General features: G+C 42.3%; 1 long non-coding RNA gene across 2 annotated transcripts; it reads right to left on the bottom strand.

Annotated features, from left to right (window-relative positions):
* Positions 1 to 16,555: 16,555 nt before the first annotated feature.
* Positions 16,556 to 50,622, bottom strand: LOC125486203. 2 transcript variants are annotated; one of them, XR_007264895.1, is made up of 3 exons: positions 50,564 to 50,622; positions 31,996 to 32,164; positions 16,556 to 16,707 (listed from the first exon to the last, which is right to left on the bottom strand). It is a non-coding gene; the product is annotated as an uncharacterized LOC125486203 (long non-coding RNA). The 2 variants fall into 2 exon arrangements; XR_007264894.1 differs by lacking the exon at positions 16,556 to 16,707 and adding an exon at positions 23,836 to 23,910.
* Positions 50,623 to 72,089: the final 21,467 nt, after the last annotated feature.

Genomic DNA, 72,089 nt, shown 5'->3' with positions numbered 1-72,089 from the left:
TGTTCTATGTCCTTTAACTGGAATATTTGAAAAGATAATTATTGTACTATATTTTGAGATAGGGTCTAGGATTTTTAAATGATGCTAAGTCATCCTATGCAATCGGAAAACAGATATACAATTGCCGAAGAGTGATAATTGAATTGGAAGTAGAGACACTGGGCTAATTTCTGCCTTCCTCTCAAAATTTTGCTCTTTTCAGTTTTTATTGTGCTGAACTGTCCCAGTTTTACTCAACTCCAGACTGAACGAGAACATAATTACATGAAGACATAGCAGAATTCAACAGTGTGGTGAATTTAAACAAAAACAGAAACTCAGCAGGTTTGGCAGCATCTGTGGGAAGAAAACAGAATTAAACGCTTTGAGTTCGATGACCATTCAGTTCTGAAGAGGGGTCGCTGACTTGAAACTTTAACTCTATTTCTCTCTCCACAGATGCTGCCAGATCTGCTAAGTTTCTCCAGCCATTTCTATTTTTGTTTCAGATTTCCAGTATCTGTAGATCTTTGTTTGAATATAGCATGGTAGATTTGTGTTTTGCTTCATGCATCCACTTGGAATCTGATAAAGAAATCTCCATAGTCAAAGGAACATTGAGGTTGGTTGGCTCGCCAAGCTGGTTTGTTGTTCTGCAGACATTTTGTTACCATGCTTGGTAACATCAGCAATGCAGCCTCCGATGAAGCATCAGTGTGTTTTCCCGCCTGGTTTTTAAACTCTGGGGTCCATTGAGCTGAATTGCCTCACTTCCAGTTTTCCTTCGTAGTGGAGTGTATATAGGGTCAAGTTCTATGTGTTTATTAATGGCTTTCTTCGTGGAGTGCCAGGCTTCCAGGAATTCCCGTGCCTGTCTCTGCTTAGCTTGTCCCAGGATTTTGGTGTCGTCCCAGTCGAATTGGTGGTTCTCCTTATCCATGTGGATTGAGATGAGTGAGTATTGGTCGTGTCTTTTTGTAGCCAGTTGATGTTCATGTACCCTTGTTGGTAGTTTCCTTCCTGTTTGTCCGAAGTAGTGTTTCTCACAGTCTCTGCAGGGGATCTTATAGACGACATTGGTCCTGTCCATGGCGGGGAGTGGGTCTTTAGTTCGGGTGAGCAGCTGTCGTAGGGTTGATGTGGGCCTGTGTGCCACTCTGATGCCCAGCGGTCGTAGAAGTCTTGTGGTTAGTTCCGATGTGTTCCTGATGTAGGGTAGTGTGATGAGTGCGTCGGGGCGTGTAGAATCTTTCTGATGCTGTTCCTGTAGGCATCTCCTGACCCAGTTCTTTGGATATCCATTATCCTTGAAAACCTGGAAGAGGTATTCCTCTTCTTAGCGCAGTTCTGTGTTGCTGCAGTGTGTTGTTGCCTGTTTAAATAGTGTTCGCACGCAGCTTCGTTTGTGCGTGTTGGGATGGTTACTGTTGACCCACACCCCACCATGTACAAGACCAATGTCATCTATAAGATCCCTTGCAGAGACTGTGAGAAACACTACATCGGAAAAACAGGAAGGAAACTAACAACAAGAGTACACGAACACCAACTGGCTACAAAAAGACACGACCAATACTCACTCATCTCAACCCACATGGATAAGGAGAACCACCAATTTGACTGGGACAACATCAAAATCCTGGGACAAGCTAAGCAGAGACAGGCACGGGAATTCCTAGAAGCCTGGCACTCCACGAAGAAAGCCATTCATAACATATAGAACTCGACCCCATATACACTCCACTACGAAGGAAACCCAGAAGTGAGGCAATCCAGCTCAACAGACCCCAGAGTTTAAAAACCAGGCGGGAAAACACACCGCGCTTCATCAGAGGCTGCACTGAGGATGTTACCCAGCAGGGTAATGAAACGTCTGCAGAACAACAAACCAGCTCAGCGAAGCAACCAACCTCAACACCCACAACCCGAGCTACAAATCTACTCTAAAATCTCAACGGAACATTATTAATTACATTTGCATATGTTTTATAATGTTCCATAGATTTTTACTATAAGATTACATTGTTTTGGACAGTTTTTGTAATTCTGTTTTGTTTCAGTCTCCCAAAACATTTTGGGTTTTATATTTCATCCTGGCAGTAAGATGTCTGCAAAGACTTCAAATATGGCATTTTGTGATTGAAGTAGCACAAGGTGCCAGGGAGATCAGTCAATACCAAATCATATCTACAGAGATTGGCACACCAATTACCAAAGGTAACTGTCTCAACTTACTCTGGGTCAACAGAGCAGTACTTTACCATCTGCAGAAAAGACACCTGTGGCAAGCTTGTAACATAAGGAGAGCAATACCCATAGTTGCAGGGCTGGATGAACACAGCAGGCCAAGCAGCATCATAGGAGCAGAGAGGCTGACGTTTCGGGCCTAGACCCTTCATCAGAAAAGGGGGAGGGGAAGGGGGTTTTGAAATAAATAGGGAGAGAGTGGGAGGCGGATAGAAGAGGGATAGAGGAGAGGATAGGTGGAGAGGAAACAAACAGGTCGAAGAGGCGGGGATGGGGCCAGGAAAGGTGAGTGTAGGTAGGGAGTTAGGAAGGGGATAGGTCAGTCCAGGGAGGACGGACAGGTCAAGGGGGCGGGATGAGGTTGGTCGGTAGGAGATGGAGGTGCGGCTTGAGGTGGGAGGAGGGGATAGGTGGGAGGAAGAACAGGTTAGGGAGGCAGGGACGAGCTGGACTGGTTTTGGGATGCGGTAGGGGGAGGGGAGATTTTGAAACTTGTGAAATCCACATTGATACCATTGGGCTGCAGGGTTCCCAAGCGGAATATCAGTTGCTGTTCCTGCAACCTTCGGGTGGCATCGTTGTGGCACTGCAGGAGGCCCAGGATGGACATGTCGTCTGAGGAATGGGAGGGGGAGTTGAAATGGTTCGCGACTGGGAGGTGCAGTTGTTTATTGCGAACCGAGCGTAGGTGTTCTGCAAAGCGGTCCCCGAGTCTCCGCTTGGTTTCCCCGATGTAGAGGAAGCCACACCGGGTACAGCGGATGCAGTATACCACATTGGCAGATGTGCAGGTGAACATCTGCTTGATGTGGAAAGTCTTCTTGGGGCCTGGGATGGGGGTGAGGGAGGAGGTATGGGGGCAGGTGTAGCACTTCCTGCGGTTGCAGGGAAAAGTGCCGGGTGTGGTGGAGCTGGAGGGGAGTGTGGAGCGGACAAGGGAGTCACGGAGAGAGTTGTCCCTCCGGAAAGCAGATAAAGGTGGGGAGGGAAAGATGTCTTTGGTGGTGGGGTCGGATTGCAGATGGCGGAAGTGTCGGAGGATGATGCGTTGGATCCGGAGGTTGGTGGGGTGGTACGTGAGGACGAGGGGGATTCTTTTTTGGTTTTTATTGCGTGGACGGGGTGTGAGGGATGAGGTGCGGGAGATGTGGGAGACACGGTTGAGGGCGTTCTCGACCACCGAGGAGGGGAAGTTACGGTCCTTGAAAAACGAGGACAACTGAGATGTACGGGAGTGGAATGCCTCATCCTGGGAGCAGATGCGGTGGAGGCGAAGGAATTGGGAATAGGGGATAGCATTTTTGCAGGAAGGTGGGTGGGAGGAGGAGTATTCTAGGTAGCTGTGGGAGTCGGTGGGCTTGAAATGAATATCGGTTTCGAGGTGGTTGCCCGATATGGAGACAGAGAGGTCCAGGAAGGGGAGAGAGGTGTTAGAGATGGTCCAGGTAAATTTAAGGTTGGGGTGGAAGGTGTTAGTGAAGTGTATGAACTGTTCGAGCTCCTCGTGGGAGCACGAGGCGGCACCGATAGTCATCAATGTAACGGAGGAAGAGGTGGGGTTTAGGGCCGGTGTAGGTACAGAAGAGGGATTGTTCCACGTAACCTACAAAGAGGCAGGCGTAGCTTGGGCCCATGCGGGTACCCATGGCTACCCCCTTTGTCTGTAGGAAGTGGGAGGAATTGAAAGAGAAGTTGTTGAGTGTGAGGACGAGTTCGGCTAAGCGGATGAGGGTATCAGTGGAGGGGGACTGGTCGGGCCTGCGGGACAGGAAGAAGCGGAGGGCCTTAAGGCCATCTGCATGGGGAATGCAGGTGTAGAGGGACTGGACGTCCATGGTAAAGATGAGGTGTTGGGGACCGGGGAATTGGAAGTTCTGGAGGAGGTGGAGGGCGTGGGTGGTGTCACGGACATAGGTAGGGAGTTCCTGGACCAAGGGGGAGAAAATGGAGTCGAGATAGTTGGAGATCAGTTCGGTGGGGCAGGAGCAGGCGGAGACAATGGGTCGACCAGGGCATTCAGGTTTGTGGATTTTGGGAAGGAGATAGAAGCGGGCAGTGCGAGGTTGGGGAACGATGAGGTTGGAGGCCGTGGGTGGGAGGTCACCTGAGGTGATGAGGTTGTGGATGGTTTGCGAGATGATGGTTTGGTGCTCAGGGGTGGGGTCATGATCAAGGGGGCGGTAGGAGGAGGTGTCGGAGAGTTGGCGTCCGGCCTCGGCGATGTAGAGGTCAGTGCGCCATACTACAACTGCACCTCCCTTGTCTGCGGGTTTTATGGTGAGGTTGGGATTGGAGCGGAGGGAGCGGAGGGCTGCACGTTACAATACCCATAGTTGGCTGCTTTTTCACTATCCCTCATGTGTGAAGTCAATGACTCATCCTTGGCTAGCACTGCAGTACCAGATAACATGCTGACCATACATGCAAAAGAACTGATGGCCAATACAGTCATCTCCCTTCCCTTGAATAGGTTGGCCTATGTTACAGCCCTCCTACTTGTGTTACAAGAGTTTAGTTTGTGAAATACTTGGAAGTTGTAAATGTGCCAAGGTGTTTGGTTTAGTAGCTGCACCTTGTATAGGGAGAGGCGGAAGAGGCTGGAGCTTTTTTCCCTGCAGCTGAGGGGTGGCCTTATAAAGGTTTATAAAATCATGAGAGGTATGGATATGGTGAATAACCAAGGTCATTTTCCTAGGGTGGGGGATTCCAAAATTACAGGGCATAGGTTAAAGGTGAGAGGGGAAAGATTTATAAGGCCAGATTTAAAATCCAGAGGGTGGTTGTGTATGGAATGAGCTGTCAGAGGGAGTGGTGGAGGCGGGTACAATTACAACATTTAAAAGGCATTTGGATCGGTTTATGAATAGGAAGGCTTTAGATGGATTTGGGCCAAATGCTGGCAAATGGTACAAGGTCAGATTGGGATGTATGATCAGCACAGACGAGTTGGACTGAAGGGTCTTCATACTGTATGACTCTATGTGTCCTCTCATGAAGTTGTTTTGCTGTTTGGAGCAGCTTGTTCAACAGATGGCCTGCATTGTGACCCACAGGCTATGTATGGGTCCTTTGTGTAAGCGGACATTTTATGGAGCTGCTGCTCCCATCAGAGGCTGTTTCTACTCAATGTTTGTTGCTGATAGGTTTGTTGCTGACAAGTTTCACTTCACCTAACATATTTGGCATTGCAGAGCTTATCACTGGCCTGATTTTTATTTTCATTTGCAAAAAAATGCTTTCGTATAAAATATTTTAAAGTACATTCTAAAATTGAACATTTCAAATTGAACATTAGGAAAATGCATGAAAAGACAACTTTTGTAATGTTGCACTTTAGGTGCATCAATCTAATTGCAAAGTGATATTTACTACATGTATTCAGTAGCATAGCTCATAAACCACAGAGTCATAGAGTCATAGAGCTGTACAGCACGGAAACAGACCCCTCGGTCCAACTCATCCATGCCAACCAGATATCCTTTATAAATCTAAAGCCATTTACCAGCATTTGGTCCATATCCCTCTAAACCCTTCCTACTCATATACCCATTCAGATTACAATGTTGTAATTGTACTGGCCTCCACCACTTCCTCTGGCAGCTCATTCCACATGCACCACCTTCTGCTTGAAAAAGTAGTCCCTTAGGTCCCTTTTAAATCTTTCTCCTCTCACCTTAAACCTATGCCCTCTAGTTTCGGACTCTCCCACCCCAGAGAAAAGACCTTGGTTACTCACACGATCATGATTTTATAAACCTCCAAAAGGCCACCCCTCAGCCTCCAACACTCCAAGGAAAATAGCCCTAGCCTATTCAGCCTCTCCCGAAGGCTCAAACCCTACAACCCTGGAAACATTCTTCTAAATCTTTTCTGAACAGTCCTGATCACAGAGCTGCTCAGGATAAACCTCAGCAAAACTCATTCCAGCTCCTTCCAGAATCTCTTCCAACAATGCATTCCAGAATGAGATGGTCTGCCTTATAGCACTTCCAACTGGCCATTCGTTCAGAATATTCTGACCGGTTATTCAGGGATCTCAGGGGCCCAGTCCATTCGTAGCCACAGGGATCACTCCTCAATATTAATCAGCAAGTTCCCCGCAAACAGCTGAGGGTTTGAATGAGTGCAAGTAAGTGATGAGTAGGTGAATGAGTGAGTGTCTGGTGTAAGTGAGTGAATAAGTGAGTGAGTGAGAGAGTGATGGTTGAGTGAGTAATGGACAATGAATGGGATTGAGCAGAACACACACCCACTATTCTCCTCCTCATCATCCTCATCCTTATTTTGTATCCCCAGAAAAAAAACCTATCCAAAAGGCGGGCTGGAAAATGATTAAAACTCAGGCTGAGGGACAACCCCCACTTTTGCAATCCTCACTTTCATGTGAATTCTGACAATTCTTGAAGTGTGTGCCACCAGTGAAGAACCAACATTGATGTTGGTAAAGCTCAAATTCTGAACTCAGCTCCAGTCCACACCTCATTCCCTGGTGGTCAGGACTTGGGGCCTAGACCTTTTTAATCTCTCCCTCAATTTCTAAACTGAAAAGGGGGAAAATACAGTTTTATTATCTACCTCTGGAGATTAAAGAAATGACTACTCAAAACTGTAAGTTATTCATTTAAATGATCATTTGATTGCTTTATAATAGCTGAAATGCTCTTATCTTTCTGAAATTTGTTCACTGGGTTCCCCCAAGTGAAATGTGACCCCTCCATACGAACAGGATACACTACTCTAGTTCAGAGGCAAGAGAGGAGAAGATGTTAAAGCCAGCACATGGAACAGAGGGCAGAACCTTCCCAGACCCTGCACAGCGTGGGCTAGGGTGAGAAATTGAACAAAATTGAATAAGCTGTTGAGCAAGGCCTTTCTCCACATTGAGACAAAAAGGGGTGCATTTCCCAACCAATTCCTTGAGGTCAAGACTATATTCTCACCACCAGTGAATGATTAACATCAATGATCATCACCACCCTCATTACACCCTAATCGCATCTCAGTAATATGCACGATCCCATTCTCCCACCCGCTGGATCGAAACTGGATGCTGACAATTCCCGACATGAAAGGCAGAGCAGGCACCTAGGAACTTTAGCTCACCACTCATTCCTCCAGATCTCCACCTGGCTCCAACCTCTCAGGGTGCACGCCATAGCCCAGTGGCACAACGCAACCCTCATCCACAGAGTTCGCATCTGACCTGTGCCAGCCTCACCCCACCATTGTGATCCACTTACTGTATAGTTCTGCATGTTGTTGTTGCACTTTGGAGCAGACTGTCGGCCACGTGGGGGTGGTCAAGGTCAAGGTCAAGACTCTCTCCTTGTTAACAGTGAGAAACTGAACATCAGGCATCCCTCCACCTGCCTTAGTTATTTAAGACCTTGGGGTGGGCTGTGTTGTCCTGGATTCAGCAAAAGGAGGGATTGAGTGCAATGAAAGTGGGTGGCACAACTGTTAGTCCTGGGTGCAGGTGGGTGGAAAGTTACTGAGAATGAATAGGAAACACAGAGGCTATACAGGGTTTATAGGATGGGGGCGTGGTGAGAGTGAGTTAGTGAAGATGTTGCAGGCAATCGTGAGAGCAGTCGAGCAGAAGTCTTGGTGGGAGGTGGATGCAATGGCAGAGATAGAGTGAGTGACAAGATGGTGGCACTTATCCAGCTGCAGAGGAGAATCTCACTGACCATCTTTTGTTGGGCACTTCTCCAGACCATGGAGACTGCACAGACCCAAGCTCAGAGCAGACTGTCAGGGTCTAGCATCATGGGCCTCCTCTGCCAGACCTGGGGGACAGCGATCGACCCCATCCACCAGGACATCCAGGTCCCTGCCCGCAAACAGGGCACCAGTGTCCTCTTCTCTGCCATGTCTGGGACAAATGTCCCCAGACTGACAGCACTTGATTAGAAGGCCATTGGGCACCCAAAGATCATACCATTGCCAGGGATCCTGGGATATCCCAGCATTGGAAATATTTGCATCTGCAGAGTCTGGACAAATTCAGCTACCATAGAGCTATAGGGATCTAGTTCATTTCTTCACTCACTTGTGAAACATGAGTGTCACTGGCTGGCCAGCATTTATTGCCCATCCCTAGTTGCCCTTGAGAAGATGGTGGTGAACTGCGTTCTTGAACCATTGCAATCTACACGGTGAGTTTGCAACAAAGAGTGAGGAAACTCAATGGCCTGGCAGATCTGTGAAACCCGAAGGAAATTACACTTCACTAATTTCTGCAAAGATTCAGCCCCCTGATGTCAGAAATGCACAGCTGAAGTTACATAGAATTTGAGAACAGTAAGAAAGTGAACTATTGTAAGAAGCAGCAAGGAATATTTCAAATTTCAGGCTAGCTTTGAATTTTCCATTCCCTCCTGTGAAGGCGAAAGGCAATTTGAGACCAAATTGACACTTGCTCATGGAGGCAATGTGGCACCTCTTCAGAACTGAAAACAGGTGGAAAGATGATGGAAGAGCAAGTGGAACAGAAGAGAAGGTCAGGGAAAGGTTAGAGGATGAGGAATTAAAGTGAAATACTATGCGTGCTCAAAATCAGAAGTGAAAACAAAGTGCTGACAAAATTCAGCAATTCTGATGAAGACTTATCAGATTTGAAGCATTCATTCTGTTTTTCTCTTTCTCTCTCTCTCTCTACAGATGCTGCAGATCTGGTCAGCTTCTCCAGCCCTTTCCGTTTTTATTTTAAAGATTGAGGGAGATGAGAGATCATCGGTGTCACAGCACAAAAGGCAAAAGGAGAGTTAATAGATGTAGAGAAGGGAGATAGAATCAGAGGAGGTGTTAATAGTTCGGGTTAATAATAAAAAAGGTCAGTTGTACTGAAAGCAATAACAAGAATTCCAGACACAGGGTTGGGAATGGGGTTAGGGAGAAATGAAATGGAGGCCAGAGTTCATGGTCTGAAGTTGTTTAACTCAATGTTAATTCTTGATGCCTGTAAAGTACCTAAATGGAAAATGAGGTGCTGCCATTTGCATTGAACATCATTAGAACACTGCAGTAGACTTCAGACAGAAATATGAGCATCTGAGCAAAATAGTGTGTTCAAATGGCAAGGGACCAGAAGTAAAAAAACAGAAATTGCTGGCGAAACTCAGCAGGCCTGGCAGCATCAGAAAACAGTTAACGTTTTGGGTCCATTGACCCTTCTTCAAATATAGTGGACTTGATAGAAAGAAGCCCACATAAATCCTGCTTCATCTGGAAGGTGTGTTTGGGCCTGGGGCTGTAAGGAGGGGGGGGGGTTAAAGGGCAAGTGTTACACCTCCTACGATTGCATGGAAAGATGCCATTGGAAGTGGGAGATGATAGAAGAATGGACCAGAGTGTTACAGAGGGAACAACTCCCTCAGAATTCTGGGGATTGGGAAGATTGATTTGCCCTGGTTTCAAGCAGGTGGCAGAAATGTCAGAGGATGATCCTTTGAATATGAAAGATGGTGTGGTGAACGTGAAGTCAAGGGAAACCTTTGATCTGAAGGGAGGGGAAGGGGTGAGGGCTGAAGTGCAGGAAATGTGTTAGACATGGTTGAGAGTCCGGTCTATCACTGTGAGGATGAATCCTCAGTGAGGAAAAGAGAAGACATGTCAGAAGCAATATTGTGGCCATTAGCATCTTCAAAACAGATGTGACAGAGAAAGAGAAACTGTGAGAATGCAAAGGAAGCAAGGCAGTGCAGTCAAGGTAGCTGTGTGAGTCAGTGAGTTTGCAATGAGTATTCTGGATGAGAGCAAAAGCAATATAATCTTCAATATACTGGATAAAAAGTTATGGGAGGAAGCCAGGGAAGGAATTGAACAAGGAATGTTCCAAAAGCTCCTACAGAAATACAGGCTAAGCTGAGAGCTCTTTGCTTTGGGAAGAGCACAGATAGTGCCAGATAGTAGACACTAAACAAAATCCACACAGTTCAGCAGAACTAAGTCAAAAAGCTTGCTCTCGTAACCCTTTGTGTGCCAGTGGAGACTTGTGGTGTTTCACTAGGCATCGAAACATCGACCGTCGAACTAAAAAAATTACAGAAGGATTTTCACACGCTTTATTTGTCATTCTGGTGACTATCATCTTGAAGTGGAGGGAAATGCAAGACCAATGGTCAAGGGGAATTCCAGCTAACCTTAAAACCAGCCTGAAAGATCAGAGAGAGGAGCTGGAAAAGAGGGAGGAATCAAGTAAGCGATAACTCTTGCTGACTGGATTGAATGCATGGTAACACTGGAAAAACCTGGAAAACAGAATATACATTGACCCAAAGGATCTCAATAAAGTTTTGGAGTGATCTCACTACCCCATTGCCAAACATTGAGGAAAGTTTGTCGCAATTTGACAAGGCAAAAGTCTACATTACACTAAATGTGAAAGATGGTCGCTGGCAAATTAAATTGGATGAAAGCAGCACTTTTCTGACTATGTTTTGGCACTTAGGAGATGCAGATGGTTGCACATGCCCTTTGACATTTTCTTCTACTCCACAGTTAGCAGGAAATCATCAGTGATCTTACCAGATCAGAAACAATCGTGAATGATCTGCTAGTCTATGGACATGGTAATATAATGGAAGAATCCATCACAGAGCATGATCAGAATCTAGTGAGACTGTTAGAAAGAGCTCACCAGATGATTCTGAAACTGACCAAGAGAAAGATGCAACCGAAGCTGCCTGGTCAACTTGTATCGACAGCAAAAGGTCTTTGCCCTCAATCAGATAAGGTGGCAGCTGTAGCAGATGCAAAGCAACCAAAAGGTATGAAGATGGTGCAAGCATTTGTTGGATTTGTGATCTACCAGCAAAGTTCTTGTCTAATTTCATTTTTAGTGGTGCTGGGCACAGAACAAGAAGCAACTTTCAGTCACATTAAAGAACTTGTGAGGACAACACCAGTGCTGAGGCATTACAATGTTATCACTGGAGTCGCCCTATAATGTGATGCCAACTTTGACCAATCCTCACACAGCATGGAAAAATGTCACATTTACATCCAGAGTGATAATGTAAACTACAATACATTTCCTGGAGATGGAATATCATCCCGGGGACAAGTAGACATCAGATGAATAGTCAACAACTATTCAGACTTATACCATTAGAATACCTGAATGCTTAAAAGATTATGAATGCAATGTGTGCACATGGACAGATGACAGTGGAATTGCTCAGAATGAACAGTTTTTGTTCATGAATCATAGTTTTCTTGTTTTAAACCATGTGCATGCAATTATTCTTGGGTTTTTTTGTGTGGAAAGGGGAATGTTTGGGAATGCATTAAGGGAGAAAGAGGTTGATGGGCAATGCAATTTTGAACCACCAACTAGGCTACAAGAGAGCATCGCTTCATCTGACCTTGCTGGATTTCTTAAAATGAAATATTTTTCTCCTGGATTTGTTCCCAAAACCCAGCTGCTGGACTCTCCATCCCAACCCACCCCCAGCCCCACCTCCACCCCCCAACCCCCACCTCCTTTTCTCTTGCCCCCCTCAACCCCTAGGCAAATGTTGCAAACAGTTTAGAAACTTTCTTTGGAGCTTTAATAAGGTTTAAAACTTTACTTTACCCCAACCCGTAAAAGTTTTATGCATTAGTTTTGTGCAGGATGCCTTTGGGGTTTGCACTCTGCCAGTACTCTAAATGGCTGTCTTTATTACTGTCTCTGCACTCCCATCAGTGTTACTTGAAACAAAGCTTCACTGTATGTAGTAAGCATTAAGAGTAATGATGTACTTTCTGGAATGTAAATCTTAAGTTTTCTTCATTGCTTTCTCTAAACCTGTTCTGTACCTTGTGGAGGGCTGAACTAATTCCTTCTAGAGGATTGTTTCTAACATTGACTTGACGCATCCTTTTCTCAGCTGCTGCCGAAAACTTCATCCCTGCCTGTGATTATTGATTTGATTTGGCTATTCCACTGCGCTGCTGGTTGGACTCCAGCGATCTCCCATCTGCAAACTTCAGCATATCCATTGCTGCCTATGCCCTATTTCATACCAAGCCCTGATCACCTATCACACCTGTACTTCCCAGCCAGTACAGGCCCCCTTGGTAAGCAATACCTGGATTTTATTGATTTATAATCCTTCTCCATAACATTCCTTTTCCCTATCTGTAAAATCTCTAAATGCACAAGCCTCCAAGATGCTTCACATGGAACGGTTTATCTGCCACCTCCGTCTCCGCACTCACTTCTTTGGGTAGGAATCCTTCCCCTGTACCACTCATCTCTTCAACCGCCTACAGTATTCATCCCCCACTTGGACCCTTTCCCCTAACCTCTTACCCGCCCTCGATCTCTTCATTGAAAACTGTCGGCGTGACATCGGCTGTCTCAATTTCTCTGCTCCTCTCATCCACTCTAACCTGTCCCTTTCTAAAATTGCTGCACTTTGCTCACTTGGGTCCAACCCTGAGTTTGTTATCAACAAAGGTGGTGCTGTTGTAGTCTGGCACTCTGATCTTTACCTTGTGGAGGCTCAACGCATACATCTTCCTACCGCCTTCTGGACCATGACCCCATATCCAAACATCAAGCCATTGTTGCCAGGACTGTCATCAACCTCGTTACCTCTGGAGATTTTTTCCCAGCTGCCTCCAACCTTATAGTCTCCCAACTCCAGATAGCCCGCTTCTACCTCCTTCCCAAAATCTACAAACCAGACTGCCCCAGTAAGCCATCGTATCAGCCTGTTCCTGCACCACTGAGCTCATTTCCTCCTACCGTGACTCAATCCTCTCTGCACTTGTCCAGACCCTGCCCACCTATATCTGTGATTACTCTTGATGCCCTCTGCCATATTGACAATTTCCAGTTCTCTGGTCCTAACTGCCTCCTCTTCACCATGGATGTCCACTCTCTCTATACGCCATTCCCCACCAGGATCATCTGAGTGCTCTCAGCTTCTTCCTGCAAGGACTCCATCCCATTCTCCCAGTTCCTTCACCTACGTCACATCTGTTGGATGATGCCACCTTCCAAAACAATGCTGCTGACATGGCTTGCTTCTTCCATGGCTGTGGTTTCCCACCTACAGGTCCCTCAACTGCATCTGACCTATCACCCATGTTTCCGCTCTTGCCTAGTACAATAGTGTGATCGGATCCCCCTTGTTCTCACTTTTCATCCCACCAGCTTCCGCATTTAAAGGATCATTCTCCACCATTTCAGACAACTCCAGCAGAATGCCACCACCAAACACATCTTCCCCTCACTCCTCCTGTCTGCATTTCACAGGGACCATTCCCTCTGAGACACCCTAGTCCATTCGTCGACCACTAACACCACACCCCCTTCCCACGGTGCCTTCCCACGTAACCATAGAAGGTGCAACACCTGCCCCTTCACCTCCTCCCTGCTCACCATCCAACGTCCTAAACAATCTTTCCAGGTAAAGCAGCATTTCACCTGTATCTCCTCCAAACTTGTGTACTGTATTCGCTGCACCCAGTATGGCCTACTCTACATTGGAGAAACCAGACTCAGACTGGGGGTGACCAGAACACCTCTACGCTGTGCGCAAGCATGACCCTGACCTTCCTGCAGCCTGTCATTTTAACACAGTGTCCTGCTCGTGTGCCCATGTGTCTGTCCTCAGAATGCTCCAGTGCTCCAGTGAATCACAGCACAAACTGGAGAAATAACATCTCATCTTCATACCAGGCACTTTTCAGCCTTCTGGACATAATATCGAGTTCAACATCCTCAAATTGTGAACCCACTCCCATTCCTTCCGTTTCTTTTAGCTTTACTTGTTACACTCTCCCCACCCCAGTGGGACTGTCTGTTCTTTCCAGTCTGGCAGTTAGACACACCATTGTTGTGCCATTCTCACATTCCGATCACTTAATCTATCTGAATTATCAACATCCGTTCTCACCTAGCACTCCACCTTCTCGCTCCCCAACCCCCCCCCCCACACCCCACAATTGCATAAATGCTGCCCCCTCTACACCTCACATCAGCTCTGATGAAGAGTCATCTAGACTCAAAATGTTAGCTCAGTTTCTGTCCATGGATGCTGCCTAACCCACTGTGATTGCCAGCATTTTTTGTTTCCAAGATACCTAAACCCCTCTTGAGCAATTCCAACTGATGGCCATGCCTTAAGTTGCCAGAGTCCTAAAGGTTGGAGTTACCTTAACTTATATTTCTCAGGGGAGGGGTCGTATGGAACAGTGATAATGACCCCACCTCTAAGCCAGGAGGCACAGGCTCAAGTTCCAAAGCTCCAGTGTGATGAGAGAATATCTACACACTTTCTCTCTCTGTTTGTTCTATCCCTTAAGAGGCTTAAAACTCTTTGACCAACCTTTCAATTTTCTATACTCATTTGTCCTTATGTGGCTTGGTATTAAATTTTGCTTTATAATTTTCTTATGAAGCACAGTGGGAAATATTATAACGTCAAAGACACTGTGGAAATACAAGTTAACACAGTGTGGAGCTGGAGGAACACAGCAGGCCAGGCAGCATCAGAGGAGCAGGAAAGTTGATGTTTCGGGTCGGGACCCTTCTTCAGACCTGACCCAAAACGTCAGCTTTCCTGTTCCTCTGATGCTGCCTGGCCTGTTGTGTTCCTCCAGCTCCACACTGTTATCTCTGACTCCAGCATCGGCAGTTCTTACTATCCCTGGAAATACAAGTTGTTGTAATTGTTGACTGGGAATATTGGAATGCAAAGATTCCTTCCCATCAGTGCAGCCCCAAATATGTTGAAATTATTTTCTTTGATGTGCACGAAAACCTTTCAAACTGTACTGTCCACAATTTACTGTCCACTGCTCTCTAACTAACTAATTAGTGTTGAGTTGGATTGCTCTATTTACATACCTTTTATTAAGAATACACAGCAGTACTAGTCAGGTCTTGCAATCAGGTCTGCATACCTCAATGGATCCCTTAGGACAAAAAGGCTATATTTTCAAACCTACGTTATTTTTACGAACATAATTGACCTCCCTTCATGAAGTTTGAACCCTGGGCCAAACCCAGAGTACAAGCAATAAGATTGATTCATTTTATTTACACATTTCCAACACCAGAGGGAGTCTTGTACTCCATTTCTCAAGGATTATGTGAGGGAACTTCAGTTGTTCACAGCTTTTTGCTATAATTTACTTTTCATCTCTGTATTAAATGAAACATTTTCTCTTTGGTTTCCCGAATGCAATTGCAAAACAACAGGGTTGTTCTCTCAAATCTACCGATAATGATGTATAATAGGATTCCAGCATAGTTACAAGAATGTTTTGTATTTGACTGAAATGTCTGCCCCCACAATATTAGCAAAGACCATTGCAAAGTTTGTTTTAATTTTTTTCAGTCTAATTGCAGTACATAGGCATTTTTTAATTGGATTGAGTTCAGACGCCTATATCAAGTTCATTTGAATAGTATGGTATCTCACTATTACCTACGTTGAACAAACTACATTTGTTATTTGCCTGCCTATCCCCAAAATGCCAACACTTTGAAGCTGGATATGACATTCTTCCTCAAAAATTATTCCCATATCCAAATCATTTATGTGCATGAAGAATAAGGTATGTTCTAATTTGGATGCTATCAATGTTATTAATTACTTCTTGCTAACGAGAAACTGCTAAGTGCGCCGACGCCCATGCTTTCTATCCTACAGTTAACCCTTTATCCATGTCGTCATGTCACCTTTGTTACCTTTGGCCTAGCTGTGAGTAGGAAAGTCCACACATACTACATACACTTCGTGCTCATTGTCTATTTCAATTAAACTAGCCAGGAATGGCCAGTATGTTTTATAAACTGCTCTTGTATGGACTAAATGCAAAAATATAAACTTACTACAGAATAAGTATTGTATTTCCAAATAGAGACTTTTACATTTAGAGTCAAATGGACATATTTATATGTCTACGTAGGTATTATTACAGAAGTCCTGTTTGCCATTTGTATTGCTGTAGGTTTGTACTGATAGTATCAGACATTCAAGCAAGATGCCACCAGGCATTAACTGAATGGAGGATCCTAACTATTGATGGCAACTATGACAACTTACCCCGGTGCAAGTGCTCATTCAACAGACGGAAACAAACTAATGACTGGTCAAATATGGCATTTTATCTATTGTCATCAAGGTTGGTGGAGATTTAAAATAAACTGTGTTTATTTAGTGGCTCTTGAAGTTATTTGAATTCTGTGTATGGGATTAATTACTTGCAATTATTTCCTATCTCTTAGTCAATGCATAATTTTTCTTGGTAATTCCTTTTTAGTTTTCTTCAGTTTTCTCCCACTCACCTTTTTAAATATATTCACTGCCTGACTGAGGTATGGTTCCTTGGATGGCACTTGGGTGCAATTACCTCACACAGTTGTCCATTGTTAATGTATGAGCCCTGATGTTGGGTGTCAGCAAACTGTTCAATTGTGAAGAACACAGATGAGCCAAATCTTATTCTCATTGGTTCAGACTTCTAGTTGACCTGCTGATAACAATCAGGAACAAGTTGCCTGGTCAATCTTTTCTTTTCTTTAGTCCAACAGCTTCAATATAAAGATAAAAGAAATGAAAAGACAAATCATATTATTTCCTCTAAAACCAGGAAGTGATGTCTTTGAAAGATAGGTTCCAGCAATGCATAGCTTTAATAGAAAGCCATAAAGCCAAACATTTGCTCCATGCATACTTAACTGGCCTGTGATTAACTTTTGCTACTTTTTAAACTGTAGATTTAATCCTTCATAGACCATAACAACATTCAAACATCAAGGCAAAACTCATTTACTAAAGGTTGGTTAGTTTGATCTTGAGTGAAACCTTTAGCATGCCGTTAAAATATCAAGAGAATAAGAGCTCCAGTAGACCTTTACTGGGATTTACTATTGCATTTTTCCATACTGTGTGCCTGACTTGAAGTTTTGTCAATGGAAATGGAAAATTCACACTGGTGTTATATAATACCAGACTTTGTTCTGTTTGCTCAGTGTTATAGAAGAGAGAAATAGAAATAGAAATAGAAATAGAAATAGAAGAGGAGCAGGAAACCAAAAAAACACTATCAAGGTATTGGTTAGTTCCGAATGACATTTTATCAAAGTTTCAGAATTTTAATCTAGACCTGAATTTGTTTACAGCCTGAAATTGTGACACAAGCTTTGTTTGGAAGCCACATCCCAGTAAAAGAACTATATTTAATTGCAGGATGTACAACATGTTTTGATGCGTTTTCTCTTGCGGCTATGAATGGAAACCTTTTGTACATTGAACAGAGAATCTGAATCTTACTATAAGGAAGTTTGAAACATAGGTCCCTGGAAATCGATTTTCTTCCTAACTGTTCCCAAATGTGTAAAATTGTCAACAAGCCAAGCATTCAAGTAGTATGAAAATTGCTTTTGTCCAGAAACATCTACTGAAGACTTTCCAGCTCTTGGTGTTTGCTCACTGCCAAATCAAATGCTAAATACACTATTGACCGCCAGCATAGTATGCAAAACAACGTAAGCAGTTAAATAATGGCTACTCAACTCAGTTAAGTTTCTATTAATGTAAGGTCATACACTGCAAGTTCTGAAACAACATTAGTTTAATACAAAAGTGAACAATCTGTGGCAGATAATCTGTAACTGTAGAATACCAACTTCTCTGCTTAGTAATTATTTCAGTGCTTACGGTGAAATGATACGTGGGGACTAACCAGCAATCACCAAATTACTGCCCCAGCCTCACCATTTGTATTGGGCTTAAAATCGGAAGTTTTAAGGCTATTGGGTGTGTTTTACTGTCTGCGCTGCCATCCTGCTACTTGATGAACATCTTAATGTATCAAGTCATTGAAACAAAAAAAAAATCACCAGTGAAAATACAAAATTATCACCTAAATAATTCAAGACTCAATCAATCAATCAACAGCATGACAAAGTTCTGAAAGGACAGTTTGATTAGGTATTCTTTACATTCCATCAAGATAACTGTTAATATTTTATTTATGATTCAAAGTTATGTTAATTCATATGCCAAATTGCAAGAAATAATATTGCCATTATTTACATCTGTCTATTACTTACACAAATTTCTTGATAACAGCTTTATTACAACTAAGACACAATAGATGGATTCTGTTGTATAAGATAATGGCTCTGAAGGAGTTCATGCTACATTGATTTCCACCAATTCAGTTGATGTCAGAGACATTGTGGGTGGATTTCAGCACTAGTCTTGATAGGGAGCAAATGTACTCTGCATGGCTTCTGAGAGTCCTAGTAATTATTCCTGACTAATAACGCAGTTGTGCTATTGCTATTATGCAACAAACGATCTTGTGTAACTAAGACTAATGTCTCTTCTGTAAAAACTCAATGGTGATGTATCCTCTACTACTAATAGTTAGACATGATCTATACTTTGACAAGGGTGTGTCTAATGTTCACGTAAAGGAGGATTTCTGGCAGGGAACTACATCAAACAATCCTTACACTGAACCACTTACTTGAGAGATGGCAGATTCCAGGAGGTATCTGTGTTACAATTAACATATTCCCACAAAATGACAGGTTCAGATTCAGTGGGCCTAGAGGCAGGATGTGATTTAATTCATAACTTAATGCCAACGTTACCTGAATTAAGTCCTGGGCAGGAAAGCCTAAGTTCCACCTTCCTGCCGTGTCACCAAGTGAGGTTGTCACAGGCCTCATCCATCTGGGCTGCTATTATTTCAGCTCCAGGTAGGATGAGAAAAAAAGATTTGGCCCTACTCAACTCATTAATGAATGACAGCAGGCTGTCGGTTTGGGCTAGGGAGCATGCGAGGAGGGTTTCGTGATCTGCAATGAATCTATGAACGATCAAGTCTTTGGACTGGGGGTGGGGGCGGGGGGGGGGGACAGCACGTGACAACTATAAGCTATCTTGCTTCCATCACTTCTGAACCCTGTTTTCCATAACCAGCACACCACAAAATTTCCACAAACCTTATGCAACCCTTTGTCCCAGGAATCTCAGACTATTATCCCACTTAAAGCCATAGTTTCCATGTGCTGCTGCCAAATTATGGAGTGCTGGCTTCTCATTGGCTGCCAGCTCATTACAGCTGGGACTTCATGCTCGTGGGTCATTAATTCCAGTGGAAAACATGTAAATGACCAATCAGATATTTGATTGCTGGAAGATCCTGTGATTTGTCTCATCTTCGTAGCCTGATGGTTTTTCTCCCTGGAAACTCTCCCAATTTTGAACTTAATCTGAAAATACTAAGATCCCAACAAAAGACAACATCAGGGTGAGACAATTAGATCACTTAACCAGAAGACAATTCAAGGAAAAGTAATAGTTCAGGTTTCCTGCCACCTCCAATCTCTGTCCCCACCTCAAAATAAAATCTTTTTTTATATTTGTTTATGAGAATTGAGCATTGCTGGCTATGCTTGCACTTATTGCCCATTCCTAATTACCCTGGGGAAGGTGGTCATGAGATGTCTTGTTGAACAGCTGCAGTCCTTGGGATGTGGGAGGGAATTCTTGGATTTTGACTCAACAACAGTAAAAGAACAGTGATGTACTTCAATGTCAAGATGATGGGTGACTTGGAGGGGAATGTGAGGGTGGCAATGTTCCCATGTACCCGCTGTCCTTGTGACCTTTCCCACTTGAAGAATAAGTTTGGTAAGTGCTATTTAAGGAATCTTGGTGAATTATTGCTGTGCATCTTGTAGATGGTACACACTGCTGCCGCAGTTTATTGATGGTGGGGAGAGTGAGTGTTGAAGGGTGGCTGGGATGCACGTCAAGTGACCTGTTTTGTCCTCGATAGTGTCAAACTTTGAGTGTTGGAGCTGTACCATCTAGCCAGTGGAGAGTATTCTATTACACTTCTGATCTGTGCCTTGTAGATGGTGAACAGACACTGGGGTGTCAGGAGGTGAGTTAATTATCACAGAATTCCTAGCATCTGACCTGCTGTTGTAGCCACAGCATTCATGTGGCTGATCCAGTTCAGTGGTCATCCCCAACATATTCTTTGTGGGGGACTGAGTAATGCTATTGATAGTCAAGGGGAGACAGTTAGATTCTCTCTTGTTGGAGATGGTCATTAATGGTACCGGTGTATCGCAAATATCACCTATCAATTATCAGCCCAAACCTGGGTATTGTCCAAGTCTTGCTGCATATAGAAATGGACTGATTCAGTTTCAGAGGAGGCACAAACAGTTCTGAACATTGCATAATCATCAGTGAACATCTCCACTGCTGAAAGTTTTATTTTGTTCTTTCATGGGCTGTGGGTATTATTGGCAAGCCCAGCCTTTGTTGCCCATCCATAATTGCTCTTGATCTGAATGGCTTACTGGGCCCTTTCAGAGGGCAGTTATGAGTCAACCAATTTCGATGTGGAGACACACTCCGAGCAGACTGGATAAGGATGCATTCACCAAACAACATTAATGAACAGATAGGGTTGACATCCCAATTGTAGTTCTCATGGCCATTGTTACTGAGATTAACTTTCAATTTTGATTTATTTTTAACTAATTGGAATTCAAGTTCCACTGGTTGTCATGTCCCAGCACATTAGGCAGGGTCTCTGGATAACTAGTCTGGTAGAATTTACAACTACGTCACCACCTACCCTTGTGTGATTGATAAAGCTGGTTGGGTCTAAGACACTACCCTAAGGAATGCTTATCCCAAAGCTGAGATAATTGATTACCAATAACAACAGACAGTTTCCTTTGTGTCAAGTATATTCTAAACTCCCCCTCCACCCAGCACCAAACTCTCCCTCCAACGCCATTCTAATGCAGCCTTGATATCAAGGGCTCTCACCTCACTTCAGGAATTCTGCTGTTTTGTCTATGCTTGAACTAAGGCTGTAATGAGGTCGATAGCCAAGTAGTGTTGGTGAAGCCCAAACTGTCAGTGAATGATTTTTACTGAGCAGGTGTGGCTTGATAGCACTGTTGAAGATACCTTCCATCACTTTGCTGATCAAGAGTCGATTGATGGGGCAGTAATTGGCTGGGTTGGATTTGCCTTTGTTTCAAGACACACCTGGGCAATTTTCCCTATTGTGAGTAAATGTCAGTGTTGTAACTGCATTGAAATAATTTGGCTTGGGGCTTGGCTAAGCTATTTATCCATAAACTAACAATGAATAGTTCAGGAAATTCAGAAGAAAACTGTTTTTATTACTAATTTTTTCATGGGTGGATTCCTCATTAAAAGCATGATTACCTCATTTATAAATAAAGAATACATGAAAACAATCTATATAACATGGCTTCCTTTGTGGATGATGAAAATGCATGGTGTTGATTCATTCAGATTAGATAGATTACTTTCAGAAAACAATATCTTGATACAGAATGTGAGTAATTTGATACATGCAGGAAGTGTGGTGTGCCCAGGGGGAACAGATGACATTGAATTCATGATATAAAGATGGAAAGTTCTGGATAAACTCAGCAGGTCTGGCAGGACCTTTGTAAAGGGAAATGGAGTAAAATGCTTGAAGTCCAATATGACTTTTCTTCGGAATGGAAGTTAGTTATCCTCAGATGCTGCCAGACGTGCTAAGTTTTTCCAGAACTTTCTGTTTTTATTTCAGATTTCCAGCATCCATTGTGCAGTACTTTACTTTTATCATGATTGTATTTATAATTCCTAAAACTTTCTTCCACTGAGAGACTTCTTCATCCTGTGTTTGGGTCTATTGTGCTCTAAATGACAAAGATCAATTAATCAACTTAATAACATCTTTGTATCATGTGATTACCAAAATGGTAGGTGGTGAACTAGATGGGTTGTGATCATTTTCTGCCTGGTGATTCCTATATTTTTATAACAATCTTGATGAGTTGATCAAATGAGTGAGGACTAAGGTAGCAGCTCCATCAATAAGGCATTTATTCAAGGGATGTGGACATCATTGGCTGGGGCTCTATTTATTCCCCATACTGGTTGCCCTTGTAGAGGTGGTGATGAGTCACAATCTTGAACTGCTGAAGCCCACGGGGCTAAGGAACCCCATAAGCTGTTAGGAGTGAGCTCTAGGACTTTTCTCTAGCAACAGTAAAGGAACAGTGATATATTTTCAAGTCAGGATGGTGCGAGGCTTGGTAGAGAACTTCTAGCTGGTGGTGTTCCTAAGCACTTGCTGCTTTTGACTTTGTATGTGTTTCAAGGGTGTGTCTAAAGGTGTTTGGTGATTTGCAACTGTGCGTCTTGTAGATTTTGCACACTGCTGCAACTGTGAATCAGTAATGGGAAGGAGTGAATATTGAACCTGGTGAATGTGTGCCAATTCAATGGGCCGCTTTATCCTGGATGGTGTCAAGCTTCTTGAGCATTGATGGATCTGCATCCTTCCAGGCAAGAGGGGAATATTCCGTCGCACTCCTGAATCGTGCCTTGTAGATGGTGGATAGGCTTTGATGAAATAAGAGGGGGGGATACTCACTGCAAGATTCCTGGCCGCTGACCTGCCCTTGTAGCCATAGTATTTGTATGGCTGATCCATTCCGCTTCTGGTCAATGTTAATCCATATGATACTGATAGTGGTGGATTCAGCAATGGTAATACCATTGAATGTCAAGGGTTAGATTCTCTCTAGTTGGAGGTGATCCTTGCTTTGCACTTATCAGCCCAAGTCTAATGCATGAGTATCCAAGGACTTGCAAATGGCACTGAACGTTGTGCAGCAAACACCTCACTTCTGACCTTATGATGGAAGGAAAGTTGTTGATGAAGCAGATGAAGATCTTTGGATGTAGGAAAAATTTAAACATTGCTAAAGAGACAAGTTCCAGCAAGCTTTTAGCAGTGAAAGGAAAGAAGCAAGACAAAGCTCTGCCACCAATGCTAGAATGCAGAGAGGGAAAGCACGAGGCAGGTTGAATTAGAAGACAGAGGGGCAAATGCTAAGATGTGAGGCTAAAAGAGGTTGCAAGTGTGTAGAGAAATAAGGCAATAAAAGAAGACAGTGACGAGGATGAGGATTCAAGTCACATGCAATCATTATGTTACAGGTTCAATTAGCCTCTTTATCTGACCAATCATTAACATTAGCAATTAACAATGCACAAAATATATTTTATTTTGTCTAGCTTGTTTACCCTAAGATAGGCCTATTTTCTATTTTTAAGTGGTTTAAAAAGCCAGAAAGTAGTGGTAAGTTATTTTTGCAATGCCAGAATGCATGTCTTCAAATAATTCCACTGCCTCAGTCATTGTTAATGCACTAGCAGGATGCATTGATATAAATGTTTGTATAGTTGGCAAATCCACTATATTGGAGAAAGCCAATGGGAACCTGAGCCAGATTTAAGCTCTGGCTCAGACTCCTTTTCACATCTGTACTAATGCAGAAAATATACAGGCAAGCAACACTTTTTGGAATACCAACACTCCTCCGCATGGTGAACTACTAATCACAGCCACACCATCATGAGTCAGCTAGCAAGCTAGCATTGTTTCTTCCATGCAGGAATGTCCTTGAGATTTGGAGCAGATCACTCATGCTCTTGTTCATTAATTAGATACCATAAGTAAAGACAGTGGAATCTGTAAAGAGCCAATGTGTCAAAGAACATGGGCAATAATCTGTGGTTAACTCACTTTTCTTGGAAGTCGCAAGAGAGATTTATTGAACAGGGAGTGGTAGCATTGACTGGAGAGACGGTATGAAAGTAGCTGTAAAAACAAATTCAAGGTAATTGCCTTTTAGCTTCCTTTGTGCATAGTTGCAAAATTCTTAAACACTAACTATGTTGGCATGAAATTGTAACAGCATGAAATTGGTGACACGGTGGCAGGAATATAATGCATACTACGTAGGGCCAGCAGACAAGTCCTGGAATTGCAAGCTTTATCCGTCACAGGCCAATGGGATTGACTGGCTTGTTTCATTTCTGAAAATGCTTTATAGTACCTAGGCAGTTGCTGTTCGGAAAAGAGAAATTTTAGTCCAATATTTTCAGTCAATGATGAGGCCAGATAATCAAAATGAAATTGGAAGTTGATGAGAAAAAAAGAAAGATTTACAGGATGATACCAGAACTAAGATATTGTAACCATCCAGTAAAACTTAACTGGCTGGGGCTTGTTTCTCTACAGCTGGAATTCACAGTGCCTGGTGGAGATGTGGATACAGATTGAAAGCTGGTGGCAAAGATCCTCCTGCTCCAAACACTACTTGCAGCATGACCTCTTACAGGCTCATCAGCTAACATCTGGCAAACAGAGATTCAGGTGGCATCTGAGAGGAAGTGCAGACAGCATGTTCAAGGGCTACCAGCATCAAAACTCTGCTTCAAACAGCAACTAAAGCCGTAAAAGCTGGATATACTCTGCAGGTCAGTGGAGAGAAACAGAGTGAAGGTTTCAGGTTGACGATAGGCCTTCAACGGAGAGCTTCAAGATCCTGCAGATAACAGCTGCTCCTAGGAACACAGCCTGCTACCGTACCCATCTGTCCAATAGAGCCACTGAGTGAACCCACTTCTGGGCACAGTAAAGGCAAGATCTACACTACTCAGTAAAGGATATCAGCATGTTTTCCAAATTACTCCAGCAAGGCTGCAGCTCTCCTTCTCCAAGGGGCAGAAGATGGTGACCTCCCTATGGCCCTCACCAAGCAAGACTAGACAGAGGTTGTAGAGGAGGTTGGCAGCTGCAATGTTGGCCAGAGAGTCTTGCTCTCATGCCATGGGCGAATCAAGGACCTCATCCACTCTGCCAAGGTCAAGCAACAAACATCAGGTTACTGAAGGAGATTGTAAACGTAATGGGTAGGAATGTGGGAAAGAGGGATGCAAATACCAATAGGGGGAGGCTGCAGTATATCATAGGAAAGGAGTGGGTACTGCTCTCTCAGGGCACATATTTCTGGCAGCCCAATGCCAAATGGATGCCATCGGTCACAGACACTGCAGCAACCATACAAAGCGATTAGTTACTGTATTTTCTCGATTGCTAACATTATCCTCCCACTTTCCTGCAGGGAAACAGGTCCAGGTTAGCAGGGAGAGGGTGCAGACAGACTCCCAATCTTTACCATCCTGACTCCAATTATGGAGGAGTCTCTGCAGTTGACAGGATACCCGGGTGGCCATTCCATTAAGGATGGTGAGGCTGGAGGGTGAGCTGTCTCAGAAATGAGCAGAAAAGGAGGCATCATCCAAGCATGATTGTGTCTGCCAACATACCTCCTGGCCTCCTAAGTAAAGGGGTGAAAAACTCTGATCATTCTGTTCATTCTCACAGGTCAATCAGAGAACAGAGAGTTGGCATCTTCCAGGGATTGAGGGAATATAACATCCAGCCATTGCCCCTCACACTCAAAGAAACTGAATTTCTACACCTACAGCTTAACGCAGTGTCCACTGGAGACATGTGTGCCATCTCCCAAATAGCATCACCCACTACATAAGTTTGTGAGAGACCCCCTCTTCAGGAGGGCCACCTGGTATATCATGTTCTGAACCAGCAAAGACAGTCAGGCGGAGAGAGCCCGAGGTTTTGCTGTGTTGGTTGAATGTATACAGCATGTCCCCCATTGGCCAGTCAATGACCTTACTTAACTAGAATGGGATACATTCTCTCAAATCCCAACTCATCCAATGGCCATTGTCAACCGATTCTGCTTCTTGTCCCCATAACAGTCACCAGGATCACATGCAGGTGCCTCAGCTATTCACCTACCTTGCTCTGTGCATCTCCATGGGTGGGTACTTGCCAACAGGGCACAACCAGTGCAGCAAAGGCTGATCATATCATCGGGGAAGCCAAGTGGTGAGGCAGAGGAACGCGATACTACAAGCTGATCTATGACCATTGAGCTAACGACTGGCCCTTTCAGGTTGGGATTCAGGTTCCTGGATCTATAGGATGGCATTTTCCAACAGAGCCAAGTGAAGCTGGTGGTCTGCTGCACACACTTACACACCATGGTGCTGCAGAGGGCTGGTTACCCTGGCTGCTGAAAGCAGAGTGGAGTACAGGATATCCAATCCTCTTAGAATTTCATAGGTTTCTATGAAATTCCACCCTTTACATCATTCTTCTAAAATCTGGCAAATATCGTCCTAGCCGATCTCCCTTCAAACACCTATCTTGCCATCCCAGGAATCAGTCTGGTAAATATTTGATTCACAAACCTGTCTGATTTACATTCTGGATAGCACAGAGTGAAGCAGTTTGGTCCTGGCAAACTATTCATTCCTGCACCCAAAAAAAAAACAACACAAGGGGCAGCAATGTCAGGAATTGTTTTTTCACTGAAGGAACTCTATCCATCGTATTCCCAGCCATCCATGCTCCTTCCCGTGTGATAGAGGCTTGTGCCTTGTTTGTATGAGGGTGACAGCCTCATACCCTCGGGGAGGAAGGATGATGATGCAACTGATCAAGAGACAGGGATGGAGGAGATGTGCAGAAGCTACTTACCTTACTCATTTCTCCTGATCCTTATGACTCCATCCAAAAAAATATGATCCACACTCCAGGACACACAGCTACTCACTTCTGCTAGAAGCACACATCTCCCCCATGTACCTGTTGCTTCTGCAATGTGCAAACAGTGAGCACATGGGCTATGGCCAACCTCAGCTAGCCCCGTTCTGCACTGCCAGAGAGCCACCAACACTGAATGGAAAATGTTAATAAACCACAAACAGACATTTCTTACATTACTCATAGCACACAGTCGGAGATTGATTACTTTGCTGAGCATTCTAGGGCCTAAGCACATCTGATGTGTTTTCTTCACTCTTTCACATGTGTCGCCCCTTTAGCATTGTACCCCACTTCACAGCAAGGTGAGGTAGAGTCAGAGCTGGGCTGAACTTGCTGGCCACCTTATGGCTACCTAACACCTTGTGGGCCGCTGATTGACTGTGAGGCTCCTTCACAGATGCAGGTTCATCCCCATGTCCTCCCTCCATCATCACAGTAACTTGGGGCACCGGTGTCACTGGCAGAAAGTCTGTCCACACTTGGCACAGCCTGACACGAGGCTCCAGATGCAGAAGATAGTAATTACTGAATCCTTGTAAGGTACACTTGTAACTCCCTGCTGACTTAGCGTGATCCGATGGGACACTGGGCACCTCGATCCTCTCACCGTGGCTAGTAAGCCCCCTTGTACCCTTGTGTTTCTCGATATCTGTATCACTGTGCATTTCTGACATTCACTGATGGGCCTGAAGGTCAATAATCTCTCAATGGAGCAGGCCACAGGTGCAGACAAGAGGGAGATCACAGTGCTCATGGCCACAGGTTCTTCCACTGCTCAAGCCAGAGTGTGGCTACCCTCATGGAATCTTCACACTGAACGTCCAGAAACATAGAAACTAGGAGCAGGCCATTCAGCCTTTCGAGCCTACATGGCCATTCATTATGACCATGCCTGATCATCCATCTCCAGTTCCCTGTTCTTGTTTTCTTCCCATACTCTTTGAACCCTTTAACTCTAAGAACTATATCTAACTCCTTCTGGAAAACATTCAATGATTAGCATTAACCTCCTCTTTCTGTGGCAGAGAATTCGTCAGACTCACCACTCAGTCCTGAGATGAGGAGATTAAAACTGTCCACAATACTGCAAGCCTGTCTCACAAGGCCCTATATAAGTGTTGCATAGCATGATATCCCTGCTCCCTGACACAAATCCTCTTACTATCGTTACAGAGAAGAGGAGGTTAAATGAAAGAAAATCCCTCATATTCACTTTATAAGTAATAAGTAACAATTTACTTATTTAACCCTAACAGTGAACAAATTAACAGAATTACTAACAAACTGAACAATTCCTCCTTAGCTATTAACTATTTCCTAACTGAACTAACTCTACTGGTATGCTGTTCCAGTAAACACAAGTCTCACTTATATAAACCCAAGTAATAAGAAATTAAATTAAAATTAGTCTCTCAAAATCTACACGCCTTTCTTCTGGTATTCTCAAGTCATAAATGCCTTTCTTCCACTGCTCAGACCGTCAGAGATGTTTTCTCCAGGAAATCTTCAGTAAGGACTCTTAGCTAGAAATGCCGTGGTACTTTTTATGGGTAGATGGTGCTTTTTTAGAGAGCTAGATGCTTATTTCTTAGATGGCGGTTCACTCTCACGCCAGTTTTCAAAAACCCTCTCCTTGTGTACTTTGGATGACATATCAATTTTCTTACAATAGCATTGGTCCAAGGTTGTCAAAACCAACAGATTTAAATTCAATTGGCTTTCAAACGCTAAGTGCTTGGTTTAAATTAATTGGCTGATTCCAGCTAATTGCCAAAACATCAAAGCAAGCCTAAGGTTTCCAATCACACAGCTAATTGATACATCGAGTCATAGAGTAATACAGTGTGGAAACAGGCCCTTTGGTCCAACCTGGTCCATGCTGACCATGGTGCCCACTCAGCTAATTCCAATTGCTCACATTTGGTCCCTATTCCTCGAAATCCTTCCTATCCATGTACCTACCCAAATGCTTTTTAAATGTTGCTATTGTACCTGCCACAACCACTTTCTCTGGCAGCCCATTCCATATATGCACCGCTCTCTGTGTGAAGAAGTTGCCCCTCAGGTCCTTCTTAAATCTTTGCCCTCTCACCTTAAACCTATGCCCTCTAGTTTTCAATTCCCCATTCCTGGGAAAAAGACTATATACATTCATCCTATCTATGCCCCTTGTAATTTTATACACCTCAGTAAGGTCACCCCTCACTCTCCTACGCTCCAAGGAATGAAGTCCTATCCTGGCTAAACCCTCCCTATAACTCAGGCCTACTAGTCCTGGCAACATCCTTGTAAATCTTCTTTGCACACTTTCCAGTTTAACTATGTCTTTCCTATAACAAAACTGTACACAATGCTCCAAATGCAGCCTCACCAATGACTTATACAACTGTAACATCACGTCCCAACTCCAATATTCAATGCCTTGAACAACGAATGCCAGCATGCTAAATGCCTTCTTCACCAACCTGTCCACCTGTGATGCCGCTTTCAATGGACAAGTCCAAGCTGACTAATCAGACCTTGAATATCCAAATGTTGGTTGATCCTGTCCCTCAGTATCCTCTCCAATAACTTGCCTACCACTGATGTCAGGCTCATGTTTCAATTTCAGAACTGGCTGTACATCTTCAACCACATACAGACACATATTTTTTTCTCTGTGTAAATTCCGAAGCTTAGAAAGGCACTTTACCTCTTAAACGAACCATACACTCTTCTCCTTAATCATTTTTTACAATCAAATTCTAGCTTCCTGCCTTCCAATCCACGATTACTCTGCAGAACTTTGTAACACCCTGAATACTCAACACATATCATTTGTCTTCTTCAGAACCTGCTACAACTCCAGATTCACAACTTCAGCCTGGGGCTCAGCACAGGCTTGGCTTCCAACATTCCTCCAAGTGTCAGCAGCGTCGGCTGACACAGGCTCCAGCATCAGATCAGGTGTTTGAGCCATACGTGTACCAGGTAAGGTTCCTGCCCACCACAATGAGATTCTCTGTGCTCCTCCACAATGAACATTGGCCATATGCTGCCTGGGCACTGCTGGTCTAACAGGATCATCCTTCCAGTAGGTGCTGCAATGCTGCCCAGCCTACCTGTCTCTGTGGTTTGCCTCCTGCTGGGAGGCATTACTCCTCAAGTGGGTCTTGACCCCAAATCAATGGCTACTTGATTCATTTCTGGGAAAGAAAATCAACCATCTCACTACATGACTGCTGCCTACAGCAATACCAACAGCTGCCTCTCCACCACTATCTTTTAAAAGCTGCCTCCCTGCCTACTGCGTACTCATCAAAGATTCAGTGGGCCTCCAAAATAAGGTCCATTTGGCTCTGTGTAAATTGCTTGCTTATATAACAAGGGTGGAGTTTGCACACTGTTTACAGCATGTACTCAAATCCGTGTCCCATCATGATGACAACCCAAGGCCTTTCGACAAAATCTGATGCCCCTCCCCATCTCCACCTCTCTTTGTTTATCTGCTGTAAAATCCCAGCCTCAAAGGTGAAGGGGTGAGGGAGTTTGATAAAGTTAATGTGGAGACAATGATTCCATCAAAGTAGGACAGAATGCGAAGTATTCTCAACCAAATCCACTAAAGAATTTCAAGAAGACATTCTTTACCCAGAGAGTAATTGGAATGTGGAAGTAGGGCATTAGAGCTGCAAATGAAGAAGAAGGGCACGGAAAGAAAGGTTGATGAGGTTAGCTGAAGTAGGATGGACTGGGCAGGGAGGCTCATATGGAACAAAATCACTAGAACATGGAACATAGAACAGTGCAGCTCAGGAACAGGCCCTTCAGCCCACCATGTCTGTGCCGACCATGGTATCATTCTAAATTCATCCCATCTGCCTGGACATGATCTGCATCCCTCTATTCCCTGCCTGTGAGTGTCTAAATGCATCCTGAACATTGCTAACATATCTGCTTCTACCGCCTTCCCTGTCAGCATGTTCCCAGCACCTCCCACTCTCTGCGTAAAAAAAACTGCCTTGCACATCTTCTTTAAACTTTCCCCCTCTCAGCTTAAACCTATGTGCCCTAGTATTTGACATTTCCATCCTGGGTGAAAGAGTCCGACTATCCATCCTATCCATGCCTGTCATAATTTTAGATACTTCCATCAGGTCGCCCTCAGCAAAAAACAATCTAAATTTGTCCAACCTTTCCTTATTGCTAATACACTCCAATCCAAGCCCATTTGCACCCTCTCCTAAGCCTCCACATCCTTCCTATAGTGTGATGACCAGAAAAGCACACAATACTCCAAATGTGGCCTAACTAAAGTTTTATACAGCTCAACATGACTTGCCACCTTTTATATTCAATGCCACAACTGATGAAGGCAAGTGTGCCCTATATCTTCTCTACCACCTTAACCACTTGTGTTGCCACTTTCAGGGAGATATGGACTTGGACCCCAAGATCCCTCTGTATATCAATGTTTCTAATGGTCCTGCCATATACTGTATACTTTCCTCTTGCATTTGACCTCCAAAAATGCATCACATCACACTCGTCCAGATTAAACTCCATCTCTGCCGAACTTTCCAACTGATCTATAGTCTGCTGCATCCTTTGACAATCTTCCTCACTATCCACAGCTTCACCAATTTTCATGTCATCTGCAAACTTACTAATCAGACAACCCATATTTTCATCCAAATCATTTATATATATATTTATATATATTGCTAACAACAGAGGTCACAGCACTGATCGTTGCGGAACATCACTGGTCATAGACCTCCTGTCAGAAATACACCCCTCTACAATTACCCCCTGTCATCTATAACCAAGCCAGTTTTGTATCCAACTTAACAAATCACTGTAGATCCCATGTGACTTAATGAGGGACCTTGTCAAATGCTTTAGTAAAGTCCATGTGGACAACATCCACTGTCCTACCTTCATCAATCATGGACCAATTGGGCCAAATGGCCTATTTTGATGCTGTAAATGTTATGTAATTCTATCCAAAATAAAGAACATCAGGACTAAATGATAAAATGGACATTTGTTAGACCTATAAAAGTTGAGTTAAATAGTTTGGGAGGGTAACTTTTCATTTATGTCTGTTCATATTTTGGCATAGAAAGCTAAGACAGATGCTTGGCTTAGCTTGATCTGGAAAGCTTTTGGCTCATTCACCTCTAACACATAATATTCCATCACCCAAACGAACAGTGACATTGGTAAGTCTTTGGAGGCTACACATTTCTGGAACTAATAACATTCAAAATTTTCACTTACTTTTTGCTTTCTCTGTCCTCCCCCCTTTTTTTCTGGAGCAGGACCATAGAGTTGATGTTGAAGAATGGAGTGGAAGTTTTTGTCAGGCTAACATTAGGATAAGCTTATTTTTAACTGATTCTTAATCATAAAAAGCTGCTGTAAATTTGGAGAAAATCCATCTTCAGAGCTGAAATATAAATGAAATTGACTTGGATTACAGCAGAATGTTAACAAGTCACTTTATGCTGAACTTTATAAAAGAAAAATACAACCAGTTTGTATGCTTACTGTGTATCTCAACACTCAATTTAGACCGTATACCCAGACCAGTGCAATGACTGATAGAAACACAGAAACATAGAAATACAAGATTCCCCCACTCATTGTTCTAAACTCCAATGAATATGGTCCTAAACGCTCATCACACACCAGTCCTGCCCTCCAGGAATCAGTCCGATAAACATTCGTTGCACTCCCTCCATATCCAGAAATCCTTCCTCAGATAAAAAGACTAAGACTGCAGACAAAATTCCAAATGTGGTCTCACCAAGGCCCTGTACAATTTGCAGCAAGGTATCCCTGCTCCTGTACTCAAATCCACTCACTATGAAGGCCAATATGCCATTTGCATTCTTCACTGCCTGTTACACTTGCATGCTTACTTTCAGCTACTGGCGTACAAGGACTCCTGTGTGTCATTGCACTCTCTCTTTCCAAATCTATTGCCAATTAGATAATAATCTGTCTTCCTGTTTTTGCTACAGAATTGGATAACCTCACATTTATCCACATTATACTTCATTTGCCATGCATTTGCCCCCTCACTCAACTAGCTCAAAACATGCATCTTTGAATTTTCCTTACATTTCACTCTCCCATCCAGCTTTGTGTTGTTGTTTAAATGACAAGGGAAGGAAATTCCATTGTTGTCAGCCTCAAAAGTTCAAAATTCAATTGATTAAGAAATTGAATCTGAAGATCCGATTCAAATCCTATTGTTGGGGGATGAGGGCAAGATTGGGGCGGAGGGCATAAACAACCAGGAAAATAGAAGCATTACTGTCAGGGGAGTATAGTTTGTTTTAAAAAGCATGTATTTAAATATTAGACACAGGCATTGTGAAATTATCATTGTGATGTGGTTTGGCCATAGTGATACCATCAGAAACCCACTCAGTACCAGTAACTGTTCATAGAGTCATACAGCACAGAAACAGACCCTTTAGTCTAACCCGTCCATACTGACTGTAATCCCAAACTAAACTAGTCTCATCTACCTGCACTTGGCCCATATCCCTCCAAACATTTCTTATTCATGTACTGACCAAATGTCTTTTAAAAATTGTAACTACCTGTATTCACCACTTCCTCTGGAAGTTCATTCCGCATATAAACCACTCTTCTTGTCATTTTTTAAATCTTTCTCCTCGCAACTTTAAAAATCTGACCTCTAGTCTTGAAATCACCCAACCCAGGGAAATGACATTTACCATTCACCTTATCTATGGCCCTCCTTATCTATGATTTTTCAAACCTCTTACAAGGTCACCCCTCAACCTCTTACACTCCTGTGAAAAAGTCCCAGTTTATCCAGCCTCTCCTTATACTCAGACCCTCCATTCCCAGCAACATCCTTGTACGTTTTTTCTGAACCCTCTCCAGCTTAATGATATCCTTCCTATAACGGGGTGACCAGAACTGGACACAGTACTCCAGAAGAGGTCTCACCAATATCCTGTACAACCTCAACATGATGTCCCAAATCCTATACTCAAAGGTCTGAGCAATGAAGGCAAGCGTGCTAAATGCTTTCTTAACCACCTTATCCACATGCGATGCGAACTTCAAAGAATTAGGTACCTGAACCCCTCAGTCTCTCTGTTCTACAGTGCTACCCAAGGCCCTACTTTTAATTGTATAGGTCCTTTCCTTGTTTGTTTTACTAAAATATAATACCTGACATTTATCCAAATTAAACATGATCTGCCACTGCTCAGCCCATTGTCCCAATTAATCAAGATCTCTTTGTAATCTTAGATAACCTTCCTCACAGTCCACTATATCACCAATTTTTGTGTCATCTGCAAACTTACCAACCATGCCTTTTATATTCTCATCTAAACCATTTATATAAATGACAAACAAAAGTGGAACCAGCACTAATCCCTGTGGAACACCGCTGGTAGCAGGCCTCCAATCTGAAAAGCAATCTTCCACCATCACTCTCTATCTTTTGCCGTTAAGCCAGTTATGATTCAGCTGACAAGCTTACCCTTATTTCCCACGTGATCTAACTTTACTAACTAATCTACCATGTGCAACCTTGTCAGAGGCTTTACTAAAGTCCAAGTAAACAGTGTCTACCACTCTGCCCTCATCAACCTTCTAGGTTACTTCCTCTCAAAACTCAATCAAAGTTTGTGAGACATGGTTTCCCTTGCACAAAACCATGCCTACTGTTCCTAATCTATCCTTGCCTCTCCAAATGCATATAAATCCTATCTTTCAGAATCACCTCCAACAATTTACCCACCACCGAAGTCAGACTCACTGCTCTATAGTTCCCAGGCTTCTCCTTACATCCCTTCTTAAATGAAGGCACAACAATTGTCACTCTCCAGTCATCCGGCACCTCACTGTATTGTTTTTGTATGGTTGCTACAAAACACCACCTACCTCATACTGCTTTCTCCACCGCTGCTGTTGTATTATAGTATGAGGTCTCCAGAGCTTCATAGAAGGTCAAGCCAGACTTCTATGTTAGTTTTAAACAGTGTTTATTAACAGACCATACATGATGACATAGCTACAGAGCAACATGCTCTGTCCTGTACAATCTGTAAGGTCCTAACGCAGTACAAGCAGATTAGTACTGAGATCACTGGTACATCACAGCTTACCTCCCAGGTTCATCTACATGTTCATTGAAACTTGGCCCTGACTTTCACCAAGGAGGAGAGTTTCTCCACTACAGCAAAAATGCCAGAGGAAATTGGAAATTGCAAGATTGACTTCCCTCAAACCCGACCTCTCATTGTTGTAGGGGCACAATTGGCTCAGACTGTGGTTCATGCACACATAATCTAGTAGATAACTGGCCATTTAAATGACCAGCTGCCTCCACTGAAATGGTATTTTGGAGTCATTGGAGATTAGACCAGGTGAGAGCAGGCCTGTCCTCGCTGTTCTGTCTTTTGGATGATTAGGGTATGCCTTTGAAGAGCTGAGCTAATGTTGCAGATATAATGCAAGGACGTGTTGGAGGTGGGGCTCAGGTATCCTTTCAGGGCAGTTAACTGTGGAGAAGATCATGCGCACATAGTACACAAGCACCTTGAAGCTGTATGCCTTGCGAAAACCTGTCTACAAATATCAACATGTCAATGAGTGTCAACCTGTCAACAAGAATCTAGAAGTCACAAAATGTGGGGATTACTATTGACCAGAACTGAATGGACCAGCCATATAAATCGTATAGCTATCAGAGGTAAGAGGCCAGGAATTCTGCGGCAAGGAACTTATGTCCTGACTTCTCAAAACATGCCCACAAGGTACAAGTCAGGAGTGCAGTTAAATCAGCACTCAAGAAACTTCTCATCAACTGCAACAACTCATCCGGGCTCCTTTAACAACACTTTCCAACGTCTGCCACCTAGAAAGGCCAGGGCAGCACATACATGGGAACAAAACCCCCAAACAGGTTTCCCTACGAACACACACTATCCTGACTTGGAACAATATTGTCATTCCTTCAGTGTCGGCGAGCCAAGATCCTGGAGCTCCTTCCCTAACAGTGCTTTGGACGATCCTACACACTGAGGACTGCAGCAATTCAAGAAGACAGCTCTCAAGGGCAATTAAGAATGGGCAATAAATGCTGGCATGGCCAGTAACTTGGACATCCTGTGAATGAATAAGAGAAAATATGAATGATGGTGTTTGTCTTAATATATTGTAGTCTACCTTATAGAAGTCAAAGTAATAGCACTATATTTTTTCTCCTATATGCATGGGTCCTTATGGATATTTTCATTTATTCACAGGAATAAGTCTCTATCTCTATAGTGACATCATCAGAAACTGTCACTACTTTCTGCCAAGCTTGAAAGCTCATTCAAATAAGTCGCGCAACAACTGTGGAAAATTAACTGACAATACAGAAAGTAATGGTACGCTGACCTCCCTTTGAAACGACTGGACATATTAAATTTAAAACAAGGTTTATTTTTGTTTTCAAAACCAAACAAGAAATAGAGGCATTTTTCAGAGAAAGAAACATACTCACACTTATACACAGGCAGTCTCCAGGTTACAAAAGGATTCCGTCCTGGAGTCCGTTCAGAAGTCAATTTGTACAAATGCAGGACAATGGAAATCAGCCATTTGTAAGTACAGAAAATGTTCATATATAAGGTCTTTAAAATTAAAGTCATGTATAGGATTGCATTCACAGGTATGAGAGCTGTAAGTCAGGCATTCATAAATAGGGAATAAAAACCAAAAGAACTGTGGAACTTGGAAATCCGAAACAAAAACAGAAATTGCTGGAAAAGCTCAGCAGGTCTGCCTGCATCTTTGGAGAGAAACATAGAACATAGAACATAGAACATAGAACATTACAGCGCAGTACAGGCCCTTCGGCCCTCGATGTTGCGCCGACCTGTGAAACCAATCTGAAGCCCATCTAACCTAAACTATTCCATTATCATCCATATGTTTATCCAATGACCATTTAAATGCCCTTAAAGTGGGCGAGTCTACTATTTTTGCAGGCAGGGCATTCCACGCCCTTACTACTCTCTGAGTAAAGAACCTACCTCTGACATCTGTCCTATATCTATCACCCCTCAACTTAAAGCTATGTCCCCTCGTGCTAGCCATCACCATCCGAGGAAAAAGGCTCCCACTGTCCACCCTATCTAATCCTCTGATCATCTTGTATGTCTCTATCAAGTCACCTCTTAACCTTCTTCTCTCTAACGAAAACAGCCTCAAGACCCTCAGCCTTTCCTCATAAGACCTTCCCTCCATACCAGGCAACATCCTGGTAAATCTCCTCTGCACCCTTTCCAATGCTTCCACATCCTTCCTATAATGCGGTGACCAGAACTGTACGCAATACTCCAAGTGCGGCCGCACCAGAGTTTTGTACAGCTGCAACATGACCTCATGGCTCCGAACCTCAATCCCTCTACCAATAAAACCTAACATACTGTACGCCTTCTTAACAACGCTATCAACCTGGGTGGCAACTTTCAGTGATCTATGCACATGGACACCGAGATCTTTCTGCTCATCCACACTACCAAGAATCTTACCATTAGCCCAGTACTCTGTATTCCTGTTACTCCTTCCAAAGTGAATCACCTCACACTTTTCCGCATTAAACTCCATTTGCCACCTCTCAGCCCAGCTCTGCAGCTTATCTATGTCCCTCTGTAACCTACAACATCCTTCTGCACTATCCACAACTCCACCGACTTTGGTGTCATCCGCAAATTTACTAACCCATCCTTCTACGCCCTCATCCAGGTCATTTATAAAAATGACAAACAGCAGTGGCCCCAAAACAGATCCTTGAGGTACACCACAAGTAACTGAACTCCAGGATGAACATTTCCCATCAACCACCACCCTCTGTCTTCTTACAGCTAGCCAATTTCTGATCCAAACCGCTAAATCACCCTCAATCCCATGCCTCCGTATTTTCTGCAATAGCCTACCATGGGGAACCTTATCAAACGCTTTACTGAAATCCAAATACACCACATCAACCGCTTTACCCTCATCCACCTGTTTGGTCACCTTCTCGAAGAACTCAATAAGGTTTGTGAGGCACGACCTACCCTTCACAAAACCGTGTTGACTATCCCTAATCAAATTATTCCTTTCTAGATGATTATAAATCCTATCTCTTATAATCCTTTCCAACACTTTACCCACAACCGAAGTAAGGCTCACTGGTCTATAATTACCAGGGTTGTCTCTACTCCCCTTCTTGAACAAGGGGACAACATTTGCTAGTCTCCAGTCTTCTGGCACTATTCCTGAAGACCAGAGTTAACGTTTCAGGTCCGGTGACCCTTCCTTAGAATTGATAGTAGCTAGGAAAAGTTGGTTTTTACTCAGAATGTAGGGTGGGGGGAGGGGGCAAGGAGTAAACGATAGGTGAGGATAGAGCCCAAAGAGAGAGAGGAACAGTTGGACAGACAAAGGAGTGGATAAAGATTAGCCTAGGAGAATGAACTGCTGTTAGTGGACAATTAGTGTCTAACAATGGATGGTTTTGTTATAGCAAACTATGTGATAACAAGGCCTGGTGTGTGGGGGTTGGGGTAAGCACATGTAAAGGTGCCTCAAGCCCTAAAATTGTTGAACTCTATATTGAGTCCAGAAGGCTGTAGAGTTCCCAAGCAGAAAATGAGATGCTGTTCTTCTAGCTTGTGCTGAGCTTCACTGGAGCACTGTAACAAACCTGAGACAAAGATGTTGGCCAGGGAACACGGCTGTGTGTATTAGTGGCAGGCGACTGGAAGCTCAGGGTTTTTTTTGTGAGCAGAACATAAGTATTCTGTGAAGTGGTCACCCAGTCTATGCTTCGTTACCCCAATGTAGAGGAGACCACATAGTGAGAAGCGAATGCACTAGACTGGTTTCAGTGAAATTCATAAATAGAGGACTCCCTGTATTATTTTTCACTACCATTGAATGTTTCAAAGTGTTTTACAGTTCATGAAATATTTTTTGAATTGTTGTCACTGCTGTGGTGAAGGAAGTGTAGCAATCAAAACACACTTTGATGAAAAGCAATGTGATCATGATCAAATAATAACTTGTTTTTAACATTAAGAAATAAATATTGGTAGGGACATCGGGGATATCTCCACTGTTTCGAACTAGTCCCATGGGATCCTTTACATCAACACAAGCAGCCAGATGGAGGCATCATAGAAAGATAGTGCAGCAGTACTGAAGTGGAGTTTCAAGTTTGACATTTTTGCACTCAAATCTCTAGTTTACTCACATGAGTAAATTGTTAAAATCTAACATTATTATTAGAAACTGACATTTAACCTTGTTGTTTACTCACACACCTTTGTTAGATTCACTTCTTTGTCAGATTGCAAAGTGGGTAAACTTTGGAATAGGGCACAAAATGGAAAATATGCCAAAGGTAGAGTGATTCTGGAAGTTTATGCCAAGCTATAAAGAACTTGCTCACAGCAATTGGACAAGACCTTGAAGGCTCAGTTTTAGGACTTGACCCAAAATATTAACTCTGATTTCTCTCCACAGATGCTGCCAGGCCTGCTGAGCTTTACCAGCAATTTCGGTTTTTGTTTCTGATATACAGCATCTGCAATCTTTCACTCCTCACCTTGAAGGTTGTCTATAAAGATCTGCTTATATGAAAATAGAATGTAAATGTGTCATTTTTTTCTCTCTCCCTCTCTTTCTGTTTATCAGGTAAGAAAATACAATGTGGAAAGATCAGTGAGATACAAGGACATAATTGCATAAATCTGTAAAGTTAGCAACAGCCACTTGAATTCCTCTTGGTTGGTCAGGGGAAGTGAGCTCACATACCGAAATGAAGATGATTGTGTGAGGCAATCATTAGATGGATAACAGCTAGAATAAAAGAGACTCTCGCTCTGTTTTATGTGAAAGTCCATCCAGAGACATGACCAAAACAAGGCAACAGATAAGGGAATGAAGCTCGAAGACCAAAAGAACAAAGCTGTGAACAAAACCATTTTGTGTGCAAAGCCATAAAGATTGTTGCACATGATTGCATTCTTCGTTAAGTCAAGGCTGGGTTTGTTGACATAGCATATCTGCAAACTTAATAAACTTGTTCTGACTTTGACTCGATGAAGTTAGCACCGTTGGTTTGTGATCTGGAGCGATGTCAACAGCTTGGGTTCAATCCCAACACAGGCTGAAGTTATCATGAAGGCCTCTCCTTCTGACCCACTCCCCTCACCTAAGGCATGATGAGCTTCTAGTTAAACCATCACCAGTCATCTCGCTGTCTCATAACAGAGCAGCCCAATGGGCTGGTAGGACAATGGCAATATTTCTAGGAGGCCAGTTAGCTCAATCGACTGGATGGCAGGTTTATAAAGTAGAGCAACAGCACAGGTTCAATTTCTGTACCAGCTGAGGTTACCGTGAAGGTTCTGCCTTCTCACCTCATGCCGGGGTGTGATGACTCTCAGGTTAATTCACCTCCTGTTGTCTCTCTCTAATGACAAAGCAGCCTTATGGCCCTCTAAGGCTATGGTGAAGTTAGTTCACAATATGTTTTGCTGTAAATTCTGTCCTCACCTGAAAGACCCTCAAAATCTTACTAAGTTTTAACAAACAATTTCTATTACAAGGGTTAAATTGTGCTGCTCTACACCCATAACCAGAAGCAGCACTCAACCTTTCCCATACTGCAGCATATCTAAGAACAGGTCAAATAAATCCCTGACAACATTTCACCAACAATAATAAATAATAATGATGAATACAAATGTGTGAGAAACCATCTTGAATTCTTCTTTAACCCTGAATCTGTAAAATTGGCAGAAGCTGTGTTGCGCTTGCCAGTGGCACAGACACATCCATGTTAATATTAGGTCAGAGCTTACTTTATTGAATGTTCTAAGGTGAGCTTCTCCTCCCAAACATGCTGCATACATGTGGCAAGTTTACACACAGAGCTGCACTGGCTTGCTGGTTCACTGTAACTTGCACTGCTAGACAAGCAGTCATGTTAAAGCGGAATCTGCACTTTTCTTCTGCATTAAGTATACTGTACAGGACTACATTAGTTGGGACAGAGTGTACAACTTTGCTCAGCAAAATGAATGTGCAATTCGGGTATTGGACCAAGCTTCTTCACAACAAGTCCTTGGAGTGGGAAGTGCAACAGAACTGTTTATACCTTTTCAGGGCAAAAGCCCACATTCCAATTGATACTTTCCTTTCTTAGCTGGTTCACAATTTTTAAGTAAGCAAGGGTTAGTTTTGCTTATTATAGAAACATTGTGTCTTAGATTAAATGGTCTGTTTCTATTATCTATTTTCATGCTTTTTTCTCCACAAGACAGTTAAGTCAAACACACTCTTCAGATTATGCTGCAAGCTTTTTAATATTTCTTTTAAACCCCTTTTAAAACAAAGTAATGATATTTGTTTCATGTACAGTTTAAGGCAGAAACTTTCACATCTTAATCGCCATTTGTGTCCAGATATTTTTCTAATCTTCTCCGTGTTGACACCAACACTGTTTTTCCTTTATTTTTCTCAATTTTGATTTGGAACTGTGAGTTTAATTTGAGAATTGAACTTTGAACTCTGAACAGCAGCTTGTTTTGAAAATGAGAAGAGAACAAAAGATTAATGTTTGATCATAGAATCCCTACAATGTGGAAACAGGCCCTTTGGCCCACCAAGTCCACACTGGCCCTTGGAGTATCCCAACCAGACCCATCTCCCTATAACCCACTTAAGCTACACATCCCTGAACACTACGAGCAATTTAGCATGGCCAATCCACCTAGCCTGCACATCTTTGGACTGTGGGAGGAAACCAGAGTACCCGGAGGAAACCCACGCAGACACGGGGAGAATGTGCAAACTCCACACAGATAGTGACCTGAAGATGGAATTGAACCTGGGTCCCTGGTGCTGTGAGGCAGCAGTGCTAACCACTGAGCCACCGTGCTGTAACCATGTTTGCTGTTGGGAACTGGCCTGGAAAGATAATGCAAGTTAATTACTGCTCTAAGATCATTGTAGAGGATTGGGCACAGAGATGTTATGCTCACAGACTGGCAGCTGGTTGGATATTGAATTGGCCAGACAACCACAGAGAATACTGCATGGGAAAGAGAAAACAGAGTGAACAGGCTCTGATTGGGTTTGGGCAAGAGGCAGGTTTGCTTTGGAAGAATAGGCTGGGTTGTGGTTTTGCTCTTTCTAGTTATTCTCAAGTTATTGGCTTGCTCTAATTTCTGAGAAAAGTACACCAGTCTGTAAGAAATAAGCAAGTAGCTTCCCAAGGTCTGCAGAAGCTGTTTACATTGACTGGTGACTTTGAATTTCAAGCAAGATATAGTCCTACATGCCTGTAATGCAACCCATCATCCAGGGGTTTCAGATAGACCTGGTATTCACTGTTAAAAATAATTGACAACTTATAATTCTTCAATTTTTAAAAAAAACTTAGGACTTAACTGGGTCTGTCTGCCCCTCTGTTAGTGTGTGAATAGGGGTTTGTGATCAAAGAAGATTGGGCTTAGATTGTAGATGTCGATTAGATTGTTATTTATCTGTACTTTTTAAGTTCACATTATTTATAATAAATTGTTAAGTTTTTAAAGTTACAAATTTAGCGCCCAAGTTCTGTTATTTGTGAAGGCTGATTAGAAAAAAGTTAAGCAATTTTGAGGGTTATTAAATATTTTAAGTTCATTGTCTTTCAAATCCAGTGATAGTGAGGCTGATTTGGTTTGGCTTGCTACCCCTGTGTCATAACATCAGTAATTCTTTTGTGAATACAGAATGACTTGCCTTTATGTACTGTAATGATTTTCATAACAAAAGATCGACCAAAGTGCTTTGAAGTGTAAACACCGTTGAATCAAAAACAGCTGATTTGTGTTCAGCTAGTTCCCACAAACAACAATGTGATAATGAACAGATGATTCTGATTAAGAGACAAGTATTGGTTAGAGCAATGAGAATAACACCCCTGTTCTTCTTTGAAATAGTACTATAATTTTTTTTAAGTTCATCAAGGAGGACAATTGAGGTTGTCATATTTGGGGATGTCACCTCTGTCAGTGCAGCATTGAGTCATACAGCATAGAAACAAACTCTTCAATCCAACTTGTCCATGTTGACCAAGTTTCCCAAATTAAACTAGTCCCATTTGCCTGCATTTGGCCCATTTCCCTCTAAACATTTTCTATTCATGTACCTTGCCAAATGTCTTTTAAATTTGTAACTGTACCTGCATCTACCACATCCTCTGGCAGTTCATTCCAAATATGAACCACACTCTATGTAAAAAAGTTGCCCCTCAGGCACCTTTTAAATCTTTCTCCTCTCACTTTAAAAATATGGCCTCTAGTTTTGAACACCCCTACTCTTATCTATGCCCCTCATGAGTTTAGAAACCCCTATGCAATCACCCCTCAACCTCCTGCACTCCAGTGAAAAACATCCCAGCCCATCAAGCCCCTCCTTATAGCTCAAACCCTCCAGTCCCAGTTACATCCTTATATATGTTTTCTGCACCTTGTCTAATTTAATACTATCCTTCCTACAGCAGTTTTAAGATCAAGTCCTGGAATGAGACTTGAACTCTCAAACCTGTTAGTTAAAACCAAGAGCACTACTAACTGAGCCTCAGCTGAAATATATGCCCAATTGCTATTGACTTTGACCAATGGAAACAATCTCTCAGTATTGCTTTTATTACAACCTTTCACAATCTTGACAAACTTTCAGTTCTTAACCTTTTGAGCTCTAATGATAAAAAAAACTTGACCAGACTGAAACGTCAAATTTCCTGCTCCTCTCTTGCTGCTTGGCCTGTTGTGTTCATCCAGCTCTACACCTTGTTATCGCAGATTCTCCAGTATTGGCAGTTCCTATTACCTTTGAATTCTCAAATGTCTTTTTCATGACAACAATCCTTAATCCCTGATAACAGCTGGATGAATCAACACTGCATCTCTTACATTGTTCTTAAATGCATCCTATAAAAGGCTGTATAAAACCACACACAACATGATAAATGCAGTCAAATTGTAATTTATTGTACTTTATCTCTTTGCATTTGTGTTCTGTCCTCCAGGCACAAAACTAAAGATCTTGTTTACAATTTTGTCACCTTGTCGACTTGCATTGCTACAATTCATTAGTTGTTTTTCTGCAAATCCAGGTTTGCATCACTTCTCCATCTGAGAATACACATCCTAGCGAAAGCACAGGCAGATGGGCAAAGGAGGAAGGGTTGCGTTGCTAGTACAAAACTAATTAAATCGATAGCGAGAAATGATATGTCATGAGAAGGCATAGAATCTGTGTGGGTAGAGTTGAGGAACTGCAAAGGAAAAAAGACCCTGATAGGAGTTATTTACAGGCCTCCTAGCAGTAGACAGGATATGTGGCAGAAAATAAATCAGGAAATAGAAAAGGCATGTAATCAAGGTACTATTACAATAATCACGGAGGACTTCAATATGCAGGTTGGTGGTAGTGGATCTCAAGAAAAGGAATTCATGGAATGTTTACAAGATGTCTTTTTTGGAGCAGCTTGTGGTAGAGCGAAGGAAAGAGGCAATTCTGGAATTGGTGATGTTTAATGAGTTAGACTTGATTAGGGATTTAAGGTGAAGAATCCCTTAGGGACAGTGACCATAATATGATAGAATTCACCCTACAGTTAAAGAGGGAGAAGCTGAAATCAGATGTAATGGTATTACAATTGTTAAAAGGTAACTACCAAGACATGAGGGAAGAGCTGGCCAGAATTAATTGGAAGGGGAGCCTAGCAGGGAAGACAGTAGATCAGCAATGGCAGGAGAGTTTGGGGATAATTCAGGGGGTACTAAAGAAATTCATTTCAAGGAAGAAGAAACATACTAAGGGGAGGATGAGGCAACCAAGGCAGACAACAGAAGTCAGGGATAGCATAAAATCAAAAGAAAAAGCACACAATGTGGCAAAGATTAGTGGGAAGTCTTTAAGAAAACAGCAGAGAATAACCAAAAAAGCAATAAGGGGGGAGAAGATGAAATAGGAGTGTAACCCCTAGGTAGTAATATAAAAGAAGATTACAAGAATCTTTTTTAGACATATGAAAAGGAAGAGAGAGCAAGACTGGATATCGGACCACTGGAAAATGAGACTGGAGAAGTAATAACAGGGAACAAAATAAATGGCTGAGGAACTGAATAGATACTTTCCATTAGTTTCCGTGGTGGCAGATACCAGTAGCGTACCAGAATTTCTAGAGGGTCGGCGTCAGAGCTGAGTGTAATAGCTATCACCAAGGAAAAGGTGCTGGTGAAGCTGAAAGGCCTGAAGGTGGATAAATCACCCAGACCAGATGGACTACTCCCCACAGTTCTGAAGGACACAGCTGAGGAGACTGTGAAGGCATTGGTGGCGATCTGTCAGGAATCACTGGAGTCAGGGAGAGTGCCAGAGGACTGAAAAATGGCTAATGTAACACCATTGTTTGAGAAGGGAGGGAGGCAGAAAATGAGATCCATTATTAAGGATGAGATTGCAGAGTACTTGGAAGAGTACTCAGTGTGACTTTGTCAAGGGGAGGTCATGCTTGACATATCTGTTAGAATTCTTTGAGGAGGTAATGAGCATGTTAGACAAAGGAGAGACAGTGGGCATAATCTATTTGGATTTGCAGTAGGTCTTTGACAAGGTGCCACAGCTAGGAGGCTGCCAAATAAGATAAAAACCCATGGTGTTAGGACCAAGGTACTGGCATAGATAGAGGACTGGCTGACTGCAGAAGGCAGACAGTAGGGATAAAGGGGTGTTTTTCAGGATGGCAACCAGTGACTAGAGGAGTTCTGCAGGGGTCAGTGTTGGGACCACAACTATTCACATTACACATTAATGATCTGGACGAAGGAACTGAGCACATTGTTGCTAATTTTGCAAATGACACAAAGATAGGTGGAGGGACAGGTAGTATTGAGGAATTGGGGAGGTTGCAGAAGGACATGGACAGGCTAGGATAGTGGGCAAAGAAGTGGCAGATGGAATACAATGTTGGAAAGTGTGAGGTTAGGCACTTTGGTCAGAAGAATAGAGGCATAGACTATTTGTGAATGGGGAAACAGCTTTGGAAATCTGAAGCACAAAGGGACTTGTGAGTCCTAGTTCAGGATTCTATTAAGGTTGATGCAGTTTTTTTTTTGGCAGTTATGGAGGCTAATGTAATGTTAGCATTCATTTCAAGACGGCTGAAATAAAAGAGTAGGAATGTACTGCTGAGGCTGTATAAGGCATTTGGAATATAGTGAGCAGTTTTGAGCCCCTTATCTAAGGAAGGATGTGTTCATGTTGGAGAGAGTCCAGAGGAGGTTTACAAGATTGATCCTGGGGATTAAGGCTTTGTTATATGAGGAACGCTTGAGGACTCTGGGTTCCTACTCGATGGAGTTTAGAAGGTTGAGGGGGGAGTCTCATTGAAACTTACAGAATACTGAGAGGCCTGGATAGAATGGACATGGAGATGATGTTTCCACTAGTAGGACAGACTAGGACCCAAAGCAACAGCCTCAAAGTGAAGGTATGACCGTTTAGAACTGAGATGAGGAGGAATTTCTTCAGCCAGAGGATTGTGAATCAATGGAACTCATTGCCACACAAGGCTGTGGAGGCCAAGTCACTGAGTATTTTTAAAACAGAAATAGGTTTTTGATAAGCAAGAGGATCAAGGGATATGGTGAGAAGGCAGGAAAATGGAGCTGAGAAACATATCGAATGATGGAGCAGACCTGATGGGCTGAATAATCTAATTCTGCTCCTATATCCTATGGACATATACAATCTTATCTCAAAGTGCAACTACTTTCTCTATTTTTGCTTCCAAACTATATACTTCACTTTATTCTACACCACCCTGTAGGTGCACAGGGGCGGCATAATGTCTCAGTGGTTAGCATTTATGCCTCACAGCACCAGGGACCCAGGATCAATTCCATCCTCAGGCAACTATCTGTATGGAATTTGCACATTCTCCCCCATCTGTGTGGGTTTCCTCTGGGTGCTCCAGTTTCCTCCCACAGTCCAAAATGTGTACGTTAGGTGGATTGTCCAAGCTAAATTGCCCATACTATCCAGTGATGTGCAGGCTCAATGGATTAGCCACGGGAAATGTGGGGTTACAGGGATAGGGTGCGTCAGGGTGGGATGCTCTTTGGAAGGGCAGCATGGACTCAATGGGAAAAATGACCTGCTTCCACGCTGTAGGAATTCTATGATCTGCCCATACCACTTGTCTGTCTATGCCCCCTACGAATATTTATGTTCTTTGTTACAATTTTCCATTTGGCTACTCAGTGGCTATCACCAAGTTTCAAATCTAGTCAATCTTTCAAATTAACCATTTAGTTCCAAAGCCTAGGTAATCAATGGATTTGTTAAATATGTTAAAAGGAATTCTTCCAACACAGACCACCGTGAGATGCTACTTACCTCATTTTCCAGGCTGGGAATATTGTCTTTACCAATACCCTTTGATTAATGGCCACAAAGTTATCCACATGTCCAAACTCCCCTGAATTCCAAATGTCATTTTCATCTCTATATGTTCTTTAGGCACATTGTCATTAGTCACCTTTTGCACAAAATGTCTTAAGTTCCTGCCTGTCCTTGGAAGCATTGGCTCAGTGATGCATCGTAGTCCCTTTCTTTCCTTTTCCAATGAGGTCAAGTCAAGAAGTGAACAGGAGAGTAGATGCCATCATTGATAACAGTCCATCACGAGATGACTCCATTCCTGGAGTTCTTAGGAAATGAGTAGTCAGTCTGACAAAGAGTTACTTGGTGATTCCAAACTCAAAAGTGAAGATCAGCAAGTTTGATTGGAATGGAACAGAGTGTGGGTTGGGCAGAGGTGCTACATTGTTCAACTGTTTTTAAAGCAATGGATTGCTGCACTACTGGTATATGTCTAACTGGAGTTAGTTCAAGAGCGGAAAGCCTTCAAAATGTCCCCCGAGTCTGCCAAGAGCAGCCATATTAGCTGAGATGTGGAGCTTCACTTCAGTTCAGCATGAGGGATTTTGCATGCAATGCAATTCATGGTATCTGCATGATCACCTCGAGTAAGACCATAAGACCATAAGACATAGAAGCAGAAATTACGCCATTCAGCCCATTGAGTCTGCTCTGCCATTCAATCATGGCTGATAATTTTTTAAACCCATTCTCCCCCTTTCTCCCCATAACCCTTGATCCCTTTGACAATCAAGAACTTTTCTGTCTTAAAACACTCAATGACCTGGCCTCTACAGCCCTCTGTGGCAATGAATTCCATAGATTCACTACTCTCTGGCTAAAGAAGTTTCTCCTCATCTCTATTCTAAAGGGTCTTCCCTTTACTCTAAGGCTGTGCCCTCAGGTCCTAGTCTCTCCTACCAAAGGAAGCATCTTCCCAACATTCACTCTGTCCAGCCCATTCGGTATTCTGTAAATTGCAATTAGATGCCTCCTCATCCTTCTAAATTCCATCAAATATAGACCCAGAGTCCTCAAACGTTCCTCGGATCATTTTCATGAACCTCCTCTGGACCTGCTCCAGGGCCAGTACATCTGTCCTGAGGTATGGGGCCCAAAATTGCTCACAGTATTCTAAATGTGTCTGACCAGAGCCTTATAAAGCCTCAGAAGTACATCCCTGTTTTTATATTCTAGTCCTCTTGAAATAAATGGCAACATTGTATTTGTCTTCCTAACTACTGACTCAACCTGCAAGTTTACTTTAAGGGAGTCCTAGACTAGGACTCCCCAGACCCTTTGAATTTCAGATTTTTGAATTTTAGAAAATAGTTGATGCCTCTATTCTTCCTACCAAAGTGCATGATTTCACAATTTCTCACGTTGTATTCCATCCGCCACTTTTTTGCCCAGCCTCCTAACCTGTCCAAATCCTTCTGCAGCCTCCCTGCCTGCTCAATACTACCTGTCCCTATCTTTGAATCATCTGCAACCTTAGCCAGTATGCCCTCAGTTCCTTCATCTAGATCATTGACGTATAAAATGAAAAGTTGTGGCCCCAGCACTGACCCTTGTGGTCATCGGCTGCCATCCTGAGAAGGACCCTTTTATCCCCACTCTCTGCTTTCTGCCAGACAGCGAATCTTCTATCCATGCTAGCATCTTGCCTCTAATACCATGGGCCCTTATCTTACTCAGCAGTCTCCTGTGCAGCACCTTGTCAAAGGCCTTCTGGAAGTCCAAGTAGATAACATCCTTTGGCTCTCCTTGGTCAAATCTGCTTGTTACCTCCTCAAAGAATTCTAACAGATTTGTCAGACATGACCTCTCCTTGATGAAACCATGCTAACTTTGCCCAATTTTACCATGCACTTCCATGTATTCAGAAATCTCATCCTTCACAATGGATCCAAAATCTTACCGATGACTGAGGTCAGGCTAGTCAACCTGTAATTTCCTGTCTTTTGCCTCACTCCCTTTTTAAACAGGAGGAGTACGTTAGTGATTATCGCATCCTCTGGGACCCTCCATGACTCCTGTGATTCCTGGAAGATCACCACTAATGCCTCCACTATTACTTCAGCTATCTAATTCAGAACTCTGGGGTGTAGTCCATCTGGTCCAAGTGATTTATCCACCTTCAGTCCTTTCAGTGTTTCTAGCACCTTCTCATTGGTGATGGCCACTATAGTCACCTCCTTATCCACCCCATCCCCCATCCCCAGTTCTCTTGAATTTTTGGGATGTTACTCGTGTCTTCCACTGTGAAGACTAACACAAAGTACTTGTTCAGTTCCTCCAAATCTTTGTTCCCCATTACTACTTCTCCAGCATAATTTTGCCCTTTACATATCTAAAGAAACTCTTGCAATCTTCTTTTAAATTACTGGCTAGCTTACACTCATATTTAATCTTCTCCCCCATTATTTCTTTTATCGTTGCCCTCTGTTTGTCTTTGTAGGCTTCCCAATTCTCTGCTTCCCAATGCCCTTCACCACAACAAATGCTTTCTCTTCTGCTTTTATGCTGTCCCTGACTTCCCATGTCAGCCATGGTTGACTAATCCTCCCTTTAGTATGCTTTATTTTCCTAGGGATGAATTTTTGCTGTCTCCTGAATTACTCCCAGAAACTCCTGCCATTGTCGTTCCACTACCTTTCCTGCTAAGCTCCTTTCCTAGTCAATTCTGGTCAGTTCTTCCCTCATGTCTCTGTAGTTGCCTTTATTCAACTGTAATGCAGTTACATCTGATTCCACCTTCTCCCTCTAAAATTGCAGAGTAAATTCTATCATGTTATGGTCACCACTTCCTAAGCTCCCTTATCAAGTCTGCCTCATTGCACATCACTAAATCCAGAAATGCCTGTCCTCTAGTGGGCTCCACCACAAGTTGCTCCAAAAAGCCATCTTGTAGACATTCCACAAATTCCATTTCTTGCAATCCACTACCAACCTGATTTTCCCAATCCATCTGCATATTGAAATCCCTGATGATCACTGTAACCTTGCATTTCTTACACACCTTTTCTATCTCCTGGAGTATCTTGTGTCCAACATCCTGACGACTGTTTGGAGCTCTGTACATAACTCCTATTATGGTTTTTTTTACCTTTGCGGTTCCTTAACTCTACCCACACAGATTCTACACTGTCTGACCCTACATAGTTTCTTGCTATTGATTTAATTTCATTTCTTACTAATAAGGCAACCCCACCCACTCTGCCCACCTGCCCACCTTTTCAAGAGAATGCATATCCTTGGATATTTAGCTCCCAGACCTGATCCCCTTGCCGCCAAGTCTCCGTGATGCCCACTCACATCATCATACCTGCCAATTTTGATCCGTGCCACAAGCTCATTTACTTTTAGTCGATCACAACAGCACCTAGGAGCAATGACAGAAGAACTTTCACTTGCAATTACACTGTAACTAACAATATCTTGACCGTTCATTTATAAGAATTTGTTGCTGCTGTTGATTTGATCAGTGAAGAGTTGCAAAGAGCAATAACAGACTGAGCCTCTCAGAAAAGACCATAGAAACTGATCTCCTCCTGCAAATTGATAGTTATCCAGCTGGGGGCACTTGTGACATGGCACAAGAAGAAGCACCCTTTCAGGCTTCTCAAAGGATGATTAAAGTATCAAAAATAACACAGGCACTTTGTTATTCTACATAACGCTGGCTAATGCAGGGTCATCTCACGACCATGCAGCCCAAGATTTTAAAGGCATCATCATAGTCTACAGCGACACAGCAATACCCTAAACAATTTCTTCATCCAAGAAGCATCAGGCCCAGAATTAGATTAATTGGTAAGAAAATCACATTTGGAGCCAACAAGGGAATTCTTGTTTCACAATGGAAGTCAATAGTACAAATTACTACTTAAGGTTAGAGCACATGGTGTAGGGAGTAGAATGTTAGCACAAATAAATGATTGGTCAGCTATCTGGAAGTGGAGATTGGGGATAAATAGATACTTTTCAAGTTGGCAAGCCAACAGAACCGGAGGATCAGTGGTAGGGTCTCAACCACTGACACTCTCTATCAATTACTTGAATTAAGGAATCAAATGTATAGAAGTAAATTTGCCAATTACACAGGGATAGGAAGGAAAGCAGGTTGTCAAGAGAAGATAGGAAGTCTACAAAGGGATATAGACAGGTTAAATGAGTGAACAAAAATTTGGCAAATGGAAAATAAAATGGTAAAATCTGAACTTGGTCACAGGAGCAGAAAAGCTGATGGAAAGGGATTGCAGGACTCTGAAGTGCGGAGGTAAACAGGTATCCTGGTACATTAATCACTAAAGATCACAGTATAGGTACAGCTAGAGAATAAGAAGGCAAATGAAATGCTATTGTTTATTGCATGAGGAGTGGAATATAAAAGTATGAATGTATTACTGCAACCGTACAGCGCCCTGTTCAGACCACATCTAGAGGACTGTGTATAATTTCGGTATAATTTTGATATGTTTGTGTTGGAAGTAGTTCAGAGAAGGTTCACTTTGACTCATTCTTGAGATGAAGGGCTTATGAAGAAAATATTGAGCTGGTTGGGCCTATATCCATTAGAGTTTAGAGGACTGGCGAATGATCTTAGAACATAGAACATAGAACAGTACAGCATAGTACATGCCCTTCAGCCCACGATGTTGTGCCGAACTTTTACCCTAATCCTAATGTCTAACCTCCACCCCTATCTTGTTGTAACATACAAGACCCTGAGGGGTTTGGGCAGGATGAATACAGGGACTATGTTTCTTCTTGTGATGCAGACTAGAACAAGGGTACCCAATTCAAATAAGAGGTATCCCTTTTAAGAGGGAAATGAGGAGGATTTACTTTCTCTGAGCAGGATCTTGGTATGTCACATGGAATCCAAGGAGAGCTAACCATTTGTATACAAAATTGGCATGAAGGTAGGAGACAGAGGGTGATGGGTTGTTTTTTAGGACTAGAGGCCTGTGATCAGCGGTGTCCTGCAAGGATCAGTGCTGGGTCCACTGCTTTTTGTCATTTATATAAATGATTTTGATGTGAATATAGGAATACGGGTAGTAAGTTTGCAGATGATACCAAAATTGTTGGTGTAGTTGGCATGAAGAACATAGAACATAGAACAGTACAGCACGGTACAGGCCCTTTGGCCCACTCTGTTGTGCCGAACTTTTACCCTAATCCTAAATTCTATCTTAACTCCACCCCTACCTTATACTATCATCCATATGCCTATCTAATAGCTGCTTAAATGCCCCTAATGAGGCCGACTCCACTACCATCTCCGGCAATGCATTCCACGCCCCGACCATGAGTAAAGAGCCTACCTCTGACGTCTCCCCTATATCTACCTCCACTCACTTTAAAACTATGCCCCCTCGTAATAGCTACCTCCACCTGAGGAAAAAGTCTCTGGCTGTCCACTCTATCTATACTTCTGATCATCTTGTACACCTCTCATCCTTTGTCGTTCTAAAGAGAAAAGCCTTACCTCTCTCAAACTTTCCTCGTAAGACCTTCCCTCCATTCCAGGCAATATCCTGGTAAATCTCCTTTGCACCTTTTCCAATGCTTCTACATCTTTCCTGTAATGAGGCGACCAGAACTGGACACAATACTCCAGATGTGGCTGAACCAGGTTATCTCTGAGTACAATGGGACTTGATCAGATGGGCTGAGGAGTGGCAGATGGAGTTTAACTCAGATAAATGTGAGATGTTGCATTTTAGTAAGGCAAATCAAGGCAGCATGTATACACTTAATGTTCGAAAGTCCTGGGGAGTGTTGCCAAACAAAGAGACCTTGGGGTGTAAGTTAATAGTTCCTTGAAAGTGGGGTCACAGGTAGACTGAGTAGTGAAGAAGGCATGTGGTACACTTGCCTTTATTGGTCAGTGTAATGAGTATAGAAATTGGGCGGTCATGTTGCAGCCGTACAGAACATTGGTTAGGCCACTTTTGGAATATTGTTTTCAAATCTGGTCTCCGAACAAGAAAGATGTTGTTAAACTTGAAAGTGTGGAGAAAAGATTTGCAAGGCTGTTGCCAACATTGGAGGGCTTGAGCTAAAGGGAGAGGCTGAATAGGCTGGGGCTATTTTCCCTGGAGCATTGGAGGTTGAGGTGTGATCTTATAGAGGTTTATAAAATCATGAGGGGCATGGATAAGGTGAATAGTTAAGGTCTTTTTCCCAGGGTAGGGGAGTCCGAACTAGAGGGCATAGGTTTAAGGTGAGAGGGGAGAGATATAAAAGGGACCTAAGGGGCAACTTTTTCTACGCAAAGGGTGGTGTGTGTATGGAATGAACTGCCAGAGGAAGTGGTACAGACTGGTATGAATACAGCATATCAAAGGCATCTGGATGGGTATATGAATAGAAAATGTTTAGAGGGATATGGGCCAAATGCTGGCAAATGGTACTAGATTAATTTAGGATATCTGGTCAGCATGGATGAATTGGACCAAAGAGTCTGTTTCCATTCTGTAGAACTCTATGATGCTACGACACAAGGTCAAATTATATTCCTCAGATAACAGCAGCTTTGAATTTATTCAGGTCAGAGTTAAATTATCAGTAATCAAGGGAGTCAAAGATTATGGGGAACAGAAATTGGAGCTAAACCACAAACAACCAGATCAGCTACTGTCTTATTGAATGGTGGAGCATGCTGAAAGGACTAAATGACCGACTCCTGCTCCAAAGTTCTATGTTCCCAAATTGACAATTAAACATGGATCTTGTTATTTCATTTTCTTGAGATTATGTTTGTTGATAAAGTCTTAGAAAGCTAGTAAATGTTGGAAGGACACTGAAAGATAACAGTTGAGTTCCAATGCAAAGAATGCACTGCATATTTGTGCTAGGAAAACTAAGTAATAAACTGTCAGAAGTAACATTGATTCAGGGTTAGTCCATTACTGAATGTAGTTCTCATTCACAGAGCACTGCCCCACTCACAATGCCCCTAAATCACCTCATTGCAATTGTTTTTCTACTTCCTCTAGTCCTCTGGCCATGGGTCCACCATCTTAGCTTTTCACTTTTTATTGTTTAGTATGTCCAAAGCAACAAAATTGCCACTTCAACATCTATGTGGTGTGCAGGATCATCCTTTGGGGTTTTAATTTTAGCCTCATGGTATTTGCCAACTGCTGCCTGGTCAATGGCTATAGCTTCACAGTCCTCACTCATTTATTTTCTGGTTACATTGAAACAACGTAGATGCCACGGGTTGCTGGATGCATAACTGCTCTCTAGTTAATGGGCACTAATGTAAATTAAAAAATGTAAAGTCATTTCCTCTGTTTGCTTTTTGGTATGTAGCTCTAATGGCCACACCTGTTTGATCTGTAATATCTAAATAGATCCGTCACATCTGAATAGTTGGGAGGCATGCCAACCAATAAATTTCTAAGCTTCTCCAGTTGGTGTCTTCCCACAGTGAGCAAGGACCTGGTCATTTTCCTGGAAAACATGGAATCCTCATTTTATAAACCTATGACTTGCAGATTAACTTAGCCAGCAAATGTCTCACACAATACTTGAAAGGAGTCTATTGGATCAAAACATACAGTCCCTGCAAATTACAAAGCATCTAGAAGAGACAGTCAAATAGTTTAGACTGCCTGCAAGGCAGCCAAAAGTAGATAATATGGTTTGTTGATTCTTTCTGCAGATCATGGGTCATGGGTCAGGGAAACATCCTCTCCTAGAATGGTCTTCCTCATCAAATTTAGGAATGCTTTTGGGATCACTCAACAGGAGGCCCATGCACCTCATTTTGTCAATTGCAACCTATAACATTACAACAAAATGAGGCCAGAATGGATGGAAGTCTTGCTTAGCAAATGGAATTATTTAGTAATAATAGAAGAATGCATAACATGAAACAAAAATGTAATGCATGTGCTGCAGGAGGTAATCGCTGGCTGCCAAAATCTTGACAGTTTATTGACTATTTAAACTACACTGGCCTTCCTTTAAGAATTAATTCAAAGCAGGCCAGTTCTGCAAAGTTATCATGTGCTTGTTTAATGTGGACAAGTTGCATAAGGGTATGGAGCCTTGTCCAAAGTCATGGTAATCAATGAGTGATTTCAGGTGAATTAAATTGGAATTGGATTTTCCTGCAGTGCAGGTTCCCATTATCAATCAGCCCACTATAAAATATACCACAGGGGCTCTTGTGGTGCAGTGATGGTGTCCCTGTTTCTGAACTAAGAGGCCCTAGTTCAAGTCCCAGCCTGCTCTGCAGGTGGGTGATAACAAATCTGAATTGGTTGATTAGGAAATATCTAAATCATACTCAGTACAATTCATCTTACCACAAGGCAGGCACCAATATTTGGGCTTTCAAACTTTGAACTATGCCCACCACCAGTAAAGTTCTGTGTCCCAGTAAAGCCAAACAAGATAACAGTTTTAGTGCACTTTTAAGGTCTATTTCCCAACCCAAGGAAAAACCGGGTAGGTTGCACTTCATAACTCATAGATATGATATTATACTAAAATTATTTTCTCCTTCCACACTGGAAACACAGCAATCTTATTATATCAAGTCTTACCATTTAAATTTGCAGTGATTCCTTAGGTAATTTTGCAATGGCATTTAGCTAAGTATCTTTCTCCAGTTGATTAGTTAGTACAGCTGTTGAACCATATTAATTTGTTCAACATTGAAACCAACTTATAGAAGCTCCCAAAGATTAAGTAATTTTATAAATTGGGAAAAGTTGCTCTTGTAGTGAATCTATTGTATTATGCAATGGCCAAATTTCCAGATTCTGCTGAATCAAAATAAACATAAAGCACACATCCACAAAGACAGATGACTTAAAATTCCAATAGCTGAATGCAAACTGTAGAAGAAAGATACTTCAGAATGAAGATTAGATTTAAAGGACTTTACAACATCAGATGCATAGCTTTTTATGAGATTTAATTAAATGGTTCTAAGGTTCTTGAGGTGCAATGGTAACGTGCCTACCTCTGGAACCAGAAGACCTCAGTTCAATTCCCACCTGCTCCAGAGGTGTGCAATAACATCTCCGAACAGGTTGATTAGGAAATATCTTAAATGGTTTTGCTAGTCACTTTATCACTGATAATTCAATTGTTTTATTCCCTTGTGCTGCTCTCCACACATAGTCTTATTGCCTCTTATTAACTCAAAACATTGCAAGACATTTCATTGGAGTATTATCAAACAAACTTCAACACTCAGAAGGTATTATAACCTCGAGTTTTAGGGAGGAAAATTGAGAGATCATCGAGTTGAAGTTGGTTCAGGTAAGTGGATACAGGTGTGTGATGCAAAGTACCAGCTAAGATTGTTCTTAGAACCCCCATCATATGCTGGTCCCATAATGATATCACAAAATATACCTGGATTAAAAACACCTGCATAATGAGGATGCTACGTGAAGAGAATTCCAAGCTTACAATCAAGGCAACTGTAAATAATGCACACATTGGAACACAGATTGCAGACCTGCTGGGTTTCTCCAGCATTTCTATTTTTATTATATGAAAACACTGTTTGATAAGATAACGGCTCTGAAAGAATTAATGTTAAAACTTGCATTAGTTCCACCAAATCTGATGATGCCACTATATTTGGGTGGTGACAGGGAGACTTACATAATCCTTCATAGGGGCAGATGTATTCTGTCTGGCTGTCTGGATCCCAAGCATGTTTGATAATTATCCCTGACTAGTAATGTATTTTTACTTATTGTTATCATGCAGTAAACTATTTTGTTAACTGAGACAAGTGTTTCAGTAGTGGTCTATCCTCTACCACTGATAATTAGGCCCTGGTGGAGACAAAGGAGGATTGGTGGCCATGAATTACCTCAAACAAACTTTACCCTGTGCCACATACTGGCAGAGGTGGCAGATACGACAAAGTACCAGCAGTGGCAGTCAGAGCAAAACCACCACCTGCAATTTCCTTTTCAAGTCACACAGCACCTTACTTGGAACTATATCATTGTTATTTCACTGTCACTGGAATTCCTTTCCTACTAGCACTGTGAATGTACCTACATCACAAGGACTATAGAAATTCAGAAAGGCAGTTCACCACCGCCTTCCCAATGGCAAACTGTGGTGGACAATAAGTGTTGCCCTTCTCTGTTTTATACACTTTTTTAAAAATATTGTTCTTGAGGTGTAAGCATCCTGGAAACATATGATCAGAATGAAAAACATAACACGTCAAATGCAGGAAATGCAGACCAGAGAAAGATTGAGAAAATTGCAAACATAAAGAAAGATCGGAAAATGATTAAAGCATGTACAAGTTTGTTTAGGTAGAGACATTTTTCAGCTCTGCAGAAGTGGCTGAATCTGACATGGTAACCTAATTCTTCCTCCATACTGATGCAGACTAATGTGATGTGTCTTTCTAGTATACTGTGTCTTTATTCCCAATGCAATAATCGTAGACATCAGATTATAGGTATCGTGTAACCTCAGATACATATTGATACACATAAGTTTGTTATTTGATATGGAATTCATAGAGATCAAGCTTGTGAGAATTTCTGAACTATCACAGATAAGCCATATGTTCACTTCGTTAAGGTTCTATACAATGTTCTATACAATAACTGTGTACAGACATCCTTGTTAGATCTTTAATTTGAATTGTACTGACAGTCACAAGTAATCATATCTGACCAATAACACACTTAATGTAATTAAGTTGGTCATCACCAAAAGAAGTAAATCTTGATCTTATAATGTTCCTTGGTTATTCTTGCTGTTTGTGGAGCATTAGACTGCAGTTCCCTCTTGTGACAATATCTTCCAGATAAGGGATCTTACTCATATTGAACTCAACATCCATTTTTTTGAATTCATCATCTTGGATTTTATTTGTGTTCTTGTGAGCAGAATTTTTAAATTTGTTTTCACCTGTGTCTTTTCCCCTCATCTTGGGTGTTTTCTTTGCTTCTTTCGTGCAACTTTATCAAAGTCCTTTTGGAAAGTCTTTTAATCTTTTGGAATTTGGGTACATTATATCATGGGCTAGACAGCAATCCATGGATTGGCACTTTCTCAAAGATGGTGGAGATTGGTGAAGGCATCATAGAGTCATTTACAATGCAGAAGATCATTCAACATGATGGATCTATGACTGTCCATTGTGGAGTAATTTAATCAGCCTCACTCCCCCGTTCTATGTTTGTAGTCCTGCAAGTTTATTTGCTTCAAGTACCCATCAAATTTCCTTTTGAAATCATTGATCATCTGTAGGATTAGGATTTTGTTCTTTGGAATCAACATGCTCTGATTTAAGTTATTGTTACACAGGTAATCTTCTCGTTTATTCTTGGTATTCAGTTCCATTAGTTTACATGGAATGAAAGTAAGATTAATGGGACTGTAGTTCTCTATTTATGTTTTGCCATTCTTTTTGAATATGAGAAATATATTAGACAATTGCCAATCTAGTGGTACCATTCCAGTGTCATTGACTTTCTCTTAATTATCCGCAATGCATCATTAATGTCTTCCCTAAATTTCTCTGAAATCTTGGATAAATAGTATATATCTCTATGGATTTATCTGTTTTGGTACTCTTCCTCAATTTCAAGCCATCTTCATCGTTATCTTCGACAATTTCTATCATTTCTCTATCTGACTCATGCTGTAAAGCTTTTTTACAAACTGTATGTATATCTTCTTTTTAGCTTTCTTTCCAAATACTCCTTTACTCTCTGAGCATCCTTTTACAAACTTGTTCCATTCATCTAAGTGAGCCCCAGGTCCTTATTCTCTGCACCATTTGTATATGTTTATTTCAAATGTTTATTTGATCTCCTTTTTAATGTATTTGTTCATCTACTTAGAATTTAGAATCATGTAGTTAGTCTGAGTTTATTGGTATTTGATTACTTTTGTCCTATGTGCTCTGTATAATGTGTTTCAGGTATTCCAGTTGTATTTTTTTACCGAAGTGTTAAAAGAACATAAGAAATAGGAGCTGGCATTGGCTATTTGGTCCCTCAAGCCTATCCTGCCATCCAAAAATCTATCTACTTCCTTTTCCCAATACTTTCAGTGATCTAGCCTCTAAAACTTACTGGAGTAGAAAATCCCACACATTCACTACCCTCTGGGAGTTTTAAATGTGTGTTCCCTTATTCTGTAACTTTGTCCCCTGGTTTGAGATTTCCTCACTAGTGGAAACATCTTCACAACATCTGCTCTGTGAAAGCCCCTCAGAGACTTGTATGTTTCAATAAGATCACCCCTCTTTCTCCTAAAGGCCTAAAGAACCACCTATAAAGCCAAACAATCTCACAAGCCCCACTCCAATTTATTTACTTTAGTTACTCTCTCATTTCAAAAAAAAAATTCTTTAAAATTATGCATCAGGCTTTAGGTCTTAGGTATTTAAAACTCGCAGATCCTGTTAATATTATCCTTCTGAGGTGAGTTCCTTTACATCTTCTGGATCATTAACAAGTTACAGATTAAGATAAACACTGCCTCCTTGATGCACCCGGGCAGGAATCAGTGCATCTAGAAAGTCATCATCTGCTTCATCTATCAGTTCTGACTTTAAAACTAGTTTGGCTTTCTTAATCTAATAAAAGATTGATGTTTCTCCTCAAAATAACTTGCCTGTCCTTCCAAAACCTTCACAGGGTAAATTACCCTCTAACATGACCTCCTGACATTGATCACATACCCCTACTGTTAGCTTCAATGTATTTTTTGTTTTTATACAAATAGTTAATCTTGTATGTTTCTACCTCAGAAAGATCACCTTTTATCTCACATTTACACGGCTACATCATTACCCTAAATATTGCCCTATCAATTTGTTTATGGGATTATAATGGAGCTATCCTTTTAATGTTGTAGTACACTAAAGGACTGAGAGATTGTGCATTTTAGACCAGTTAGCATAAATGGAGAATGGTAGGGAGTGATAATAATAAATAAAGCTCCTGTATATTGCATACACCAGAGGAAGACACTGAAGTTCTAATAACAGCACAAAATTCATCTCCATATGCCTGTTCCTGTGAGTTACATTTTGATACGTAACGTTTTTAATGATTACAATATGTTATGTTGACGCAGCTGGTAGCACAGTGATCTCTAATCCAGAAGACTATGGGTTCAAATGTCACTCCAGGACATAAGCAGAAGTATCCTCACTGACAACAAGGTGCAGGGCTGGATGAACACAGCAGGCCAAGCAGCATCATAGGAGCAGAGAGGCTGACGTTTCGGGCCTAGACCCTTCATCAGAAAAGGGGGAGGGGAAGGGGGTTTTGAAATAAATAGGGAGAGAGTGGGAGGCGGATAGAAGAGGGATAGAGGAGAGGATAGGTGGAGAGGAAACAAACAGGTCGAAGAGGCGGGGATGGAGCCAGTAAAGGTGAGTGTAGGTAGGGAGTTAGGAAGGGGATAGGTCAGTCCAGGGAGGACGGACAGGTCAAGGGGGCGGGATGAGGTTGGTCGGTAGGAGATGGAGGTGCGGCTTGAGGTGGGAGGAGGGGATAGGTGGGAGGAAGAACAGGTTAGGGAGGCAGGGACGAGCTGGACTGGTTTTGGGATGCGGTAGGGGGAGGGGAGATTTTGAAACTTGTGAAATCCACATTGATACCATTGGGCTGCAGGGTTCCCAAGCGGAATATCAGTTGCTGTTCCTGCAACCTTCGGGTGGCATCGTTGTGGCACTGCAGGAGGCCCAGGATGGACATGTCGTCTGAGGAATGGGAGGGGGAGTTGAAATGGTTCGCGACTGGGAGGTGCAGTTGTTTGTTGCGAACCGAGCGTAAGTGTTCTGCAAAGCGGTCCCCGAGTCTCCGCTTGGTTTCCCCGATGTAGAGGAAGCCACACCGGGTACAGCGGATGCAGTATACCACATTGGCAGATGTGCAGGTGAACATCTGCTTGATGTGGAAAGTCTTCTTGGGGCCTGGGGTGGGGGTGAGGGAGGAGGTATGGGGGCAGGACCCCATTTGCTGCTGAGAAGGCCATATCCAGGCAGCTACAGTGCTCCTCCAGCAGGCCGACTGAAAAATTACAGTCAGTCAATGATCAATGGCCTTAAATTATCCTCTGCGTTCACTTGAAAAGCTACTTGCTGCTTATGGGAACATTGCTGTTCTCCTCCAGATCTGGCCTCCAAGAAAATGGCTAGAAATTGGGACCAAGACAAGGAACTGATATGCCATCTGGAGACTGCTCACTTCAGTTCCTGAACCTATTTAGCCAGTCCCTAGAATTAACTCAATCACAAATTAATTTGAAAGGTTGTGCATGATTCTGAATCTAATATGAGAAGATATTAAGTCATAATTTATTTCACCACCTATTCCCCCATTGGAAACAGAAAGTTCTGGAAACAATCAACAAGTCTGATGGCATCCATGAAGAGAGAAAGAAAATTATTTTTTCATTAGAATTCAATAGTGCAACAAAAAAACCATGCGATACTTTATTGTGTTTAGTTTCCTTTTTCAGAACAAAATCTCTGGGATACAGTCTTGGAACCAATCTTCAAAAGTTTTTTTTCAATACGAACTTCTCAAAATAAACTGCAGCAAAATTAAGTGAAGTCTGATTTCTCGTCCTGTATGTTTTAGACAGGTGCAAAGCCTCAGTTAAAATTCAAACTATTTTGCATTTACACGGCAACTGCTGAATTGATGTGAAGCAGTTTTACATTTTATCAATACTAGAGGAGTGAGAAAACCCAGAGTAAAATGCTTGTGGAAGAGGGAGTTTTAGTCTGAAGTAAGACTGGGTGGAGAATACAGAATTAGTCCATAGCTTCTCAATATAGGCATGAAAGGCAAATATTCCTCAAGGATCTCAGTTCACTCCAAATACGAAAATCAAAATGGAAATTGTTGAAACTTCCCGTTACTATATTTCTACTATTCAGAGTACGTTCAAAATATTTTCTCCTGGTAACATTGAAATTACTTGAATAAAACCAAAATCCTGCTGATGGTGGAAATCTAAAAGAAGCATAGAGAATGCTGGAGAAACTCAGCAGATCTGGTAGTATCTGTGGAGAAAGAAACAGAGTTAATGTTTCGAGTTTGGTGTGACTCTTCTTCAGAACTGTTATGTGGAGGGAACGCAGAGTCAATATTTTGAGTCCAGTGAATTCTAGTTCTGACGAAGGGCCATGGGATCTAAAATATTAACTCCGTTTCTCTCTCCACAGATGCTGCCAGATCTTCTGAGTTTCTCCAGCAATTTCTGTTTTTGTATCAACTATAAATTGTGTATGCTGAAAGTTACAATGGCTAGGCCCTGTCCTGATATTTGTTGCCAATTTTTGGGGTTTTCTATCCTTTAACACTATATGTGTGTTGGCCAGAACCCGAAAAGTGTGGTGATACATATTTCAGTATGAAACTGTTTGGATGCATTGTCTCTCTAAAGCAGCCAGGCAACTCCTGTCCCAGAATCAGTTAAGTGTTACAGCACAGAAGGAGGCTATTAAAGAAGAATCATTACCTACCACCAATCTCCTGCCTTTTCTCCATACTTTTGCACATCACTTTTATCCAGATAACCATCCAATGCCCTCTTGAATGCCTCCATCGAACCTGCCTCCACCAGCCAATGCATTCTATACTCTAACGACTCAATGAATGGAAAAGTTTTTCCTCACTTCACCATGTGTCATGGCCACTTAAATGGTGCTGTGTGGAGTAATTAATTCCTGCCCTGAAAATGTTGGTCGCCCAATCAGTGCTGCAGTCCTGACCAGTCTGCAGTGCAGGCCAAAGAAAGTGTTAAAAATGACAGACACACATTTAGGAAACAACTTTCATTGCTCCCTCTCCCATCAGCATTTAAACTCTTTGTTTGAAACAAGATGCTCATACTCTATGGATGGTCTTTTCTTCTATATGATGTCACTGACAGTCGAAACATGTTCTTTGTAAAATGCCAGTGGCAAGAAAATCTTATTCAGTTGCTCCCATTATGCACATGGTCTGCTGAGATAAGGGGAAATGACTGCTGCACAAGCAAATGAAGCCATTAAATATACATGTCCATCAATAGAGGTGAAAGAAAATCGCAAATGCCAGAAATCAGAAATGTGAAATGGAAATACTGGCAACACAGAGCAGGTTAATCAGAATCTGAAGGATGAACAAAGGTTCATGACACCACACCTACTTGCTCTTTTAGATTCATTGTAAAGTTCCAGCAACAGAGTTGGCTATAGTTTATTAGAAAACTGAAAGTAAAAACCAAGAAAGGGCATTTATCCATCCAAGCTAACCTGCTCAACCAAGTCCCTGTACAGGTCCAAGCCTCCCACTCCCATCTGCCTCTTGTTTTACCCCTCTACTCAAGGTTAAATCAATAACTTGTACATTTAATTTTTAGATCTCCAATTGCAAAATAGCACATGAATATGTCTTGAAGTACATTCAAGAGAATATCCATTTCAATGTTAGTAAAATTACATAAAATATGTTTCTATATATCAAACTAAATATTCACTTTCAGTTTTCCTCCAACTGTTAAATTTTGCATGGATTTTCATGTTTGATTTTTACAAGATAATTTAAAACAATTTTTCCTTTACATGATTATCTGTCAATTATTTTTAATCGATCCTGAGAGTAATTTTAGAGAATAATTTTTGGATATGAAGGGAAACAAGGTGTAAGGTGATTGCATGGGAATGTGTAGTTAGTATCAAAGATTAGCCATGACTTTATTCAATGGTCAGGAGTCACATGACACCAGGTTATAGTCCAGCAGGTTTATTTGAAGTTATAAGCTTTCAGAGCACTGCTCCTTCGTCAGAGGAAATGTAACTTAATCTGACAAAGGACCAGTGCTCCGAAAGCTTGTGATTTCAAATAAATCTGTTGGACTATAATCTGATGTTGTGGCACTCCTGACCTTGTCCACCCCAGTCCAACACCAGCACCTCCACATTATTCAATGGTGAAAGGGCTGAATGATCTTCTCCTATGCTTACATTGTTACGTTATTAAAAGCAAACGTATAGTCAATTGGTACTTCCTATTGTTGTTGCATATTTCATCCTACATTTCGTTCTGCCATCCTGTTTGATATCAAATATCTGGCATTGGTTCCGTTAAAATTTCCACATAAGTGCAAGTTGCAGTCACTTAAATTATTGCATTTTTGAAAATATGCTCTGCAAACTTTTGTTATTAAATTTCCACAACAAATTGACCTTTACAGAAGACAAAACACTGTAAGAAGATATTTTGAGATGATCTTCAGATGAGATGTTGCTGAAACCCCTATCTGCCCACTCAGGTAAAGATCCCATAAGATGTCAATTGAAGGAGAGTAAGGGCATTAAACCCTGGTGGCCTGGCCAATATCTATCCCTCAATTCAAGTATCACAAACAGATTATCTGGTCATTGCTGTTTGTGCACAAATTGGCTAGCACAATTCCCACACTACAGCAGTGATGACACTTAAAGTCATAGAGATATACAGCATCCAATTTGTCCATGCTGACCAGATATCCTAAATTAATCTCGTCCCATTTGCCAGCATTTGACCCATATCCCTATAAACCCTTCCCATTCATATACCCATCCAGATGCCTGTTAAATGCTGTAATTGTACCAGCCCCCACCATCTCGTCAGGCAGCTCTTTCCCTACACAAGCCACCCTCTGCATGAAAACGTTGCCCCTTGAGTCTCTGTTAAATCTTTCCCCATTCACCTTAAGCCTATGCCCTCTAGTTTTGGTCTCCCCTGCCCTGGGGAAAAGACCTTGGTTATTCACCCTAGCTGTAAAATGCTTTGAGATGTTCAGCAGTCATGATATTCACTGGATAAATGCAAATCTCATTTTTCTTCTGTGAGTGTCCACCGATGGCCTGTCTAAATCACCAGGGTGACAGTTTATCAACAGCCGTTTTTGTGGAATCTATAATGGCACATGAAAGAACGGAAAAGACAATCTAGCCTGATTATTCACCGTCACCTTTAATTTTGAAGTAACATGGCCTTGGTACAATAGACCACCTAACAAAATTAAGTTAATCCGTAATAAAAAGCTAGGCTAATGACGGCCATGTAATGACTGTTGACATTTGTAAAATCCTATCTGGTTCACTAATCTCCTTTTGGGAAGGAAACCTGTTATCCGTACCTGGTTTGATCAACATGTGACTATCTCCAGGCCCACAGAAATGTAATTGACTCTTCTTATAGGAGTTGGGGGGTCACATTGCAGCTGTACAGGACATTGGTTAGGCCACTTTTGGAAATCTGTGTCTAATTCTGGTCTCCCTGCTATAGGAAGGATGTTGTGAAACTTGAAAGGATTCAGGAAAGATTTATGAGCATGTTGCCAGGGTTGGAGGGTTTGAGCTGTAGGGAGAGGCTGAATAGACTGGGGTTATTTTCCCTGGAGCGTTGAAGGCTCAGGGGTGACCTTACAGGGATTTGTAAAATCATGAGGGGCATGGGTAGGGTAAACAGACAAGGACTTTTCCCTGGGGTGGGACAGTCAAAAACTAGAGGGCATAGATTTAAGGTAAGAGGGGTTAGATTTACAAGGGACCTAAGGGGCAACTTTTTCATGCAGAGGGTGGTGCGTGTACAGGATTAGCTGCCAGAGGAAGTGGTACAATTACAACATTAAAAAGACATCTGGATGGGTATATGAACAGGAAAGGTTTAAAAGGATATGGGCCAAATTCTGGCAAATGGGACTAGATTTATCAGGGATATCTGGTCAACAGGACGAGTTGGAGTGAAGGGTCTGTTTCCATGCTGTATATCTCTATGACTCTATGTCTCTATAACAGCTCTCTGGGCAATTTGTAATGGGTAATAAATGTTGGTCCAGCCAGTGTTACTCACATCTCGGGAACGAATAAAAAATAATCAAGATCAAAAATTAACCAGACACCGATGAAGGAACAAGCATCTCATAATATTCAGTATTTAAGTTCCGGCTGATGTTTGCAGTTATAGTAACAATTAGTCTGGTAGCTAAGAAATAGTTATATTAAGAAAGACTTGCACCAGTGACAGCAACATATTTCCAAACAACTCTGAAAAGTAATTGCATTGCAGTGTCATGAACAGGGAAACCCAGCTATCATTCATTGCAGCAATAAGGCAAATAACTGGCTAATCTGGGTTTCTATCAGTGTCACTGACTGAAGGTCAGATCTAGCCAGAATACTAGGAAAGCTCTCGGTATTTCTTCCAAAGTACTGAGGGTATGTTAAACAAATTCTGGATATGGGAGCTACTTTAACAGGTCCTTGAAAGGTTCAGTCAGTTATGAGTGTGTTGTTAAATCTAAGCATTTCAGTAAATGTGACCAGTCATGTTTATTTTAAAATTCCTTCGCAATAAGCCCTCTTCTGGCAAATCCACACATTACACAACATTCAGACACATTGTGGATTTCTAATTTGCAATTGTTAAGGGTGTTTGTGAACAATTCCACAGTCAATTAACTCAATAAATTGAACAGTGGAAAATCTTCTCAGGTGACTTGTGACACACTTTCCTTTTGGCTGTCCTAATAAGCTAAAAAATCTTCTGCCAGACAAAGCTTCCAGGCAATGATAAGTCAGACCTGCACTTCACTCACATTTGCATTGTCATAATATCGTCTGCATTCCTCACTGCCTTTTGTTTTACATTTTTAACATGCTATACATTTTTGCCTCTTTCAGAATGTCGCGTGTCACAAAACATTTACAGCACAGGGAGTGGGGAGGCAATCTAAACGTTCTTTTCAACTTTTCAAGGTCCCCATGGAAGTATTCAAAGAGGTTCAGGGAGTTCTCTTGACTGAAATTTCTTGCTCTGCTTATCAACAAAATTAAACCAACCACCAAAAGCATCTACCTCATTGCAATTCATGGCATCTTCCTGGCCGCAAAATGGCTTTCAGACAGCGACCACAACTGTATTTCAAATTACTCATTGGGCGGGATTTAATGAAACCTGTCAGAGTGGGCAAGATGGCAGGGGTGCTGGGAGAGCCATGTGTGAATACTCAGTTCAGATTCACAGCATCAGGAAGGCTGTTACAGGGGTGGGTAGGAGCCAATATAGGAATCCCACCCACTGACTGTGAGATGTCATTTGGACTCATTAATGAACCATGTAAAATTAATTCTCTCTGGATCCACCAGAATTTAACAGTAACTCTGGGATTTAGTGAGACTCACATAGATCTGCAGTGGCTCCTGAAGTACTGCCCAGAAAGCCCTATTGAGGGTTCAAATGATTGTTCAATCTGATGGCCTGGCATCAGGAAGTGTTGGGAGGTATTGAAGGTCATCCTTCTACAATTGTTTCCAACACCCCTTTCCCCTATGCCAGTTATCCCACCCCCACCCTGCTCCACTCGTCTACCTCCAATGGTCCAGTATTAATCCCTGATGGAGACCTCAGAACATTACCACATCAAGCACTACTCTCGAGGGGAGGACATTGACACTCCAGGGGCCTTGACAATATGGAAGGGCCAACACTGGCCAGGGGTCCATTTTGGGACACTTGCTTTTCCTGACATATATTTATAATATATATGATTTAGAACTTGGTGTGCTGGGGAAAATTCCAAAGTTTATCGATGAAACAAAGTTGAGGAGGACAGTGTAGAACCTCTATAGGACATTGTTAAGAGGTGAAATGATCAGATAGATGGCAGAGAATTTCAACACACAGAGGTGTGAGGAGATGTATTCTGAGAAAACAAATAAGGTGAGACCACTTAGACGAAAGGGTAATTTTCTAAAGGTGTGCGGGAGCTGAGAGACCTGGGTGTAAAGTGCAAAAGTTAATAAATGTGGTAGGACAGATAGAGTGGACAGTACATGCAGTGTTCTGTGTTTCATTAATAAGGCAATGCAGTACAAAAGTAAGAACATCATAACTAGTTAGACATAGGCTGGAGAATGGTATATAGTCTGGGAACCATACTTTAGGAAATTTGTGAACATACTGGAAAGAGTTCAGGAGAGGTCTACAAGAATGGTTCCAGGGATGAGAAAATTCAGTTAAGATGACAGATCATAGAGGTTTGAATTGTTTCCCTTGGAGGAGAGAAAACTAAGTGGAGATTTGATAGTGGTTTTCAAAATTAGGAGGGACCTGGATGGAGTAGTTGGGGTGAAACTATTCCTGCTTTTCGGAGGATTGAGACCAAGTAACACAGATTGATTTTTTTTTTAATGAAGCACATGTAAGGTGATGGCAAAAGACTTTTCCACACAATGAGTTGTGAATAGGCATGAAATGACTGTTTAAACAGAAACAACTTTCAGGGTTAGAGGGAAAAGACAGGAGAACAGCACTAAGCCAAACCACTTGGAGAGCTGGTACAATCACAGAGGGCTAAATGGCTTTCTTCTGCACCATAACAGTGCTGTGATTCTGTGTAAAGTGCTGGAGCCTTGTAGATAGAAGTGACATGGTGCCCCAACCTCATCTTCAACCAGTCAGGGGTTGTGGGGGCGGGGAATGGTTACTGGCTTCTCATTGCTGGAACAAAATAATGCTTGTTATGTGAAAAGGGCTTTGGGACGATTATGAAGAGCATGCCTATCTCAGTATTCTCACACAGCCCTCCTGCTGCCCCAGCGCTCCTTCAGTTTTGACTTTTTGCATACCTCAATTTTTTCACCCGTCATTGGTGGCTATGAATGGGTCCGATAATCATGATTCCCAAAATCTCTTGACTAACATTTTGATAATAGTTTTGGCACCTATCCTAATTTAGTTGGAGTCAAATTTCTTGTGTCCAATTACAATCAGAAGCTCCTTTGGTAACTTCATCACATTAATAACACTATATTAACAGACATTGTTAATGTTTGGTAAGGTAATACACATAGGGAAGTGTCTTTCTCTTTCTTTTGGAACGACCTTCAATTTTGCTCCAAATAATTGAAGAGATTATTTTCTCAATTTTTATATTTAAAATCATAATATTTAACTGTTTGTTCCGCACGGTTGCCTGAGTTAAATCTGTTACACGCAGAATTCAAAAAATGCTTCTTCTGTAACAACATGCATGCTGCCTTAGTCTGTATCAGATAAGTCAATACTGAGGATCAGTTAACCAGACATCTCCATTTTCTGTACATGCTGCACATATTTGAGATTGTGTTGTCTGAAAAAGTCTAAAAATGCACTGGTTTGTTCGATTAGAATTCCAAATTCCACTACTATAACATGCCGTTTAAGCTTGCCCAGGCCACTTTTAAACTTTACCATGTCAGACTCCTTGAACTGGAAGAGCTGTTGAGGGTGAGAGTGGTCTAAAAGCCAAGTGACCCCACAAAAGGGAGGGTCTGCAGTTTAATTTTAAAAATAGCTGCAGACAGGAACAATTGGATTGAGAAAGTAAGGATTTTTACAGGAATCCCAGCACAAACTGAAATGGTAAGTATTTGAAAAGTCGTGTTATATTTAGAAAGTACAGAGGGATTACCATATCTCCTAATTCTAACTAAAGGCTGTAGTAAATTAACTGTTCATTCTTGTGAATTTTTTATTAGGAGTACATTTTGTGACCATCTCCAGAGCTGCAGAAATTACTTGCTGTATTTTAAGAAAACTGTCTTCTAATGCCTCCTGCAGTCCTTTTATTCATCTCTTGGATCGTCAGAGAACACCTCTTACTATTTCAGCAAAACATAAACAGAATCCCATATCTGAAATTAAACCAGAAAGTGCTGGAGAAACTTGGCAGCATCAGTGGAGGGAGAAACAGGGGGCAGAATCTTCTCAGTCCATGAACGATGTTGGCCATGGCAAGAAAGTTGGGAAAATTGTGTAAGGTGGGCTCCGGGGAACTCTTGCATTGAGAGCAAAATGCTCCATTGTCCATTGGACAACAAGTCAGGATTCTCACTTGTGAATAGCGAAAGACCAATTTACATATATTACCATATATTAACAGAGATAGTAGGAACTGCCGATGCTAGAGAATCTGAGATAACAAGGTGTAGAGCTGGATGAACACAGCAGGCCAGGCAGCATCAGAGGAGCAGGAAAGCTGACGTTTCGGGTCTGGACCCTTCTTCAGAAACATATTAACATCTCATTATTACATATCTCACCTCATTAATATGCAGATTCCCATTCTCCCACCTGCCAGATAGAAATTAGATGGTGACAATTCCCAACACAAAAGTCAGAGCGAGTATCTATTGACTTCAGCTCATTGCTTGCCCCTCCAGACTTCCATCCTGGACACCAGGCACCAACATCTCAGGGAACATGCCATTGGCATCGAGTATCTGTCCATCCTGTCCACGCACAGTGGCATCCAACACATACCAGCCTGAGCACGCCCTCATGACATTTCTCCAATCCATTGCAGCACAGTTCTGTGCTTCGATGCTGCACTTTGAAGTGTTCCAGCACCTTTCATTGTAATGCTGCTGCCAAGATCCTTTGCACACAGGCACCCAGTTTATGGATTGGACCAGGCTGCATCGCAGAGCTGCTCACTTGCTCTCTTAGCATCTGCTTGCTTTGCTTCTACTTGGATGCTCACAGCATCACTGCCTTGCCTTTTTACACAATCCCCCCTCAAACAGAGCTTACAGATTCACCGTACTTCTGTCTTGAATTGTCTTTTAGCGCAGACACAATGTCAGGCAGCTTGCCATGGAGAAGGGACGCCAGACCTGAAGTCTGAATTCTGCTTTCTCTCCACAGATGCTGCCAGACCAGCTGAGTTTCTCCAGCAATTTCTGTCTTGGTTTGTTTCAGATCTCCAGCATTCACAGTTCATTGGTTTATTATAGCTAGTCACGGTTGTCAGCAGTGATTGGTTAAGGGGGTGGACATGTTGATGTATGGCACTTGCAACCTCCTCCTGCATTTGTGTACTGCACACATTGGCATAAGGTCCCTATGTCAAAGGTCCATGTACAGGTATGGTGATCCTTCTTGGAATCCTCCAGGTCCCCTTGCATGGAGGAGGGTGTTAAACTGTCATTTACAAGTGATGCAAATGCTGACTTCTCACATTAATAAGGACCTGTTCTGTTTCTCAGATTCCCCCACACAGGTTCATTCCCCCACACATGGATCCAGCCTCAGTAAGGGTTATCTTCTCTGGCTGTGGTTCAACAAAGGCACAGCTATAATAGAGCAGGAGCAGTGCACCACAAGGTCAATTTCAGAGGGTGCATTGCCACCTTAGACTGAGATTGTCCCAGGAGCGATGCCAACTGCGGGAGGAGGACCAGCGAGCTGAAGGAGTGGGTAGCCATCTTATCCTGGTGGCCATCAAGGGGACAACTGCGATAAATCTGGCTGATTTCCAGGATCCACTGGGGACCTGAGCATGATCTTACAACCCTCCATCCACAAATGTGTCATGTCCGCAATCTGTGCCAGATCACACCACATCATCTTGATTGCCTGTGACAGGCTGCAGCCTGGGCTTTCGCAATATTGCTGGCTTCGTTGGCAGAGCGTTATAGACTGTACACACATCATAGTGAGAGGGTTAGATCTTAAAGTAGCAGATCCCATCAACAGAAGAGGTTTCCATTCTATCAATGTATAGTCATCTATGATCATTGGTACTACATCTTTGAAACTCTGCACCAGGTACCCAGAGAGTGCCACGGTGCCCATGTCCTTGAGAACTACCACGTTCCTGCTTTGTTTCATGGGTCAGATGCCTTATTAGGACAATTACTGGGAGACAAGGGCTGCCCTTTGAGACTGAAGACACATTACACAATCCCCTGACTGAAGCTGAGCATAGATACAATGCAGACCATTCTGCTACCAGAACCATGGTGGAAGTGACAATAGGCTCTCTGAGAATAACGTTCTGATGCTTCCATT

The sequence above is a fragment of the Rhincodon typus genome, chromosome 26, assembly GCF_021869965.1.
Source record: "Rhincodon typus isolate 14 chromosome 26, sRhiTyp1.1, whole genome shotgun sequence".
In the NCBI taxonomy this organism is placed as follows: domain Eukaryota; kingdom Metazoa; phylum Chordata; class Chondrichthyes; order Orectolobiformes; family Rhincodontidae; genus Rhincodon; species Rhincodon typus.
This window is presented reverse-complemented; position numbering and strand designations above follow the sequence as displayed.